This window comes from Mya arenaria, chromosome 2 (assembly GCF_026914265.1).
Source record: "Mya arenaria isolate MELC-2E11 chromosome 2, ASM2691426v1".
Taxonomy (NCBI): domain Eukaryota; kingdom Metazoa; phylum Mollusca; class Bivalvia; order Myida; family Myidae; genus Mya; species Mya arenaria.
In genome coordinates this window covers 11,006,020-11,078,108 of record NC_069123.1, presented here as the reverse complement: position 1 = coordinate 11,078,108, position 72,089 = coordinate 11,006,020, and the positions used below count along the sequence as shown (strand labels likewise).

The 72,089-nt window shown below is 35.5% G+C and overlaps 3 protein-coding genes across 8 annotated transcripts; all 3 read left to right on the top strand.

Moving 5' to 3' along the window:
- Positions 1-17,739: 17,739 nt before the first annotated feature.
- LOC128211650 (cell division cycle and apoptosis regulator protein 1-like) lies at positions 17,740-38,533 on the top strand. Its single transcript, XM_052916654.1, has 19 exons — positions 17,740-17,839; positions 21,398-21,464; positions 21,620-21,762; positions 23,209-23,435; positions 25,569-25,683; positions 26,411-26,471; positions 27,846-28,128; positions 28,385-28,610; positions 28,905-29,185; positions 29,716-29,923; positions 30,532-30,618; positions 31,540-31,683; positions 32,303-32,371; positions 33,228-33,419; positions 33,904-34,095; positions 34,792-35,028; positions 35,631-35,766; positions 36,069-36,287; positions 37,300-38,533. The coding sequence occupies exons 2-19, from the start codon at positions 21,413-21,415 to the stop codon at positions 37,569-37,571; spliced, it is 3,144 nt and encodes a 1,047-aa protein (XP_052772614.1). The 5' UTR covers positions 17,740-17,839; positions 21,398-21,412; the 3' UTR covers positions 37,572-38,533.
- A 1,058-nt stretch (positions 38,534-39,591) lies between these two features.
- LOC128224834 (brain-specific angiogenesis inhibitor 1-associated protein 2-like) lies at positions 39,592-66,459 on the top strand. 6 transcript variants are annotated; one of them, XM_052934916.1, is made up of 15 exons: positions 39,592-39,818; positions 41,177-41,252; positions 43,942-44,031; positions 50,621-50,682; positions 53,200-53,271; positions 56,636-56,767; positions 57,265-57,330; positions 59,106-59,291; positions 59,759-59,903; positions 60,226-60,406; positions 60,823-60,897; positions 61,154-61,304; positions 61,550-61,567; positions 63,977-64,605; positions 64,782-66,459. In XM_052934916.1, exons 1-15 carry the CDS (start codon positions 39,768-39,770, stop codon positions 64,858-64,860), a joined length of 2,013 nt encoding a protein of 670 aa, XP_052790876.1. In that variant the 5' UTR covers positions 39,592-39,767; the 3' UTR covers positions 64,861-66,459. The 6 variants fall into 6 exon arrangements, with proteins under 6 accessions (XP_052790876.1, XP_052790883.1, XP_052790897.1 ...); XM_052934937.1 differs by having other exon boundaries at positions 39,593-39,818; positions 64,490-64,605; XM_052934932.1 differs by having other exon boundaries at positions 39,593-39,818; positions 64,487-64,605.
- Positions 66,460-68,252: 1,793 nt separating this feature from the next.
- Positions 68,253-71,583, top strand: LOC128225092 (uncharacterized). Its single transcript, XM_052935116.1, has 3 exons — positions 68,253-68,847; positions 69,169-69,330; positions 69,680-71,583. The coding sequence occupies exons 1-3, from the start codon at positions 68,553-68,555 to the stop codon at positions 71,143-71,145; spliced, it is 1,923 nt and encodes a 640-aa protein (XP_052791076.1). The 5' UTR covers positions 68,253-68,552; the 3' UTR covers positions 71,146-71,583.
- Positions 71,584-72,089: the final 506 nt, after the last annotated feature.

Sequence of the window (72,089 nt, the reverse complement as noted above, 5' to 3'; positions counted from 1 at the left end):
CATAAAAATGAGCAAAACTGGCCAATTTATGAAAAAGAATGTTTAGCATTGGTGGAAGCAATCAAACAATTTCGACCATATTTATCATCATCCAAATTTACAGTTTATACCGATAACTTTGGCGTCAAACACTTTCAAAAACTTAAAGATGTTAGTGGTAGGAAAGGTCGATGGGCAATGTTTTTGCAAGAATACAATTTTGAGATTATTCATAAATCAGGTACAAAGAATGCCAATGCTGATGCATTGAGTCGAAGAGACTATTTGCCTATGAATGAACAAATTGACCATAACTCAGTACAGGTGAATTGTCTAGATTCAAAATATTTACAAGCCGAGCTATGTTTTGATGAAACTTCATTAATAGCTGCAATGGATATTGCAGATGACAACGAAGATTTTAAGTCTTTGGATATATCGAGCATGTTCAAAGAAAAAATTGATTTGTCAAAGGATCAGTGGGAATGTCCTGATACGATACCCATTCTTGCCTATTTGGTAAAAAATGAACTACCTGAAAGTCTTGTTGAAAGTAGGAAGGTCATCATTATGTCAGAGCAATATTTCATACGTGATAAAATTCTCTATCATATCTATGACCCAAGCTTAAAAAGACATAAAAATCAGTCACCTTCATGGGCACAGGTTGTTTTACCTAGGAAGCATAGGTCAAACGTCATGAAATCTTATCACGAACAACACGCTCATTTAGGATTTGAGAAAACATATCTTGCAATTAGGGCAAAATATCACTGGCCAAAAATGTACCGTGACGTAGAAGAACACGTGAGCAGTTGCTTAGAATGTCATAAAGCCAAACGCAACTATGATAACTCGACACCACCATTACATCCAATTCCAGTGCCTCCTCATAGCTTTTATAGAATACATCTTGATATAGTTGGACCACTACCTCCATCGAGTGAAAACAAGTTCAAGTATATACTAGTAGTAGTTGACTCATTTTCAAATTGGTGTGAAAGTTTTCCAATGCGAACTCAGGACGCTGTTGAAGTTGCAAAGATTTTATTTGAAGAGATCATTTGTAGATATGGAGCTCCTAGGATAATTGTCACAGACCGAGGGTCAAATTTTCTTTCAAAGTTAGTGTCTGCTGTTTGCGAAAGATTTCAAATAACTAGGCACCATACATCTTCATTTCATCCACAAAGTAACTCAGTTGTAGAAAGGGTTAATGGATTCTTAGGACAAGCTCTTAGAACTCTGTGTATGGATAACCAAAACAATTGGGCAGAACTAATACCAGCAATTATGCTAAGTTTCAGGAATGCTGTTTCATCATCAACTGGGTTTACACCTTATCAAGTTTTGTTTGGTAGGCATATGAATTTGCCTATTGATATAGCTCTTATTCCTAAGGAAGACTTGCCTGTAAATGTCAAGGAATTTGTAGACAACCTAAATGAACAGCTGAAGCTTATGAACTTGATTATAAATGCTAACAGATCTGGCCAGCAAATAAAACAAAAAGAATACCATGATAGGAAAGCAAAAGAACCATCTTATGTCAAAGGTCAACAGGTCATGTTAAAAAAGGAAAATGTCAAAGTGGGGCAATGTAGGAAATTGGCACCAAAATATATAGGTCCATATGAAATTATTGAGTTAGGTCCCAATTACACCTACAAACTGAAACTAGTACACACGGGAAAAATTGTGAAATCATTGGTCAATGCTTCTCGTCTGAAGAAATACCACATCCCATTTGATCGGTATTCAGATGAAAACATTCAAAATGTTAGGGAAAATATGATAGGTCAAACTGGAGACCCTGAAATTGATGTCAGTGGCGATAGTCCAGATGATGATAATGTTCCCACAAACAAAGTAGAGAGAATACTAAGATATTCTCATCAAAATGGAAAGAAATGGTATAGGGTTAAGTTTGAAAACCTTGATAATTCGCACAACAAATGGCTTCTTGCGGATTTAGTCCCAGAAGAGATGCGCAATACCTTTCATTTTACATATACGTCTAAAAATAAAAGACGTAAGACGAAAGTATTTAAATATAGAAAGTGAACTGTCTTATTTTAAACAGTTATTTTAATTTTCAAACCATTTGCCTTGGTTTGTGTATATCATATAATTTATTGCACATATGATGTAAGTTCACTACATTAAGCATGGTATTAATAATTTAGTTTATCAACTCCCAGAATAATTGTGAATAGGCAGACATAAAAATGTCATATTGTGTAGTTAATACCAGGTTTAAAAGTTTGATTGACCAAACATTTCATTATTTATATTTTAAGTAATGAGCAGGCTCATGAAAAATAGTGCTATATGACGTCAAATAATGATATGTAAGCTCAAAATAATTTTGAATATGGGTATTTTCTACTTGCAGGCTATGTCCTGTTTTTCCTGACCTTATGTCTGCTGTGGCCAAATTCACATGGGCTGATGATTGAGACCAGACTAAATTATGGGACTATTTTTAAACCCATGCCTGATTTGTTTAGCTCTTCAGAACATTGGCAACACACTTTTGTCATTGATTTAAAAATACCAAACTTTCAACATGATGATCAACCAAAATGTAAATGTCCTGAAATTGCTGCTGTATCAAAGCATTTAAGTTCAGTTCATAATGATACAATGTTATATGTTGATACGGTTACCAACAATATTTTGGATATGGTTCATGTTAGTGATAAACTACCCTCTCGTCGTAGACGCAGTTTATTACCTTTTGTAGGAAAAATTGCATCAGGTCTTTTTGGTCTGTCAACATCATCAGATGTTCAGAAAATTGCAAACAATTTAAACGCTTTGCATAAAAATAACGATAAATTAGATGCATCTTTTAAACATCAAATTGATATAATGAGTTCATTTATGGCTACATCTAATGAAAGATTTAATAATGCTATTACTGGTTTGAAAAATAATCATGACATGATTGTTCAAATGGAAAACTCTTTTGAGTCATTTTCAGATAATTTTGAAGAAAAGCAGTCTTGGCTCTTTGCAAAAGTCATTGACCAATCTTACAACTATAACTTTATCAGGAATAACTATCAAAATTTATATTTAGGTTTTATTACATTGCTACAAGGTAAATTATCTCCGCTTCTCATATCACAGTCTGACATGAGCAAAGCATTGAGACTTGTAAAGTATACTTTATTAGCAAATAACCCTAGTTTCAAACTTTTACATCAAAAACCTTCATTTTATTATAACCATGCTGATTTTTCATTACACAAAAGTAATCACGCTATTCTCATAACTGTAAATTTTCCTATTTCGTCATTAGCGCAACCTTTCAAACTGTATGAAATTATTCATTATCCACTACCAATTAATAACACTGTAACACACTCAACTATGATTGAGGATTTGCCAGCATACATAGCCTCCAATGAGCAACACTATATATCTCTACCAAGAAACATATTTTCAGAATGTGACAAAAGCAAGCACTTTATAAACTGTCACATAAATTTTCCAGTAATACCGATTACCAAACCTGATTGTGCACTCTCAATACTAACATCAAATAAAACATCAGTCAAGAACAACTGCAATTTCAAATTTGTACCAAACGCTCTAAAGCCAACTTTCAGACAACTCAATCAAACTCATTTCCTAGCTGCAAACAATTCTCACACAACAATTCATTGTGGAAAACAAACACATGCTTTGGAAAAATGTCATTTTTGTTTATTCCAAGTTCCATGCAACTGTACAGTTACCACAGACACTGTCATTATACCACAACGAAACACAGGGTGTCATACATATTCAGGCTTCACAACATTACATCCAGTCAACCTTATCATGCTACAACACTTCTTTGATGAAAAAGCAATAGCAGACATACAGCCAAACACCACATTTCCTCAACCACTTAACATTACAATTAAACCATTCCACATCTATGAACATCAATTTCAAAACCTTATTGCCAAAGACAAAGCCAACAACTTGAATCTTGATAAAATGATTTATGCTGCTAAAGAACAAAATAATATATAGTGATTTAGCTGAACCTTTTCTGCAGGACTTTACAACTGACAATGAAACTTCATTTTCTGCTGCAACTGCATTAGCACTTATATCCATAACATTCTCTGTTGCACTGGCCATAGCTATGCTATTTATGTACAAAAAACACAACAAACTTATAACAGCACTGTTACTTGCAAACAACGTTCCAACCGTTACCAGTTCTAAATTACCTTCATTTCACTACACCGACCAACCCGCTATAGCTACAACAACAACACAATCCCCACTTGCACATTTCCATGAACATTTTCTGGAATTTAATGAATATGTCATCTGCACATTGGCAATACTTGTTTTTGTATATTTCATATACAAACGTATCAAACCATTTAGTCGTCCAGTTCTATATCTGGAGATTTCAAATGGAAAACACTGTGTGTTTTGTCCAATTTTGTATTTACCAACATGTGCCAGAAACTGTGTAGCTACTAAATCTACACTTACCCCATCAGTTACCATTAAGTTAGGATTAAGGTCAGAACTCATGATTAACTGGAATGAATTACACATTCAGGTCACAAACCCGTCCATTCAACTCAATCTACCACATTCAGTCAAACTCAACCCAATCAATGCATATTCTGTTTACCGCATACTAAATAATGAAAATCCTTATACACTGTACTTATGGGTAACACATAATCAGTTTTGTATCCCAATAGAAATAGGAGCGAGTCAGGTCCCATCTGCTCCGATGGAGTCAAATGAGGCAAAACCATTGCTATACCCAAAAATCAGCGAATAAAAAAGAACCAAGCCTATCTATCTACCATCTGTATAATTTTGTGCATTCATTTTAACATCAGACAATGTTCTAACCAATTACATTTTTTCTTTTTATTAATCAGTGTCATTTTTTTTTCATATTATTATATATATATTTTTTTTGTATTCTTTCATCACAGCCAGTTTTAGCATCGAGCCAATTATAATGTTCTCCACATAAACAAGGAGGCCTAGCCTAAACAACATTTTAATTTTATTATGCATGTCTTTAAATAATATGCATTTCAATCAACATTGTTATAGAATATGTGCTGAGTGCTAATGGTATAAGGCCATAGTTCTTAGTCATATTTTTGTGACATTGTATTCATTACTTATATTCAACATGTTGATTGTTGATACTTGCAGATGGAAATATCTTTATTTCTTCATATGTAAATATGCATAAAATTCTTATATTATTATTCTTTTGCATTTAACTCCCCTGCCCTGTAATTCATTTTACTACTACACATGCATTGTGAACTGTGTTCAATGCAGGAGCATTGCTTTACTGGGCCAGAGGATGTTTTCACAAGGTTATTTCTCATTTATATTGTGTTTATAATTATCATCATTGTATTCATATTCAATCTCATCATTTCATCATTTTATAAAGTTTCATGTTTTATCATGTTTTTAGGATCTCAAGATGTTTCATATTTTTAGATTTATGTTAACAGTATTTTATGTACAGTATCTTATAGTTACATAAGTACTGTCTGTGTTTAACCAAATTTCAATACTTTTAATCTCAAAGCAAATTGATTTTACAACTGAAAGGTCTGACTGACCATCTGGCTTTGACAATATGACATTTGTACAAATATTTCATTACTGGTCCAGACAACTATTGTATAACACTATTTAACAATTACTGACAAGTTATTACCTTATTATGCAACAACGTCTGTCTTTTCGAGTATTTATTCTTGGTTTGAACATAGGCCATCAGACTTGAAATATCAACTGTTTGGCTCTCTTCAAACCAGGTAAGAACTTTTCTTATATTATTCTTAAGTAACTTTGTCATGTTTTCTTACATATTGAAATATATAAGTTCTGTTCTTTTATTTTAAGCACAAGTTTTATTTAACATTTAAAGATAAATTATATTTTAAATATTGACTGTTAATATAAGTTTAACAAGTTATGTTCATATATTATTACAATTAATATTAGTTATGTACTGTTGTTTCATTATCATTTAAATACATTACTGGCATGTAACTCTGGCTAATGAACACATGTATGTTTTAACCAATTCCCTTTTTATTAAGTACCTCTCAACAAAAATGCTAAGCGAGTTTTATCATAAAAGATACTATTTTATAAGTACAATTTATCAGTGTTCATTTACCAGAAACTGCCAATTTAGTCATTATTGTTTTCATGTATATTCACTAGTAATGAAAAATAAAGAGACTTGAAATATCAACTGTTTGGCTCTCTTCAAACCAGGTACCCTCCAAACCAAGGCACAAGTGGTCTTAACGACAATAATATATTAATCAGCCAGGACTTTGACATACAGTCAACAATAACAACAACTAACCCACGAACGGCTGAAAATAACTCCACAAATGTTCACCACATTGAGAAGATGTGCTGAGCTTATGTTACAACCAGCTCGGTTCAAGGTCAAGGTCACACGTTGACGTTTAAGGTCATATGACTACATTTCGTGTGTACTCCATATCTCTTGAACAGCTTGAAAGATTTTGAAATAACTCGACACAAATGTTCACCATACTGAGACAATGTGCAGAGTTTGTATTACAACCAGCTCGGTTCAAGGTTAAGGTAACACTTCGACGTCTAAGGTCATATGACTACATTTCGTGTCTGCTCCATATCTCTTGAAAGATTTTGAAATAACTCGACACAAATGTTCACCATACTGAGACAATGTGCAGAGTTTGTATTACAACCAGCTCGGTTCAAGGTTAAGGTAACACTTGGAGATCCAATGTCATTTGACTGCATTTCCTGTCCGCTCCATATCTTGAACCGCTTGAAGGATTTTGAAATAACTCGCCACAAATGTTCACATTAGTTCACATTGAGACTATGTGAACAGCGCATGTTTGTTATAACCAGCTTGGTTCAAGGTCAAGGTCACACTTTGACGTCAAATGCCATGACTACATTTCGTGTCTGCTCCATATCTTGAACCGCTTGAAGGATTTTGAAATAGCTCTCCACAAATGTTAACCATATTGAAATGATGTGAAGAGCGCATGTTACAGCCAGCTCGAATTAATCGATTATTTTTGTTTTATTAGATCAACGAACTTCAGTTTAAATGGGTATATCCGTTAATTTGTTCCGAAATAAAATGTTATATGAACTCTGTTTACACTATATGCGTGCCGTTAGCTTGGATGTAATGTTGCAAATTCAGGTTTTCATTTAAATTCACCTGTTCCCACTAATGTAAATATTAAACGGATGTAAACAAATAAATAAATCAGTGTCCAACGACGCTTTGTGGATGGAGGGAGAGCGCATTTTTCTGACAGGGCCTGTTGGTTTTAGGGTTGGGGCGCATTTGCTGACAGTGCCTGTTGGTTTTAGGGTTGGGGCGCATTTGCTGACAGTGCCTGTTGGTTTTAGGGTTGGGGCGCATTTGCTGACAGGGCCTGTTGGTTTTAGGGTTGGGGCGCATTTGCTGACAGGGCCTGTTGGTTTTAGGGTTGGGGCGCATTTGCTGACAGGGCCTGTTGGTTTTAGGGTTGGGGCGCATTTGCTGACAGGGCCTGTTGGTTTTAGGGTTGGGGCGCATTTGCTGACAGGGCCTTTTTGCGGTGCGGGGGGCATTTTGTTCCTGTGACAAGTATAAAACATATTCGCCAGTTCGTTGGGAATGTGGTGTTGTGTTGTAGACCAAAGGCATACCATTAAATGAACTGATGCGTGAATAATAACAGAAAAATGGCAAATTGTACATGCATGTATATTATTCAGACCAACGAAAGAACCCTGAGCCATACCAATTTGATTCATGTTTAGCGTCATGTTCTATTATCAAAACCTACCTACCAGAAACGAAAAATCATGTCTAGATAAAACAAGCATATCATAATTAATTCAACCTTTTGGAGATGTTTACAGCAAGCGCTTGGCCCGGCAAAGTAACACTAAAGACTAGCAAGTCCACTTATTATATGTGTTTTTCTCTCATTTTTTTTTAAATCAATACATAAATTTCAATTCTGAATTATGTACAATAAAAGTTCTATGTTTAAATAAGTATATTTGCGCACAGGTACACATGCATTCGCGCACAACTAACAAGCACATACAGTTGAACCCGTTTGCTTTGCTCGAATTCCTCGTTGACTCGAACTTGATGTTGTAGCGTAACCGCATAGTTGCACGATTACCGCCCTTTGTTATAAATTAGCCATTTGCGCTTACAAAGTTAAATGTCTGGCGGTGTATTTCAAAGGTTAGTTTTACATTTTAGACTTATTTATTCCATACAACTATTTTATTAGCGACAATAATAATTAAAGAAATCATGTTAAACATTATTAATTAACCGGGAGTTGTTTTCATAAAGAGTATAAGTAAAAATAAAGCTGTCTCCCTTCATGTTTTCGCAAAGTGGAATATACCCGTTTTACCCATCTTAATAATGAACTCGTCCGCCCGGTGAGTATATAAGCGCGTCGCTTAGCTAAAAGATTCATTCTGTGTTTGACCGCCGTCGAGGTAACTTCAAACAGTAAACCGGAAATAGTCTTTTGAAGGCAAATAATTAGAGTCTTGACCTTCTGGTTGTTTATTATTGAGCACAGAGCATTGCGATCTGTGGGATAAAAAAAGGCACCAGGAACTTGACATCTATAGGGTTATCTAGCGTTCCAGTTCAAGTAGCCAGATACATAGAGCATTGCGATCTAGTCTGGTGAACGGAGCTGGTGGCTAGAAACTCTAATAAGCCTCATACCTGACAACTGCGTTGGCCACAGAGCATTGCTATCTGCGCGCTGACAAAGGTTAAGGTATTTTTGCATCGCCAATAAACAAGCTCCCGTAAGAGAAAGCCATTCATCATTAAAGTGACTGAACTTTATATAAACCAATGCATAATCTTTGAACCCTGATTATTTGGTTGATTATGTTTTAACTCACCAATCATTTTTCGAATCATTTGTTTTAATCATAAGGCAAAGTAGCCTGAGGAAAATTTATATAAGAGCGATCCATATAGGCTCTACGACACCGATTGAACATACAGCCGGCACGTTACAAAATTTGGCTCCCAACGTGGGGCAACATTAAATATGGATCGAACTTCATCACAGCCAGACCTATATGAAGAACGAGAGATGATGGCCAGAGAAATCGAACATTTAAAGCGGGAGGTGCACATTCTACAACTAGAGAAAGAAATAGCGATGGCACAACGGGACTTGGATTTATCCAGTAGCAGACTTGTGACTTCCACGCCTAAGCCAGGGGTTCACACGCGATGTGATGTAGGCATACAAACACCTGCTAGGACCGATTTTGTCACGGAGAGGCGACGGTTAAAAAGTGAGCCTGGGACCGACGAAGCTGGGATCGGTACTGTTTGTGGTGGTCTGAAACCACAAGCATTTGAGACTTGTCAGAGCCAGACAAGTAAGCCATTATGGGCTGGAGGCTCAGCAGGTAGTGACAAACGTACCGTAATGAAGCCGGCTAAGTTTGATGGAAATGGTGCCTGGACTGATTATAAGGCACATTTTGAAGCTTGTGCTATGTTAAATGACTGGGATGATACCCAAAAGGGTCTTTATTTGTCAGTGTCATTGCGAGGACAGGCACAAGGTGTTTATGGCAATTTGGCCACGAAAACAACTAATTACACGGATTTAGTTCAAGCCCTTGAGGAGAGGTTCGCTCCTCCGAACCAGACTGAACTATATAGAGTTCAGTTGAAGGACAGGCGACAGAGAGCTACAGAGTCGATTACTGAGTTAGGGCAAGATATTCGTCGCCTGACCAACCTTGCATATCCAAGCGCACCTGTAGATGTGCGCGAGACATTGGCAAAAGAGCAGTTTGTGGATGCTCTGGTGAATTCGGATATGCGATTGAAGATTAAACAGGCTAGGCCTGTGAATTTGAATGACGCAGTACGTCATGCTGTAGAGCTTGAGGCTTTCTACAGGGCTGAAAAAAGGGCCAGGGTGTTGTTAGCCTAGCCGCAAACGAAAGTTCACAAAATACTTCCGATGTAAAGGAACTTATGAAGAAAATGCAGGAAATGCAATGCACTATTGATAAGTTATCAAAAGAAAGGCATTCACCACCACAGCCTCAGACGAATAACGGCTATAGACGAAACAACCAGTACCAAAACCGGGGTCCTAACAGGAACACTGAAAGAAGATGTTTTGAATGTGGGTCGAAGGACCATTTGAGAAGGAATTGTCCCCAATTGAAAGCTGCTCAACCCAATGCAAAGACGGGTGAGCGTAAGGTTTACAATTCAAGTAATAAATTGTCAGGCATGTTTGCAACAGCAAAACTTGAAGGCTGTACCATTGAATGTTTAGTTGATACAGGGGCAACACTCACCTTAATATCAAGTAAACTATGGAAAAGCATACAAGACACTCATAAGCTGATAGAATTTTCAGACCCCATAATTTCGGCCTCAGGAAACAATATGTCTATTTTGGGCTGTACTGACATTATTCTTGAGTTAGGAAATATCAAATGTCCAGTGAGGGCTCTAGTTGCTGAAATAGATTTAGATGTAATATTGGGCATAGATTTTATGCAGTCACATGAAGTCATGATCGACGTAAATAGAAAGTGCTTAGTACTGAAAGGCATGCGATTTGAGCTAAATTGTACTGGGAAAATAGGTTGTTTTAGGATAGTTTTGGCAGAAAAAATTGAAGTACTTCCTGGTACAGAGGTTATTACAACTGGAACTGTAATGGAGCCAGGCATACAGAGAATAGGGCTGGGATTAATTGAGCCAAGTGAGCGGTTTCAAGTACTTGGGAATGGATTTGTCGCCAGGTCGTTAGTGTATGCACAAGAAATCGTACCTGTCAGACTAGCAAACTTTTCAAAAGAGACACAGACTTACTATCCCGGAACGAACGTGGCTACTATCAGTAAAGTGGACAGGGTAGAAGAAAAGTCGACAAAACTTAAATATGGTGATACCTTACCTGAACATATGGAAGATATGTACGATAGGGCATCTGAAGGTATGACCGATGGAAACAAGTTGAAGATTATGGACCTTTTGAAGAAATATTCACATATTTTCTCAAAGGATGATCATGATTTAGGCCGGACAGGTATAATAAAACATCGTATACCCACAGGAGACGCACGGCCTATCAAGCAACCTTTAAGGCGTGTCCCAATACACATGAGAGATGAAGTTGATCGACAAATAGACACTATGCTGGAAAATAACGTCATACAACCCTCTACAAGCCCTTGGTCCAGTGGAATAGTTCTTGTGAAAAAGAAAGATGGGACAAAGCGGTTCTGCATTGATTATCGTCGTTTAAATGACGTAACCATTAAAGATGCATACCCATTACCAAGAGTGGATGAATCGCTGGACCAGCTTGCTGGAGCTAAATGGTTTTCATGTCTTGACCTTATTTCTGGGTACTGGCAGGTCGAGATGGCAAGTGAGGACAAAGAGAAAACCGCATTTAGCACGCGCAGAGGCCTATTCGAATACAAGGTCATGCCTTTCGGCCTTTGTAATGCGCCAGCCACGTTTAAACGCCTGATTGAGTCGGTATTGACAGGGCTGCAATGGCAAATATGCCTCATCTATCTAGATGATATCATTGTGGTAGGAAGGACTGTGGATGACATGATCGAAAATCTGGACAAAATTTTTCAAAGATTTGAGGAAGCTGGACTGAAGCTAAAACCAAGGAAGTGTCAGATCTTCAGAGAGGAAGTTGAGTTCTTGGGGCATGTCATATCAGAGCACGGCGTTCAAACAGATCCGAAGAAAATAGACAGTGTCAAGAATTGGCCAACACCGAAAAATCAAACAGAGGTTCGGTCTTTTCTTGGTTTATGTAGCTACTACCGTCGTTTCATTAAGAACTTTTCTCAGATTGCAAAACCACTGTTTAGGCTCACGGAAAAGAATGTTAAATACTTTTGGACGCCTGATTGTGAAAGCGCATTCACAGCACTAAAACGGATGTTAGTGTCGGCTCCGATCCTTGCCCATCCTAATTTTGAATTGCCGTTCATTCTCGATACAGATGCAAGCGATTGTGCAATTGGTGGTGTGCTGTCTCAGAAAGTTAACGGAGTTGAACATGTTATTGCTTATGGAAGCAAAACTCTTTCAAAGTCAGAAAGACAGTATTGTGTCACGAGAAAAGAACTGTTGGCTCTTGTTCATTTTGTCTCTCAGATGGCTTATGAATTTTAAAAATCCTGAAGGACAGGTAGCTCGCTGGTTGGAAATCTTGGCACCATTTCAGATGGACATCGAACATAGACCAGGCAGACAACATGGTAATGCTGATGGATTGAGTCGTATACAGTGTCGTCAGTGTGGTATTTTGGACCACGATAAAACCGTTGTACCGGTACAGATACTTTCAACTTTGGAAAGAAAGACGACCGCTGATGACTTGCATGCAGAGCAGTGCAAAGACAGTGATTTGACAGAAGTGCGAAACTGGGTCCAGGATGGAAAGAAACCTTGGTTAAAAAACATAGGTTCTGCTAGTTACCAGGTTAAGTCGCTATGGAACCAGTTTGAAATGCTTGAAATACACGACAAACTGTTAGTTCGTAAGTGGGATGACAAAAGTACTGGTCAGATTTTACACCAGGTGATTGTACCTCTTAAATATCTCAGAAATCTTTTGTCTTTGGCACATGATGCAAAACCATCTGCACACCTAGGCATACGAAAAACAATAGCCAAAATAAGACAAAGTTTTTATTGGCCTGGGTTACGTAATGATGTTAAAAGTTATGTGGGTGGTTGTGAGACTTGTTTGAAAAGAAAAGGACCAAACAAAACAAAACAAGCTCCTATGCAAATTGTGAGATCCGGGTATCCGATGGAGAGGCTAGCTTTGGATATTTTGGGGCCTCTACCGGAAACAGAACAAGGGCATCGGTATATTTTGGTCATTGGGGATTATTTTACAAAATGGACAGAAAGTTTCGCCATGAGCAACATGGAAGCAGAAACCGTAGCAAAATTGCTAGTGGAGGAAGTAGTAGCACGATTTGGTGTTCCAAACAAAATTCATTCCGACCAAGGAACACAGTTCGAGGGAAAAGTATTTCATGAGATGTGCTCACTTCTTGGCATCGAAAAAACTCGAACTACACCATATCACCCGCAGTCTGACGGAATGATAGAACGGTTTAACAGGACTCTTGTCACTATGTTAAGCCATTATGTGAATGAGCATCATCGGGACTGGGACATGCAAATACCGTATGTAATGATGGCATACCGAAGTGCAGAGCATGAAACGACAAGCATGAGTCCAAACATGCTAATGCTGGGAAGAGAAGTGTCAACGCCACTTGATCTGGTTTATGAATTACCAACAAGTATGAAACCAATTCCGGATAGTGTTTGGGTTTGGGAATTGCAGGAACGTTTAGAAACTGCTCATAACACTGTACGCCAAGCAACTGGACAGGCTATGAAACGACAGAAACAAATCCGTGATAAAAGGAATTCTTATGAACATTTCGATATAGGGGATAAGGTTCTCGTGTATTTTCCCGTTAGGAAACCGGGTACAAGCTCAAAGTTTACATCTTTTTGGCGTGGCCCTTACGCGATTTTAGGTAAACTTTCGGATGTTTTATACAAAGTAGATTGCGGTCGAAAGAAAGCCGAACAAGTTATACACTGTGATCGTATAAGAAAATGTAAATCTCAGATTTTGTTAGGGGAGACAGTTGATAGAACAATAACTGATTATGATCTTGATGTTGAGAACGGTTTGGATGATGAGATTGTATATACGAAACGTAAGAGAAATGCACCTATATGGACAAAAGATTATGTTCTTTCTATTTTCAGGTGGATAATGGCAAATACTAAGGTCACTGAAAGAAAGTATAAGGACGAGGGTTTGACAGAAAGTGTTGACAGTCGCACTTGTGAGATTTGCTCAAAAGTGTTCAAGTGCTAAAACACGTGCGAAAAGTACATCGTGGGAAGGATAGTGAAGTTCAATGGGAAACAGATCGGTCGCTAGAAAGTAAACCAAATGTGTTCATGGAGGTCGAAAAAGAGCCAAAGAGCACACTGGAAGAGACAGCAGTCGGTATTGAGAAGCAGAAAGCAAGTGTGCCTACAGCGGAAAATAGTAAAGGCATTGGAATGTTGAAGTTTGTAGCGAAGAAAGGGAAGTCAAACATTCAGAAGATAGAGAAGACCAACGATATCTTCAAGGGCAAAATCTTCGGGCAACCAACGTTCCAGTCAGTTTTTGCTTCCAAGAGGAAGTGCAGCGACGTACCTTCCAAATCTACGCCAAAGAAGTTCTGTTTTCAGCCGAGAACGTCTGTGACTGAAGTACAGACAGATCTGGTAATGATCAAGAAAGAATCAAGGGATCAGGAAATGCAGACGGAAAATGATGAGCCAGACGAACACATATATCAGAATAAGCAATTTGTTTGCAAACATTGTGGCATACAGTATAGGGACTACGTCATGTATTGTGCTCATGTTGGTTGTCACAATATGAATGCACCTTTGAGATGCAACATTTGTGGGCAGCCAATCATTCTATGTTCATTTGACTTGGGGACACAAGTAGAAACTGAACCAGAATAACGTTGTTTAAATGAGATAGTGAAGTTGTGAAAATGTTTATATCTTTTGAGTGTTGAAATTACTGTGAATTTATTGGCATTTTTGAAATTGCATATTGTATTGTATTGTTTGTGGTTACAAACTTGTTTTATTAAAAAGTTCATTGTTTGATCATTTTTTATAAATCATGCAGGGACGCATGAACTCGGAGGCGTGAGTAAATGTAGCGTAACCGCATAGTTGCACGATTACCGCCCTTTGTTATAAATTAGCCATTTGCGCTTACAAAGTTAAATGTCTGGCGGTGTATTTCAAAGGTTAGTTTTACATTTTAGACTTATTTATTCCATACAACTATTTTATTAGCGACAATAATAATTAAAGAAATCATGTTAAACATTATTAATTAACCGGGAGTTGTTTTCATAAAGAGTATAAGTAAAAATAAAGCTGTCTCCCTTCATGTTTTCGCAAAGTGGAATATACCCGTTTTACCCATCTTAATAATGAACTCGTCCGCCCGGTGAGTATATAAGCGCGTCGCTTAGCTGAAAGATTCATTCTGTGTTTGACCGCCGTCGAGGTAACTTCAAACAGTAAACCGGAAATAGTCTTTTGAAGGCAAATAATTAGAGTCTTGACCTTCTGGTTGTTTATTATTGAACACAGAGCATTGCGATCTGTGGGATAAAAAAACACACCAGGAACTTGACTTCTATAGGGTTATCTAGCGTTCCAGTTCAAGTAGCCAGATACATAGAGCATTGCGATCTAGTCTGGTGAACGGAGCTGGTGGCTAGAAACTCTAATAAGCCTCATACCTGACAACTGCGTTGGCCACAGAGCATTGCGATCTGCGCGCTGACAAAGGTTAAGGTATTTTGCATCGCCAATAAACAAGCTCCCGTAAGAGAAAGCCATTCATCATTAAAGTGACTGAACTTTATATAAACCAATGCATAATCTTTGAACCCTGATTATTTGGTTGATTATGTTTTAACTCACCAATCATTTTTCGAATCATTTGTTTTAATCATAAGGCAAAGTAGCCTGAGGAAAATTTATATAAGAGCGATCCATATAGGCTCTACGACACCGATTGAACATACAGCCGGCACGTTACAATGTGAAGGACCGATCTTCTTTTACTTAATGTAAACATTCCCACTTGGCTCGATTTTTCCGAGTCTCGATGTATATTCGCTGGTTCTTGTGAGTTTGAGTTAACGGGGTTTGACTGTATTCATTCTGTCAATCTCAAAAGCGTGTTGTCCCCAAATGGATTTTAAAGCTAAGTATTTTATTAATTCGTACAAGAAAATGTTGGATATATTATGCAATTTAAGACTGTTTTATACATTATGATAGAGTGGCGAACTGTTATTTAAGTTATTTATTGAATTAAAAGCTAATGGTAAGTCTATATGATTTATAATACAGTATACTATATAATAATGTAGTATTAGAGTTACTTTATTATACACTTCTGAACCTTTTTCATTACAATACCGTATTTTCTCGACTATAAGACGGGGAAATTGGGTCCCGATTTTTACCCCAAAAGCAGGGGACCCGTCTTATAAGCGAGTCGATAAAATATTAAAAAAAGATTCAAGTCAAAATCAGTAAATTTTTACATAGTGTATTCGTCTATCCAGTATATCGTCTGCTGATACAAGTATGGGGCAATTAAGTAAACAACAACACGAAATCTCTTCACCGCGCGTGCTCTGACGTCACACAGTGTACCGTTATATCTGCATTTTTTCTCATGGCGCGTGTCAGTATAATTAGTTTGACAGATATATCAAATCAATAAATTGGAATCTTAATATGATGTAGGTACCTAACTGTCAATTTGATTAAGCAAACAAATGACAATGCGAATATGAATCCATTATGTTCGTCGCCAATCAAGGGACAATATTGCCTAAAGCATTATTGCTAAACAAACACCTATTCATGCCTCGGCTTTTCGCAGTTATGTTATTGAAGCCATTTATTTTGCCGAAGAACTTCATTGGTGTCTTCAATAAAAAAATAAACTAAAACAAACATATGTTGTTATTGATTAATTATTAAAATTCCGATAAGTAACGACCTGCAAATTTAAACGCGTAACCATGTACTCATTTTTAACCTACCTCCAAATAGAGAGCTCACACGCCATTTTCTTTGAGTAAAACAGTTACCGCGAAAGTCGATAATTGTCCGTTGAGCTTGAACATTTTTACACATTAGGAAGAATTTTAGCATTTTAGATTTGCTTAAAAATTGACCCCGTCTTATAAGCGAGTCGAAACAAAAAACACCAGATTTCATGGGCAAAGTTAGGGGGCCGTCTTATAAGCGAATCGCCTTATAGTCGAGAAAATACGGTACTTGCACTCAAATGTAGTTTTCTCTACAAAATTATAATTAAAACAGAACAACATACTGGGTTTTTTGGTGTGTGTTTTGTTTTGTTTTTGTGTTAGGTTACGAATACCCACCTACAAGTCAAATGGCTTTCAAGATGGAATCAAATCGTTTGGCTGTTACTTAAGAAAAACAGAAGAGCAGAAGAGATAATGAAGATACAAGGGATTGTGAATATGGTTAAATTACCTGGAGATAACTTTCCTATATTTGACCGGTACAAGTTAATCAGTGTAACCTAGAAGACAAGGTTCGGGCAACGGATTCACTGGTACGGTTTGTATTGCTGCACTGGTATATGCTGCGGTCGAGGATTAGACCAGAAATTTCTTGCACCAGAAGCGGACTCTCTATCACAAAGTTTTTGTAGCTAAGCTCTTACTAGTATATATTGCTCCTGTAGCTTCATCGATGATAATAACGTGATGGCAGCTTCTAATCGCACACATACATAAATAGTTCATTTATTTTATAATGCACGCATCATTGCCGCTATCTTATATTTCAAATTTTATGTAACCTTTTTATCAGGTAACATAAATAAAATCATTCTAACTGTTTGAAATAACATATATGTAAACATGTGCCTTTCCTCTACTCCAAGTACCTTCCTTGTTGTCTTCGGAGGTAAATTCCATCCGCTGTAATAATGTAAATGGTGAAGGATATTTAGCATACCTAATAGTGGTATGTAGCCTTATCTAAAACATTTTTCGCTTAAAACGATTTGTTGACTTCAGGCGTCATTAAAGTATTGCAGAAACGTGCATTATTGACATTTTTTTCAACCCTGCATTGACTGAATTGGACGTAGAGGTATGGTTTTAATCACACAACATACCCACTGTACCGGTGTTGCAATGAATGTAATATAAGATTTGGATGTCGTACTAGTAACATCGTCATTTCGTGCTAAATGTTTGTTAACGCATCAATGCGCTTTTTGATCGCCAGTCCAATCTTTTTTGTGTGGTCGTTGAATTGCTTGAACAAACCAATTTTGTTCGGGTTTCCATAATTTTCAAGTATTTATTTTTAATTTTTGGCATTCATACCACATAAATCAGCACGTAAAACTTGTACAATGAAGTTTTTTTAGCTGACACCAATGTTGACAAAAATTTCAATCTTGACAGTCATGTCAACTGGCAGTTAGCCACACTGTTGTTGAATGCAGCACAGTCAGCAAGATTTGTTTTACCTTATATAGAAGGGACTGTTTTAACTGCCCATTGTAAAAAACACCCGTCCCCCTCGGAAAATAAGGATAGTTTTTCCCTAAAAATGAAAAATTCCCCAAGCAATATTGATGGTTCATTGCCGCAAAACTAAAATCAACAATCATCTCTAACTTCTAGGACGGGGAGTTACTCAAACAAACATAGTTGTAAAACTGGATTTTAATGAATTAATATCTTACGTTTTAAAAATAGATTTAAATAAATTAATATCTTACGCAGCAATCACCCTTGAATTTGATGAGCAGAGAAGATTACTGTAACTGTAAAGGGAGGTAACCATTGTCCTGAGTTAGTATTTTATGACATCTTGTATTCCCTCTTTTGATCGAGTGTGCCTTGCATATTACTTCAATTACAGTTAAGGCCAAAAAAAAAAAATGTCTTGTTTCTGGTCACATGCCTAAAAAAAAACAGGGTCGGTAGGTAGGGTTTTTTTTTTTTTTTTTTATTCAAACCTTTGGAATGAAATAGTATAGCGTTTGAAAAATGATGAAATATTGTCTGCCAATACAACACCATCAAATATGGCTTAAAGGAAACTGGACACAAGTTTATAACCATATTTTAATATGTATTTATTAGTTTAACAGAACAACAACAGCACTATTACATGACAAGAAGCAACAAGTCCAAGACTAGAATTTGAAATAATCTCAAGAAACAATTGTCATTCTTTGTCAGAAAACAAATATAAACATGGATGGAAGAAACCGTAATACTGGGTATTTAAACATCACAGAGACAAAATCTAACTAAGTGTAATGTCAATGGTTCTTCATACAGAAAATTAATTTTAATCCTTTAAAACATTAAAAACGAAGGTCCAAAAATGAAACGTTTTAATATGACGTTCGGTATTTGAGAGAGACGAAGTATTTAAATCCATTCACTCAGCATAATGATTCACGCTTCGTCGGCATTATTTTGCCTTAATTCGTCCGATTCAAATAAACCTTGTATATGTGTATAGATACAGTACACTCCACGCGGAACTACCACTTTCCGTTTTCCTCGGCGGATTTTGGTCATCGCAGACGCGACATCCAATTGATCATAATCGTATTTCCTCGGCGTTTTTACTCGTTCACCCACCGAGGCTGATCAGTGGACCGTATAATTACAATCGCCGCGTTACTCGGAGGTAAAAACCGATAAGAATCTCCCACTGTATCTAATTTTGTTCAATTTATTTGATATTTTTTGCTACACCCTGCTATTATTTATAAAAATAATTTATTACGCGTACCTAATTTTCGGACATCCAAAGGACATCAATCGTAACTTTCACACTTACCAAGTTTCAACCTTACCTAACCGTATACACCACTGTTGACAAGTTAATTAGTAAATACCCATCCTAAACGATGTATTGCATGTAGAAAGAGGAAGTGTGAAATATTTATTGTAGGATTAAATAAACAACAAGGGCAATCAAGGGATTAAGAAAACAAAGACATGACATTTTTGTAAAACGATCTGCCAATAATAAAACTTTACCACACTTATAGACTGTAAGAAGCAATTATGTACAGTTATACTTATTGAATCCTCAATAAAAGTCAACACATTCAATGATATAGGTAACTAATTAATGTGATGAATTAAAGTTGAAAATGCAAAACTTAAGTTACATTCGAAAACACCACTCAGAAACATTAATCCTAGATAACAATATACATGCTCTCCATGAGATCCTCGTGGGTAAAACTGTGAGTTATGTGACGTCACACAGTGAGACTGTTTGATCTGAAGCCGATAGAATGTGTTATTCATTTCAATGCATGTATAAAATGGTGTTTAATGGGATTTTAATTAACTTGATGAAGGATTTACACTTATATGCGTAATAAATAAGTTTAGAACCATTGATAACTACGGATACATCAATAAGTGTTAATAAGTGGTAAAATGCAAATTAAGAAATAATGACCGAAAAATATTCACACTTACAAAGTTCTCAACACCTTCATTACTCCAATCTAATTAAGTTCTCAACACCTTAATATAGTAAGAGAAAGATGACAATAACAAACACAAACGCACGCTATGGTATATCTTTTAATTACATAATGTGAAAAACAACAGTTGTTTGACGATGCTGATGAAAATTTACAATAATTGTTTTTAAAAAGAAACTTACTGTACTTTGAAAAATTAAATGTCTCATTATTTAATACTGTTTTAACAGAAGCAATGTACTGTAGTAGCTATGCACAAAACGCGGAGTTCCGCGATTAGGTCAATAAATCGATACGATCACCGGCGCTACCGGCAATAAAACCCTCCATAGAAAACGATTAACTTGGTGCAACTCGGCGAAATTTAGCGAGGAAAAAGGTTGCGTACTCGGCGGAAATCCGCGATAAATTAAAAACGCCTCCGAGTCACCGAGGAAAGTGGTAGTTCCGCGTGGAGTGTACTGTAGTCTTTTGAATTACGAAAATGTCGGTGCCAAAACTGTCATTCTCGGTCGAGGCATTATTTGTTTTACGATGGCCCTTTTACGATATCTTAACAGCCATACAACTTACCGAACATTTAGCTGCAAGTCGGACATTTTCTCGCTCGCCATGTAAATCGATGAAAAGACTTTTTATTGTTGTTTGCGAATGGGCAACTTTAATGACACTACAACCGTCGAAGTGCGAACATTTGTCTATTTTTATGGCTATCAAATGCGTAACAGACGTCGTCTGCGCAGGGCCCATCTTCGACACGGCCGTATAAAAAACACGTCACGAATATAATATTACTGTCGGATAGCGCGGTTTACTCTTCGGCGCCGGGACCGGGTATCCCGGCTCACTTTACGCTAATTATAAAAAACGGTCTTTACGCTATAAAAAAAAACCGGTCGGGGGGTAAAAAGTAGGGTCGGTCGGGTGACCAGAAACAAGACATTTTTTTTATTTGGCCTAACAGGACTATGGCAATCCATTTGGGAAGTGTAAAGTAGAGTGATGCAATTGTAATGATGAAAATTACAAAGTAATTTTGTATCATAGGCATTTTTCCCCCATTTCATTAAGGCCTCATACCCCTTCCTCAAATTTGAGAAGAACAAAACAGGCAGTGATTCTAAATGTCTATTGGTTCTCTCTTTTGATGCCCTATGTATCTTTTATCTTAACAGTTCTTTGAAGAAGCAATGGCACAGTTTGGTGCAGGAAAAAACCCGCCATGGGCAAGAGCTAGTGCAGGTAGGTCAGATTAACAATGGTGTCGTTTTTTTGTTACCTTCATTTCCATTTATATAAATGTTTAAATATTACGTTATTTGCCTATTCCATTAATGCCATTTAATGCAAACCAACTTCAAAACAATAGGTTTCATGCATTTTTAACTGTTTTTCAGATTTTAATACACCCCAGGCAATGGGTCAGCAAATTCTAAACCCAGGTGTGGGTGCCCAAGCGGCTTACAACCTTGCTGCTCAGCAGAACCTCCAGTCACAGTTCCAGGCTCAGCAGATGGCAGCTGCTACCATGCAGGTTCAGGTGAGTGAAATGGCTATTTTGAGAGATTAGCATACCAGTTAAACAATATCATTTTCATGCTGATCGCTGTGTCAAATGTTTTAAATTGGCTTGTTTTGAAGGTTATAATAAACTAAATGTACATTTTTAGCTTGACTATTCGAAGAATAAGGAGTCTGCGTCACACCTTGGTTTAGGTTTTGCATGTAAGCACCTTTAAGTCATTATCTCAGTAAATACATCAGTTATTGCATTGAAACTTTGGATATGTATTCCCAACTATCTTACATACTAAATTAATGAAGTTAGATAACAATTATTTGAATATAATGCAAAATAGGCCTTTATTATTCGACTTAGAAATTCTGGTTAAGGTTTTGCGTGGAAGCACACATAGGTTAATATCTCAACAACTACTTGAGGTATTGCATTGATACTTGATATAATGGTACTCAACCATCCAACCTACTAAATTAACCAAGTTAGATAACTCTAGTTTGCATTTAATGCAAATAATTGCCTTTTATTATTTGACTTAGAAATTCTGGTTAAGGTTTTGCGTGTAAACACACATAGGTTAATATCTCAGCAACTACTTGAGGTATTGCATTGAGACTTTATACAATGGTAGTCAACCATCAAACCTACTTAATTCACCAAGTGAGATAACTCCAGTTTTCATTAATTTAAAAAAATGGCCCCTTTTTTTATTCGACATAGAAATTCTGGTTAAGGTTTTGCTTGTAACCACTTTAAAGTCCATACCTCAGCGAATACATCATGTATTGCATTGAAACTTTACGCACAGGCTCCCATCTATTTACCTTTTTATTTAATCAAGTAAGATAACTCTATCTTTTATAATATATATTTTTTGCCCCTTTATGATGCGACTTAGAAATTCTGGTTAGGGTCTTGCATGGTAGCACACATAGGATAATATCTCAGCAACTATTTGATGTATTGCATTGAGACTTTAGACAGTGGTATTCAACCACCCAACTTAATTGAATAACAAAGTTAGATAACTGTATTTTGCAAATAATGGCCCTTTATTATTAGACTTAGAAATTCTCGTTTAAATTTTGCATGGAACCACATTTATGTTAATATCTCAGCACACCATATATTGCATTGAAATCTAATCTAACAGTGATCCATGCATGTTTTGCCAAAACGTTTCAATCCTTACATTGAAAAGCGGCAGAATAGTCGAGCGCGCTGTCTCTGTGACAGCTCTTGTTATCCATGTAGTTGTAGCACTAATAATGGATTTAAACTGTCATGCAACACATCTTTTGCCAACTTGGCCATTAAATGAAATTGATGATGCCTTTTTTCATTTGATAATATTTCCTAATGATACAGGTACATATATTATGATTATGTATGTACAGTTATGAAATTTGTTTGACTTTTTGTAGTGCTGTAAGTTAAAAAAAAGCCTGATTGTTTTCTATTTTCAAGACTATGCAGCAGCAGGCAATGTTGCCGCAGCCGGGAATTGCCATGCCGACCTCCCTCGCAACCGCCAACATGGGCACCATCAGTTACCCAACATTAAAAGCCCAGCAACAGCAAGCCCAGGTTGTACAGCAAAACCAGCAGCCTAAACAGCGGGTGTTCACAGGCTCCGTCACCAAACTGCATGACAACTTTGGCTTCGTGGATGAGGATGTGTTCTTTCAAACTACGTAAGTAGTATCTGAAATGGTTATTGACATGTTTGAGTAGGGCTTGTATTCTGGTCCGGTTTTCATATTAAAAACATGTTTATTCATTTCCTAAATTCAGTTGTTTTCTTAAGCTAATTATCAACTGTATAATATCTGAAATATTTTATATTTGATGATTGGAACAAAGATATATACTTTTATGGTAAAATAAAATTTATAAATGCCGGCACAGAAGTGTGAATTGTAAATGTTATTTTGGGTGATTTTTCTCCTGAATTGAGAATAGTGTATACTATTTGTCATGTTTTTATTTATATGAAAATGATAGGAGAGTTTGCTGAAATGGTTAAAAAATGCTTTAATAAATTTATGGTTTTTTTAATATGTTTTTGTTATTTCAGTCTCTAAATAACATTTCCATCAATATAAACTTTTTAATCCCCCGCCACGGAGTGGGGAGGGGATTATACGAATGCACTTTGTCCGTCTGTCTGTCTGTCTGTCTAGCTGTAACATTTCGTGTCTGGGCTATAACTTACTTATGCATGGATGGATAACCATATTACTTGATACAAATAATGTCCTCATTGAGACAATGTGCAGTGACCTTGACCCGGGTCCATACCTTAAAGGTCAAGGTCACACAAGACATTTAAAGGTCAGAGTACACATGCTCGTGTCCGCGCTATAACTTACTTATGCATTGATGGATTACCATATTACTTGGTACAAATGTTGTCCTCATTGAGACGATGTGCAGTGACCTTGACCTGGGTCCATACCTCAAAGGTCAAGGTCACACAAGACACTTCAATGTCAGAGTACAAATGCTCGTGTCTGCGCTATAACTTAATTATGCATTGATGGATTACCATATTACTTTGTACAAATGTTGTCCCCATTGAGGCGATTTGCAGTGACCTTGACCCGGGTCCATACCTCAAAGGTCAAGGTCACATATGACATATAAAGGTCATAGTTCACGTGCTTGTGTCCGGGCTTTTTACATTTAGCGGTGTAGGCATGTCAATTCTTACTGGATTCATACATGCCATATTTCTGAGAGGCTTCCCAGGGGATTTTGGTCTGAATTCCAGGGGATTTTGATATTTCACCAGGGGATTTTTACGCGACGAAAATTTGCGCAATATCTGCATTTATAATATAAGAATGAATACAGAAATACATTCAAATTACAATAATTTTTGGACTTAGTCATCATGGTCCTTCATGGAATTTCACACTCATAACACTATTGATGCTTTCCACTGTCAACCTTAAGCAAGTTTTGAATTTTTTTTATTTTATTTTTTAAATTCCAGGGGATATGGATCCCCCGGCGGGGGGACCTGGGGATGAGTAGAAATTCCGGGGGATTTCTCTCCCCCCCCCCCCCCCCCCCCCCCCCCTGCGGGGGGATAATGCATGTATGTGGATTTATTGACCTTATACATTTCATGTACTTTTAGCAACAATAACTGAATTGATCCAAGAACTTGAACCAATTGCAATTTGTGCCAGTAATCCATCATTAAGTTTTGGGTCCATATTATGAGAATGCTAAATAGGGATAAGATATCAATATTCATTGAAAGTGTTAAACAAGTTGCACAGATTGATACTTAGGGCACTCTACCAAGCATTATCATTATGTGCAACAAGCTTAATATTTAAAAAAAACAGTGGACACAAATGTGATAATATATTCATGTGTTTTCTCTTCAAAAGCAGTAAAACAATGTTTTGACGTCACCACAATATATATATCACTTTATCGAAAAACTTAAGGCTTGCTATTTCATCAATGTTAGAAATCAAGGACTCATTTTCCTTCCTATTTTTAGCCAAAATAACCTTGACATTGATCTAACCTACACTACACACAATATGAAAAACTTTAACAAATATCCTTTTATAATTTATTCAAATATCCAAGAATATTTAGGTTACCGATCAAACAACTTGTATTTCCTATATTCCCACTCTTGACCAGTGGTTGTGTACAATTTTGGTCAGATTCAACATACCGGTCAGGTTGCGAGAAAAACAAAATATACTAAAAAATAATGGCAGGGGATATAGCGGTCCGTTGGACTGCCTTGTTTTAATATGAATTGTAAACTACATTTAAATGTTTTGAATCCCCTACAGGTGTGTGAAAGGTCAGATGCCGAAGGTTGGTGACAGGGTGTTGGTGGAGGCCCAGTTTAATGCCAACATGCCCTTCAAGTGGAATGCCACCAGTGTCAAGGTCCTCAACTACCAGGTATGGTAAAACATCGGGTTTTAGCACTACCCTGCCTTTATAGAATTAGGGCTGAAGATAATTAAATGCATCTTTTGTTTTTTTTAAAACTTAAAATATGATTATAAGTTCATAGGAACTTGACACAATTGTCGAATTGTTGAAATCTAACATTACTATGTAATTGAACTTAGCACATTTCGTAACTTTTTCTGTGAATTCCTATTGGTAAAATACTTCACAGCATGATACATTCGTTCCTCTTCTCCCTCAGCCCATTTCTAAAGCACCCAGTCCTTTTTAAAATCTGACTTAACCTTAGGAAAGCATATACATTGTATGGTTTTAGATAATTCACTGGAAAAAATGTAGTGAGAAAAAGTATGTTTAAATACTTCTAACACTGTTTAGCATAAAAAAATAATAGTATGCAGGCATTAATTTAAATCATTTTCTGAGGATAAATTTGGTATATATACATTAAAATTTGGTATATACATTAAAATTTGATATATATATTAAAATTTTGTATTTACTCTCATCTTTCGGTCTAAACTTTGTTAGATGAACTTTTTTTCACTTATTTTTAATGCAGACCTTTTCATTTCTTTATTCTTAACGTGTTTATGAGCATGAATTTTTGCGAAATAAATTAACAACATGTTGTGGTTAATGTATTATATAAAAGTTGAGAAAAGATCTTACAAATTCCTTTGAAGCTGTGAATTCAATCTGTGCTTGTTTTCAGTCCGGAGGAGGTGGCAGTTTACCAGGAAGCAAGCCATCACCCCTGTTGGATACACACACTGGTGAGTGACATAACATTTAATTACCGGTAGTGGTATACAGAAGGATTTTTTTACATGCTTGTGAAGTTTTCATGGATGAATTATTGCAAAAAAAGTAAACATGACATGAAGATGTGCATCTGTGTGAATGTTTCATTTCTTTTATGGTCCACATCAACAGGGCTCTCAATAAGTTTTGAAGTAGGAGGGTGTTCAAGGTAAGTAGAAGGGGGGTCTTGGGGATCTCCCCCAGCGGGGTTTTAAGGGCAGAGCCCCTATTCAGCAGGGGGTCCAGGGGGCCACAGGCCCCCGGCCGAAAAAGATTTTAATTATGAATTCAGTCAAGGTTAGCTCTCATTAGAGCAAAATTCCTGTTTTGAACATCATTTTACATATGTAAATACCATTGATACAAGTAAACAAAAATAATCCTTGGTTCAAAAACGTACATATTTTTATTTAAAAAAAGAAAATTGAATCAAAATAGTCATTTAAAATAGTCATCTTCTAATCAAAATAGTCATCCTCCAGCTCTGACTCATCAGCCCATGGCAGATCAAATGCCCTGCTATAAACCAGCACTTCATCCTGAACCAGATCCGCAATCTTGTCTCGGGTCATAGGTTTTCCACCTTCAGTTTGCACAGAAGCATCATTTAACATGTACAATACAACAACATGTATTATGAAAATCAAAGATTATAAATGCAGTATTAACAATATTGAAATTCTTAACAACAGGTGTTAAAATAATTTGGGCAGGGGTTTTCCTATTGCAGTGTTACTTGATACCTAAAATCAATAACAAGTGCCCTCATTCATATACCTACCTAGAAACAAAGAACGATTCCATTTATCTTTGTTTAACATCGCCCTTCCCGTCTTTTTTACTTTTTGACATTTTCGCATTTTAATGTTGTTGTTTTATCGAATATTTAGCTTGTTATCGTCGATGTTCTGGGTTGTACTTTAATGAATTAATACGCCGATATCATCTCATGTTATTTTAAATAAGCGTCTGTCGGATTCAAAGCACTCCAAGTCTTGTAGATGCATATTAGTTCAAATTCAAGCGCTTTGAATACCACGATGCAAATCGGCAATCGGGCGCATTTAACAATAAAATTGATCGTAATTTACATCGTTTCAATTCATTTTTTTTACGTTTAGACAAAGTATTATTTTTATTTAAGATAAGCGACATTTTAAGAATACAATCATGACATATTACTAATTGAGAAGGCAGCTGTTAACCTGAGAATAGCCGGGTCATACAGCCATAATTGCCGGGGGATATCCCCGGCCCCCGGCTCTTATCGAGAGCCCTGCATCAAGTCTAATCTTATACTGTTAACAAAGCCTTGTTGAATTCACAGTAACTTTTTGCAACTGTAGGTCGACGAGGCAGGGACAGATCAGGAGGTCGGAGGTTTGACCGACGCGAGTCCGAGCGTGATCGCCCCCATCGTCGGGATGATAAAGAGAAAGACAGCAAACGTGACGGGGCAAGTAAGTCTGACGACAAGGACAGCTCAGAGGGTGGTGAGAAGAGGAAAAGGTCAAGATCACCCAAGCGCGAGACATCTGTCGCGTCCCGAAGGTCCCGTAGTCCAGCTAGACGTCGTCAAAGAATCATTCCCAGATATGTTGTGCAGGTCCCCAAGACTCTTCTTACTTTGTGAGTTTTCACTGCATTACCATTTGTAGGTAAATTTAAGATTAGCCTTGATTTTGACAATCATGATGGAAAGAAGAAATCATATTGAGTCCATGCCAAAAAAACAAATGGTTCATATGGAAAATACAGTTTATACATATATATTTACACATGCTTTCGTATGAACCAAACATTTATAACAAAATTATCAATCTACTGCCATAAACATCTTCTGTTTTGTGTCACATCAAATTTGACAATTTCTTTTTCTTTACAGGAGGAATGCCAGTGTGGTCACCCTCAAATCCCGGTACACAAACATGTACATCCCCAGTGATTTCTTCAATGCTGAGTTCCCCTGGCACGATGCATTCCCATTGCTCCGCCCTTTCCAGCTGGGCAAACCATGCAGCTTCCATGTAATGCACAAGGACATAGAGAGGGTTGGACAGAACACGGCTGTCCTTGACCCGCCTGATGCTGACCACCTTTTTAGTGCTAAGGTAAATTCAGTACGGGTAATCAACAAGTTGATACTACCAATATTTATCAATGACGTTGCTTGTTTCTGGTTTATTCCAACCATGGCATATTTTCTAGGTGTGACATTGCTGATCAGTGTCATTTGTCTTTATAAAGTACTAATCTTAATCTCTTTCATAGCATTGACAGGCACAAGTGAGTTGTTAATTTAAATGGAAAGTATGTGATGAATCTCTCTTTTTCTTTTTTGTTATGAAATACATGTATTGAACTTTTCTGAAATTACTTATTATCATTTTCTTCAATGTGAACAGGTGATGCTGATTGCCAGCCCGAGCCTGGACGACCTCTACCACAAGTCGTGCGCCCTGTCCCAGGACCCTGAGAATGTGCAGGAGAACTTTGTCCACCCCACCAGACTTATAAACTTCCTGGTCGGAGTCAAGGGCAAGAACGAACCAATCGCCATTGGCGGCCCCTGGTCCCCTTCTTTGGACGGTCCCAATCCAACTGAAGACCCTAAAGTCCTAATTAAGACTGCCATCAGGACTGCCAAGGCCCTGACTGGGATAAATCTCAGCGCTTGTACTCAATGGTATGTTTTTTCTCATTGTCCTTTCACTTAATAAATGTGTTATTGGATTTAATTCAACCTCATTGCTAAGTAAATATATTAATTATTACTAACTTTCTAAATGTTAAATAAGTTCTTTTCCCCATACTTCTGTTTATAGTGCTAAGTGCCATACTATTTGCAATGCTTTAGAAGTATTTTAATGTAATTTATAAACATAATGGTGTATGAATTGTTTGTCAGAAATTGTATATGTCCCTCATGATAAAAGCATGAACATAGTATGTCCTCATTTCCATCCTCATCATCCTCTGCAGCTATATCATTTCATGCAGCAAGATGAAAATCAAGACATTTCTAGTATCATTTTGTTTCATCACCGTTGCATTTGGTTCCTGGACATTACGAGGTGTACCATTTTCAGACTTTTTTGGATTTTATATAAATAAATATCATCACTGAATCCTGTATTCATCCACATTATGTTACCACCATAACACTATATGTGTAAGAAGGTAATTGATGTAGAAAATTATCCCTAACTTATACAGGTACCGGGTAGCGGAAGTGCGTTACCTGAGGCCGGAGGAGATGCACAAAGGCAAATTAGTTCCCGCACGTGTAGAAACAAGTGTGATTTATTTGCCGGATGTCTGGAGCTGTGAACCAACACACCTCGAATGGGAGACTTTGCAGCTAGGTTACAAAAAACAGCTGCAGAAAAAGCTCGCCCAACTCGATGGAAAAGAGGAGCAACAGGCAGATTACCTTTGACATTCATAACCATTTAACCATGTTGTCTTTTTATTTTTGAATAGCTTTGAATGAACGATCGTTCCAATCGTTCTTAATGTTGTCTCTGCTAAGTTTCGGGTGTATCACGCTTACCGGTAACGCAACAACTCAGGAGATGCCATAAGTCATCTTGCTTGTCAAGATTGACTTGTAATCTAAGCCAGAGGTCATCTGTATGAAAATCAAAACAGATTCTTTTTGTTTTGTCATCATAGCTTTGTTTTAGTTTATATATCAATTTTTTTTGCTGGGAGAAAATTTTGCAATGTGGAGTGTCACATCAAGCTGTAAAGGCAATTTTTATTTTTTATATTTTTTTTCTCGTACCATTTTGGCTGATGAGTTACCTTTCTGCAAGAAAGATCGTTACAATTCCAGTTTGGAAAATAGATTCACCAATGGGAAAACCAAAATCGGATGTGATCACTGATGAATTTAAGGAGACCGAATATTGCAGACTCGACTCTTTTCCCTTTCTACCATACAGTACCTATCATGTTCGACTTGTATTTATGCTTTGCATGCACCCCATTCAGTTCAGAAATAACCTTTTGTTCGGGTGTTTTATCCAGGAAGAAGAGGATGAGGAAGGCGGCGATATCGAGATTGAAAAGAAAGACCCCACCCACTACTCAGAGCTGGACCCGAAATCCATGAAGGTATGTACATATAGAAATTTATGGCTTATCATTAAAAGTAGAATTGGCATCAAAAGTTAATTTGCTGTTTGAAACTGTATTTTCATCAAAACTAGCATTGACATCTTGTCTGAAGATTGCCTTCTTCATATTGCCATCAAAGTTTCATTGCTATCAAATTCATAGAATAGAATTGTCATCAAGAAGAGGGCAGCCATTGATATTTAAGAAAAGCATTGACATCAAGATTGACATTGCTTTTAAAGTTTACATTTCCTGAAATGTTACATTGCAATCTTCAATAAAATTGACCCTTTTCCAACCCTGATCCAAGAAAATTATGTGACCTCCAGGTCACCTAGAGTGCAGCTCCATCTGCTCTATGAGCCTGAACTCCCAGTTGTTTCCTGCCAAGGAAGACCTTAATGGTAAATGTTTTCTGATCCATTGAACCTGGACCAACGTCGTGAGCTGGAATGCTGCACCATGAGCTCTAATGGCCTGAAGTCCCAGCTGATTTTACCCACCTAACCAAGGTCCCCCAAGCTAAATACTTTTATCTAATCCTTAGACTTGGACCAACTTCATGAGCTGGAATGCTGCACCATGAGCTCTAATGGCCAGGCCCTGATTTCTCGAAACTTCTTAAGTCCCTTATAACAGGATTAAGCTAAGCTCACTATTTTTGGTTTTCAATAAATTGCGTAATGTTGACTTCTTCAAGAGTTTTTGTTCTTCAGAAAGGAATTATCATCATGATTATCAGAATAAACATTTTTTCATTTATCAAAATTTTATTTAAGTATGTGTTTTGCTAATTGAAATAATCTACTTAAGCCTGTTAAGCTTAAGAAGTGTCGAGAAATTGGGGCCTTAAGTCCCAGCTGATTTTACCCACCAAACCAAGGTCCCCCAAGCTAAATACTTCTATTTTATCCTTAGATCCTGGACCTACGTCGTGAGCTGGAATGCCGCACCATGAGCTCAAAGGGTCTGAAGTCCCAGCTGATTGCCCGTCTCACAAAGGCTCTCAAGACAGAACAGGAGTTGGAGGAGGAGACAGCCACACAGAACCAGGAGACAAAGGTAGAGATATTGTACAAAATGGGAAATGGGGCTACACTAAAATGGTTATTTTGGACTTTAATATAATTGTTTAGTGAAGTGATGTTAGTAGAAGACAAATTCATATAGAGGTATATTGGAGAAATAAAATCAGCCAATCTGACTTAGGACAGTTTCAGACCTTAACCCCTGACAGACCTATGTTAGATATTCTAGTTTAGAGTCATTTACTGTTGTGTTGAATTGTATAGTGGAGACTTTCTAAAATATGGTAAGGATAACTGTTTCAAACAAACAGCGGCATTATGATACTTCATGAATTGCACTCTGGCTCATACATTTTAAAGTCAGTTAATCTGATGGAATCATAAATAATCCTTTGTGAATAATAGAAGAACTAACTAAAAAGATAGGTAGTCTCCAACTCAAGAGTATAAAATTGTAAATAATATTGACTCTCTTAACAGAAAAACTGTTGTTTCAAATTAAGATATGCAGGTTCAGTATTTTTTTATTGGAACTTCTTGAATTTAAGTTCAGACTCTTAAATTGAAAGGACTAATATATTAAGAAAAGAATTCATGGACTGTTTAAAGACAGAATATTATATTCAAAAGTCTTATCATTTCTTGTGTTTTAGGAGGAGGAAAAAGAGAAAGAAGAAGAGAAAATGGACACAGAGGAAGATGAGGAAAAGAAGAAAAAGGAGGTAAGAAACTAATTGTTCTCAGAGGGTACTTGAAATTTTTATTTTATATTTATTTGTGAAACAGGTTTTTACTTATTTATATTAATCACTCTGATAAGCAAGCGTGTGGTTTTATATTTTGGTGAAAACCTCAGTTTCTGGAGGAGACCCACTCTTCAGGTTTGGGAATCTTTAACGACTTACTGTAGAGTCTTTATAATTCTTGAGTTGGGTTTTGGATTTTAAAAGCTGGGAGTAATCTGTGATGCCTGCTGAAGGTCTTACAATATAATTAAGTGTAAAGGCTCTAGTGCATATACATCTATGTAGTCAGCATTTATCGGTTGAAATTTGGCCACTAGTTGAATACAAGTTCTAGCTCTATAAATGTGCATTACACCTGTGAGGCCGGCAAATATGACAAATATAAAAAAAAATTATATAGAACTTTTTACACTCATTGGGCTAATTCTTAAGCTCACAACATGATTAACAACATAATACATTGTTGTTAACTTTCAAACGTGAAATATTTGATGATGTGCACACATATTTAAATATTATCAAGTTCAGCTAAAACATTCGTCTCAATTCTTGATCACAAGTGAATCCATTTAACATCCAGAGCAGCAAAAATTTGCAAGTTTGCAATGTTGACGTTAGTTATGTTTTTAACTTCACCAAAGTTCTGAACACTCGGCCCAATGTATGTATTTCTCATTGTATATTGTGTACCATGAATATAGAATTTTTTCTACTAAAGACTTGATTAAAGTGAGATTACCAGGTCATTGCTAAAAGTACAAATAAAATACATAGTGTGATACAATGTTTATACAGTAGTTGAAATGATGTTAACTTTTAAATGAACTTTCAGGAAGAAGAAAAGAAAAAGGAAGATGAGAAAAAGCGAGGTGTGTTGGAGCGACGTTACACTCTGCCAGAGAAGCGCTGTATCCTCGTGTACCCCAACGCCCAGGCAAAGGGGGGCAAGTTTGACTGCTCCGTCATGTCCCTCAGTGTCCTGCTAGACTACAGGCCGGAAGATAACAAGGAGCACTCATTTGAGGTGAGAATTATCATACCAGCCTAATTGTCATCAATCTGGACCATCCTGATATAAATATTCAGGTTATTAAGAGAGATTTACAAATTCACAGTGATGGAGGGCGTTAATAATCCGATTTAGCATCATAATAATTACGGCTTGAGTAAGCAGTAAAGGTTTTGCAGTACCTAAGCATTATGTTCTCTCTTAAAGAGTGATAACACTTTTTAAGTGAAATTTCTGAAAAGATTACAACTAAATTTTGATCTGTGGAATGGATTTATATTGGACTTTTCAGCTTATTTGTTTAAAGGTTTTAACACCATTGTATTTAAGATTTTTTGAGAAATAAGGCTTTTGTATGTAACCTGTTTAAGTAAAATGCTCTCTGAGGGGACTGAATATGGTTAAATATTGTGAAATTAAACATTTTTGTGATAGTTAAATTTGTGAATTTTCAAAAAGAAAAAAGACTGCATCAGCATCTATTTCCTTTTGATTCCAGGTGTCCCTGTTTGCGGAGCTCTTCAACGAGATGCTGATGCGAGATTTCAGCTTTGGCATCTACAAGGCCATGAGCAAGGCTCCAGAAAAGCCCAAGAAGGAGGAAAAAAAGAAAGATAAAGATGAGAAAAAAGACAAGGAGGCCGATGAGCCAGACAAGAAGAAGAAAAAGACAGATGATGATAAGAAGAAGGTGAGAAAAGTTATCAGTCTTAACCTTGGTACACATGATGCCAAAGACACACATGTACACATGACCCATAACTCCCATAGAAACATACATAATTAACATGACGTAAATGGGAGCCTTGCTCCTCCCGGTCTCTTTGTCTGTGGTTTCTACTGAGAGGTGGTCAAGGTATTATATAGAATTATACAACATTGTGATTTTATTTTTGAAAGAAAGACCACACTCTCATGCAATATTGTGTCAGTGAAAGTGATTTAGCAAAGGTTAATACAGTTTTCTTCACAGTAACTTAACAAGATAAATCTAATGCCTTCAATTTCAATTGAATTGTTGAATTCCCCCAATTTCTCGAAAGTTCTAAAGCGTAACAAGCTTAAGTGGCTTATTTCATTAAGCCAAATTTCATACTTGGTCTTTATTTTGCTAAAGAAAAAATTAGTTAAACATGATTATTATTAAGATAAATTCCTTTTTAAAGTCCAAAAATCCTTAAGATTGTCAATATTTCACAAATTGTCAATATTTCAAAAATTATACCAAAAGAAAATTAGTGAGCTTAGCTTAAACCTGTTATAAGGGACTAAAGATGTTTGGAGAAATTGGGGATGAGCAGGGTATATTATTAACATGGATTCATTGAATTGTTGAATGACAACCAGAGCTGGGTAAATTACTTACAATACTATGTATCATCTGCAGGACGATGAAAAGAAGGACAGTGACAAAGATGAAAAGAAAGATAAAGACGATAAAAAAGATGAGGAGAAGAAAGACAAAGATAAGAAGGATAAAAAAGAGAAGAGAAAATTCCGGACGGTGATGCCCGACCTGCTGCTCTCGTGTATCTACTTTGACCAGAACCACTGCGGCTACATTGTGGACAAAGATGTGGAGGAGATTGTACATACCATTGGGCTTAACCTCTCACGCGCTCAGGTACGGGGGAAGTTTATTAGGAACAGGGCATTTTTTTCACCTGTTTTAATATCGGCTATTCCGTAAATGTCAAAAATGGAATCCACCTCCATTAAATGACTTTATTATAGAAACATAGGCCTATTTTGTAATGTAAAATTATGAAATAAACATAGACGATACCTTTCTTAAAAAAGAATATAATTTTTTTTCCTTTGTTACTATTTAAATGTCACAAAAGGTGTTATTTCTTTGAAATGAAAGAAGGATCAATTTGAATTGTCAATCAAAGTTTTTTGCTATCTCATGTCAAAGTTTCTTTACAAAGAAATAATGAACTGGCACACTTGCATCCTTACCAGTGTGTCTTGTGAAAGTAAAAAGGATGACATATGATGAGCTAACTTGTTTATTAAGATTTGATAATGTTTTGCATTCAACTCCTGCAATGAAATTCAGCTTAAATTGTGAACTACTTTATTCTTTCATACCTGTTCCTGGGTAAAGCTGGTATCCTGGACTGCAATTTGACAATGAGCTGTTAGCCATCATTAATAACTGCAAGACTTCAATATATTTCTACCTATATTCATTACCATCTTTCCCTACAACTCTTGCCACAGGTGAAGAAGCTGGTACAGAAGGTGTTGTCCCGGGACTCATTCTACTACCGCAAGTTGACGGACGAGGCAATAGGGGAGGAGGATGAGGCCACACCCAAAGTGGAAGTGGAGGTTGATCTCGAGAAACTAGCTTCAGGTAAGAGTAGAGTGGAAAAAATGGAATTGATTTGTTACTAATAGATTGATTAAACTTCAATTTAACTCCTCTTTTATTCCAAATAAGGGATAAATGTTGAACGTTAATATTAAGGTTTTAGCATTTATGAATTAAAAACTTTTCATTCCGCTATTGCACAAAATGCTTAGTTATCTATGATGTTATTGTTAGTGGTAGATTTTATTAAAACTAATGACAAAAAAGATTATCCACTAAAAACTATCCCATGAAAAAGTATAAAATATAATATGAGTAAGTGCCAATACTTGATTATATTACAGGCAACAGGGAACTCCTGTCATCCCCTAAGAAGGACGAACCCTCAACGCCTGGCAGGAGGGGTCGCGGGGCCACCACCAAGTCTGATGAGCCCCTTACTGGCATGGTGATGTACAATGGGGCCATGCTGGATATTGACAGTCTGCTGGAGAGGCTAACCAAAGGAGATAATTCCATCGCCGACTATGAGAAGAAAGTGGTTGAACTGGAGGAAGAAAAGGGTGAGTCAACAGTGTTCCTGTTTGAAAGCTGTTGTATGCTATATTTTGAGCTGGTCTTGTTTCAATAGCCATTGTATCATGTCATTGGAACTGTTGTGCAACTTGAAGCACCCCAACTTGACCATTTTAGCCTGTAGATGGCGCTGGGGCAGATTTTCATGATATTTTTAACATGCTTCACATCCAAGAGCCCTTATATCAAATAGTGTAATTACCAAGAAGTTATTTGCCTAAAAACTTTTCATATAGCTCATTTGCAACATTTCGATTGAAATGGCAGAGAAAATTTCATGAATAAATGTATTGTACTTTGTGAGAAAAATATCTGTTAACTGTAAAAAGATTTTAAACATTTGATGGGGTCATGAAATGCAGATTGTAAACAGGAATACACATGACCCACAGTGTTTACTTTCTTGTATTGGATTGAAAGGTTGTACAATGCATAACATAGTGAGTAAATTTTATGATCTACTCTGGTGCTTGTTTAGGTCAGCTATATTAAGCACATGTACAGCATCCCTGTGCATGCATGTTAGTTTGTTTATTTGATAAACAGCATACAAATTCTTTATACCAGGGCAGGTTTTTTTGCAGCTTTAGCCTTGGCCATTAATAAAATAAAAACATTAAAGATATTCAAATGAAATCTGGTATGCATGCTGCTCGAGACAATACAACTTGACATGCACTTAAATCATGCTTACAACCCTACGAGAGAGTCAGTAGGTCTATCACATATGATGTAAGATTATGCTGATTATATGAACTGTTATCAACTAAGCAGATCATGACATTGCATTGTTTGAACAGTGTGATAACACCTACATAAGATAACTATTAAAATTAAAAGTGTTCAGCATTGTGATGACAGAAGACCCCTGTTGCCTGACCTATAATCTATTTGAAACAAAGATAATCATCACAAATGATAGAGTAAGAAGAATACACTGTGCATAATACTATCTCAAACTACAATTCAAACTTAAAATTATTAACAATATTTTTTCAGAACAAGCCAAGAAAGACTTGAAGCGCAAAGAAGAAGCCAACTCGAAATTAGCATCTGACCTCAAAACCACAAAGCACGAGCTTTCCGTGCAACTCAAGATTACGAACAGCTCCGAGTCCAACAATAGAAAGTACCTATCTGCGCTGATGGAGACGCAGAACTTTGTGCAGAATCTTGCGAACACGGTGACGGGCGCCCTCGGAGATATGGCCAGCATTAAGGTGGAGAGGGTTACTGACGTGAAGGACGAGCCCATAGAAAATGGCGATTGATTTTGTAGGACTTTGATGTTGGATCATTTAAAATATTGGGATTAATCACAGGATTTAAAACTGTACTTATGACAATAAAAATCACACATGATGGTAGACTTCCAAAGTTTCGTAATTCAGCTAAAAGATGGATGTACATGATACATGAACATGTATAATAAGTCTACAGCACTGTATGAGTCAATGTTTATGGGGATTCCAAAATGTAGGTTTAGTCTTTGTTTGTTATTGTTTGGTTTTGTACAAGGAATGTGTTCTTTTAAAAGTTGTTTTAATGCATTACAATCAATATGAATGTTTTGTGTTAGTTATGGTGAACACAGGATCATGTTTGTAGGAAGCAAATCTAGATTTGTTCTTATCGAAGTGCCATACCGCAATATTCAACAATGTTCCTGCGTAAATTTCAAGTCATTGTTATCACACTTTTAATAAGTTTGATATCATGCATATAAATATAAACAACATAACAAAAGACAAGTGTAATTTATATCTCGATCTGAAATTGATAACTAAAAAAAAACACAACAGAACATTGTAAATGTGTTTTTGTCTGCCAAATTTGCATGAAATTCTTTAAATGGCCAAATCACTCTGAAATCTGATACGATATTTGAAAATGTTGCAACATGGATGTTTTTGCTTAAGGATGTTTTTCTTGTTTGATATTACCGAATGTTTATGTTTACCATTTTACAATGTGCTATAATATATAAGATTAACCATTACGTTCATTTTATGTTTTGTCAAGAGGTCATTAATTGGAATCATTCATGAAGTGTTCTCTATTTTCATCTCTCATCAATTATGCCCGCAAACAGCTATAATTCTATATTAAATTGTGTTAACAATAAAACATCATGTATTTGTATGAAACATTTGTATGTTGTAATAAAATCTCAATTCGTAACCTGGTTTAAGCTTTGTGTAATAAATTGAAAAATAAATATGGCTCACTGTCACATATTGTTTATCGTGTTTGTGATACCCTAGTACAAGGGCAATTAAAGAAAAATACGTAAACCTTCTTCTTCATATTTCATTACTTTGTTGGCGTCTTTTTATAATGTATGGGAAGGATATTAAATCAATGAATTCTTTTAAAGAAAATTCAGGAGAAGTAATAAAAATGCATTATCTTCACAGTTCTCTCGCACATCTGCACCGCTCCGCTATTGTGAGAAGTTTTTAGCCGGAATTTTCATCGTTATAGATGGGCGAAAACCCGGTGGCATTCACATTTGTTATGCGTTTCCTGTGTACAAACTAATGATATCCATTTTGAGCGGACAAGAAAAAAAGGCGGAGCGGAAAAAGCACTCCTGGTCGTGCTAAAACCCGTCATCAACCTCTTGGGTGAGAAGCGGACACCGAGATCACTACAACACCAGCAAAAAAACATAACGGAATGTGTGCAGTATTCTGGTGGTTAACAGAAAAATATTTTAGTCTTGAAGAAATTATGTAATCAAATCGTTTCAAAGAACTATTTTGAAAACTCCGTAAGGGCTCAAATGTGACCGACGTGTTTACACGTGACCGTGTTGGCAATTTTCCATGCGCGCATAGATGACACCGCCGCGTCATGATATACTATATTTAACACTCCATATTAACCTTCTTGCAACTTTTGTTGCTTCTATCAAACAGCAATCGCATGTTTAAGCGTTTTATATTGATATATACATGCATACAGTTTCTAAGAACTGGAGTCTTTTTTACAATGGTATTTTGTTGCAGCTCCAGGTAAAAAAATCGCGTGCCGGTATTGCAAAAAAATGCCGATCTGAAAGTAAATATGTAACTAACAATTTAAACCAATCTCATGTTAATTTGACCAAATGCTGCTAATTTACATGAAAATATCGAATAATGATGATGCATTCGATGAATGAAAATGACAACTTATCAGAGATAACATTGTCGCTCGTCGCATCTTTGTAAGCCACGCCCGTAGCCGCGTATTGATTTCGTTACTAAGGGAGGCAACTTGTCTATGACGTATATATCTATCACCTGTGCAGTACCTGGGTACAGCTCGTTTGATGTTACAGTTGAAAAGTCCGCTGTTAATCAGTCGCGTCTAGTGATGATACACTGTTTGTAATGACCGGAGTATGCGAACGATTTGATTCATTTTAAGTGCATAGATTGTTTAGTATTTCGTTAAATGTTAACGGATATAAATGTGTTAAAATGAACTCGGGAACGGACGAAATACACAAATTAACGGAGGCGATTTATAAGGTAAGTCTTAATTGATTTTAGCGAGCTGGCGATGAGGCTGATGCTGAGCCTTAAGTCAATATCTGACTTCTTTTCGTATGACCGTATATAAAAAGGTAATCGTATTATTGAGTGAGTGCTTATAGTTGAATTCAGATCATTGTTATTTAAAGAATTGGTCATTGCCGCCTGATAAAACAATTCGAAGATCGTGCCGTGGTACTGTGGGTTGACGATGTGCGAGTGAGGATATTAATGTTACCCCGAAGAAAAGCCTTAGTTCATACTTTGACTGGTCTTGATAGAAATACAACTAATATAAATTAATCATAACCAGAACGTGTCAGGATATTATAAAAGATGTTGGCTCATTCCAAGAGTACCCTTTATAGCACACCTGACCTCGGACCACTGTGTTCTCGTGCAGGACAGGTTGAACTGTACTATAATATTTTTGTGACTAGGATGTGATGACAGGTTAAACAATGAGGAAGTCTAAGAATTGAAACACTGATGATAACAACAATAGATAAATACCTATATTACTCATTATAATCACCAACTGATGGTGTCATAGGTATATATATATGCTATCTAAATGTCATCATATTTATGGGCCTATGTAATGAAAATACAATCGTTGGATTTAATTCAACTATCATCTCAGAATAAGGTCGAAATAGCATGTTTTCTGCGCCTTTTTTTCAAATTAAACACTGAATCCTTCATAAGAATCATTGTTTTCAATATTTATTTATCCTTTTCGGTAAATTAAAACAATTGCATTAATTGTGGAACATCTTAATTGGGAGTTAGTGTGCATTATAAAAGCTATTGTATCTGGACTACACCCTTTCTATATATTTAATAACTTATGGCATAGTCAATGATTTCTGCTGACACATCTTCTCTTTAAATGTATTAATACATTAACACTTGGTACTAGAAGTATGCCTATAACATTTTCATAACTTTGAATGAAGAGACAGGGATGCCATCACCTGATGATTGTATAAACATTGCTGAAATGTCAGACATCCAATATTTTCAGGGAAACACCAGTGAAGTCATTTGATACTATACTTGTTTACAGTGATGATGACATGTATGATATTACAATATTATTTTCTCTCCCTGAGGAAAATTCTTATGTTGACACAAACATTTTCCTTGAAGATATTTCAAGGACCTGGCCCCATATAAAAGCATACAGTTTCTAAGAACTTGATTCTTTTTTACACTGGTATTTGAAGATATTTGAAAGACCTGGCCCCAAATTTCACAAAAATACATTAATAGGTCAAATCTTAATCTCGGCTCATTTTTCCGACATATTTATTTATGTGCATGTTTGATACAATTATTTTAAAATGTTTCAGAACCTTGCTGAAAACTTCAATTCTGGAGTCCGGCAGATTCTCTTGACTGGCAAGGCCTATTACAAATCTCTGCAAGGTAACCTATAAATACCTCCATGGTCTGCCTATAACTACTAGTATTCTATGTCAACTGGAAACGTTGCTGTGAAAAATGGATCAAACTGCGGTCAAACAGACCAGCAACCAAACTCTGTTGTAATACGGACTCTGGTCTAACAGACCAACAATCAAATGTCCAACTAATGGACCAGCAATCAATCTAGTTGAACTGTAGTGATCTTGACCATCAGTTAAGGCCAGCCTTTAATGTTAGACTGTATGAGTTGCTTCAGTTAAGTCTTATTTAATGCTTATACACTCATGCCCCTGCCAATTGGATAACCAGCCGGATTCTGATTTAATTAACAATTAAGTCTCTGAAGAAAAAATTGCAAAATTTCCTTTAATGCACTCTGACTGGTTGAAGAGGCATTCAAGCCAAGACTGATAAGTTACTTATAATTGCTTTACTGAACCATACAATCAGCAGCCGGCCTGTGCCCATCTTGTACCAAATTGTTGGTTTAATTTAGCAAAAATAAACAATAACTTAATATGTATGGAACAAGTTGGTGCTACATATTTTAGCTTCAGTTAATATAGGAGTTCTTTGGAATATATACAAGTCATTTAAAATACATCTGCCTCACTAGTGTTATTGTTGGCTCAAAGCAGAAAATAAATCTGGCTTGAAATAAGTTTGATTAAAAAGAGCATAGGAATGCATTTTAACTTTCTGTTTGCTTTCTCTTAAATAACAGAGATGGCATTTTTTATTAATATTAAATCATGCTTTTATGTTCTCAAAGTGATATGAGTAAATATTTATATTCTGATAAAAAAATACTTAACTGTTTGTTAATGTATGTATAAAGCTGCCTGTCTGATAAAATGAAAAACACAGCACAGTGACATTTACAATTTTTTTAATACTGGTTTAAAAGACAAATACATTAGTACTGTATATCTTTAGGCAGAAGTAACAATTTAAGGATGTTACAGCTATACACAGAGACTTCTTTAAAGGGACTAGACACCAGATGATACCATTGCAAGAAAAGAAGAAAATTGTCAAAAACTTACATAATTATGATCTTTGTATACAAAGCATTGAATCTTACCTACTAATGTATCGCATTGCTTACAACACATGTATCTTTCGCAGTTTTTGTGTATTTTTCCAAATCAAAATTTACTGGGTTTGTCTACCATGTAAATCCCAGTAAATTAAGAAAAAACAAAAATCAGTATATGCGTCTGTACTATTCACATGACTTTTACAAGCTAAATAAACGCACTATAAACTGGTAAGCCATTTTATGATGCTCTATTTTTAAACGGGTGAACTCAGCTGAGACAGCGACAAAATATTCTTTTAATCATATAAAATGATGTATTATGAGTTATAATCTTTAGTCAGTTCTCATATTTAAGGGGACTAGACAACAGATGGTCCCAAAATTGACAAATACAATTTTGGGACAAATACAATTTTGGGACAAATACAATTTTGGGACAAATACAATTTTGGAACCATCTGTTGTCTAGTCCCTTTAAATTTGAGAAATGAAAAGTTATGATTCAGAAAGTTAAATAGAAGAAGGAAGACCACTTGTAATCATCATTAAAAAGTTTATCTTGTCAAAATATTGGTTGTCTAGTACCTAGAAGTTTGAGAAATGAAAAGTTTATATGATTCAGAAAGTTGAATAAAAGTGGGATGACTTCAAAACCATTTGTGATCATGAAAAAGTTTATGTTGTCAAAGTCATTATCGTCCTTATTTGGAAATGTCTGTCTGCAATCTAAAATATACAATATTCATCTTTGTAAAATGGGGGAATGAGATCATTTTGACGTATAATGTTATCATCCCTCCTGCGATTAGAAACTGATATATGTAGAAATAAATTGCAGCTTGGTCAACATGGAGTCCGGACAAATTGAAAAATTGGCTTAAGCAATGTTTGCTTTTAATATCAGCGGATTAAATAAGTCATTCCTCACAGTTTTGATGCACTTTATTTGTCTTAAGTTTCATAATAACGTCAATAATGTGGAGGTCATGGGTATAATATATTATTACAATGACTATGAGGAAAATATTTTGCTGGGTTTATTAGAGTGTTTCACAAAGAATAGCCATCACCATGTTTTTATATTTGCATTGTACACCTGCAGGAAGAATAAAAGTTAAGGGCGTCTGTTTTTATTTCATTACAAAAACTGGTATAAAGGAAGACATATTTTCAAAATCTTCCTGTTTAATCTAATAGCTCTGTTTTAAATTTTGTACCCATAGAAGTGAGGTAGAAACCTGGCCCTTTTTGGTATGAGATATTCAGGGGCATTTTAGGAGTACTTGGGTTGTCCTGCGGATGGTACATGGAACACAGAGTCGCAATGGTACATTGAACACAGAGTCACATAATCAATATTATTAGATAACCAATATTCCGGTAAAAAATGACCAAGTAAAATCGATTGGCTTGGGGGAGGGGTGTAAGAACCACAAAACAACTGCAAGCAAAAGAAGCTGTTTGATAGTTATTGTTCATCTTTGCTTTACCAAACCATAATTCAGCATAAGACGGGCACAGCTTAAAAACATTTTTATTTAGAAAAGAATGACCTGCCATGCTTTAATGTGAGTTGGCAATGATAATGATAATTATAATAGTATTTGTCATAATTTCTCTTGATATATCATTCCCTATATATTTCAGTTGCGTCCTCAGCAGCAAATGCATACAATGAAGCCCTGGGTCGCGTGGGGTCCGCAGCGAAGATTTGCCGTGGGGGAACGGAAGAGATAGGTATGAACACATACCAGTATGCTGGTTAGAGATTGCTGGTATAGGAATGCTGGTTTAAGAATGCTGGTATAAGACCACATCCATATAGCTTTCCATTCTTGTTTTACAAAGGTTATATACCCATTTTCTGTCACATTTTGTCTGCAATATATAAGGGCAACTATTTGATAATTGAATTGAAGAATGTATGACTCGTTAACCAATATAATACTGACCACGACCATATGGGGAAAGACATGTTCAAGCCTTGACCAAACTAATTTTGAAACAATGTTTTTTTTACCTTAAAAGTCATGCTCCAACCTTGACCATTCTTAGTTTTCAAAATGTTCATGAATTCTAAAGAAATTCACATACTTGAATGCTCTGATTTACTGTAATGATATAGTAAGTGATGGATACATGTCATTTAATGAGTCAAAACTCATAATATATCAGTCATATTAAGTGCTCGGTGTTAATAAAAACTTGTTGGGCAGTTTCAATAGATTATGGGTTTTTTTGGCGATCTGCGCTTTACTAAATTAATATACAGTTGTCATATATTAGGGATGGGTAAATGTTTTGTCAGGTTTGATAAATAACAGAAATTAGTCAAAGTAAAGACACAGGCCTGGTTCTCGCCATAGCAATTAAGAAACTAGTAACAAAAAAGTACTTGATCATTTATCAAAACTACCAGCAGCCTAAGGCCAAAAAATCGTTTGGTTAGGGTTACATCCTTTTCATAAACAGGTAGTGTAGGTAGGATTTTTAATTTTTTTAGACAGCTTTAAGTCAGAACGTTATTGTCAGCATTTGGGAATGGTTATAAAGTAGTCTTTTGTATACAGTTTTAAAGGTTTTAAATTAAACGCACACACCTCAAAATATATATTTTTATTTTTATTTTTTTATTATACATGTATATATTTATATTACTTTTTTACCAAGGAGCTATGATACTGATAGGGTTCCTATTTCGTAGGTAAAGTTGGGTTTATGCCTTATTTAAGTGACTATACACCAGATTGGTACCAAGAAAAGTTTTTTTCTGTAACGAATCTCAGGACAATTATTTAATAAAATGTTTTACTCTTTGATATCATAATTGTGAAAAACAATCCAAAATGTGAAAAAAAAATCTGTTCAGAGACCTATGTGGTACTTCAGTTAGTTAGTTTCAATGCATTGTACACATCGATACCAAGTTTATGTCAGTTTTCAACAATTTTCTTTTTTTTCGCCATTTCATCATACGGTGTATAGCCCCTTTAAAGCCTTTAGGCCATTAAAAATGAACCTTTAGTTTCATAGGCGTATTTTTAAAAAAAATGTAGGGAGTGTGGGGTTTTGTCTTTTTTATATTTTTGATATAAAAACTGAAGCCATTTCTGCGCTTAACATGTTGGAAAAACAACACCATAAATGTAGCTGTTTAACAAAATAAGACATACTTTTCACACCATACAAATAATGTCATGAAAATGTTTCTCATCATAATCATTTTGACTTAAAAAAGGAATCATTCTAAAAAAATACATCAAATAAAAATAATGGAGTAGGGTAAATAATTTTTTGGCCCAATGTTACAACATTGATATATGACTATTTACAACATTCTTTATTTTTTATGACTGTTGTCAACTTATTTGTGGATTTACGGTTTATTAACTCAAACTTTGTGTTTGAGGGTTTGTAAATGAAGACAACTTGTAGAGTCACTTCTTTACTCTGAACCATTTTTTTCCTGTCTTTCTCCTTGTTAGTTATAAAGTAGGCTTGGAACAAGAAAAACATGATCTATAAATCTATTGACTGTATACCATGATTAGTTATTATTTTATAACATGAAAGATAGAAGCTGATGTTCTCTGAGTTAAAAAGACAGGTTTTCAAAAGTCTTATAATCCGCATTTTAAAAGCTATGTGATCTATCTTGTAAATATGGTATGGCAAGTTGAAGAAAAAATCAAATAAACATTTTCAATCCATATATATTTAGCATGCACAATGACAGCTTCCAACAGCGCTTTGTCCCCAATCATGATTTAAATTACATCAAAGATTTCCTAGGAAGACCCATTGAGTTGGATAAAAACCCACATAAACTTGACCTCCCTCCTCTGAGATTAAACATAGCCCATGATTGATTGTATGGATGTATTTATCCGCCTGTCAAGGATGGACAAATTAGCATTTAATTGGTTTAAGAGCCCTAGGCTGGTATTCATAAAGCATTTCCATACTTAAGTCACTTTCAAATTTAGCTCTTTCATTGGTCATATAATATGAAAAATAAATAATTTCTGAAATTCATAATTTTCATTGGACTTTTTGAAAGTCCATTATACTTCAATGTTAAAAACCCTTATACTTCTTTTAATTTGACTTCGAAAATTTTAAGAAATTGACTTAAGTTAGGAACTGACTAAAGATTATAAATACGGTCCAGGTAATAGTTAGATGACATGAAGAAAATTCTTAATGAATAAGAATTGGCAGAGTGAGCGTAGCGAAGGATGTAGTGTTCGCTCATTTTATAATCATAATTTTCATACTTTCAAATAAGCTTTCAAACAAGGTTCCAATAACATATTTTGTATATATTTTACACAAAATGACACATGATACTATTTCCACTTCTGACATTACTGTTAGATCAATATTCCAATCAATTGCAAACCTGTGTTTTGTGTCTCCTCTTTATATAGAGCAGAAATGTTACCATGGCAATCAATACTTTTTTTCTGCCGTTACCAAGAAATGCTATAAAATACAATAGGACTGATTCTGAAATATTTGCTCATATCATTGTTTTTTAATTCATTAGTTGTTTTTAATTTTAAAATATTTGTTACTTTGAAAGAGGTATAATTATAATTGAACATATACCTTGATAAGTTATGACAATTAGATTACGACCAATGCCAATATAAGCACAGCCTGGGAAAATAACAAACTAATCCTTCTCCCAAGTCCAACAGATAGAAAAATGTTTCCCCCCAAAATGCTGCTTTTCTAAATTGTTCAATAACAGCAGATATTATATGCTTGTTCAAATGCTGTTCTTATATTTTGTACAGGTCACAATACTTTTAAATAATAGTTAGTTTTTTTTTAGAACACAAAAAATAATGCTTAAAGTTTGTTAAACTTTCTTAGTATTCAGCGCGAAATGCCTTTTGAATTCCTTTTTACCAGTCAATGCAGTGTGCATGTGTGGGCTTCTAAATAAATCACTTAATTAAACTGATTCATGACTTAACGGAAATTTGGCCTTTATTTCATTACTTATGGAAGGTGGTCGGCAGTTGTAATCAACTTAGTGGAATTTTAGTTTTAATGTGAATCTGTCCAGCAGACTGATTGGCAGAGGCAGGAGCCTCACAGAACACTTACATGTAATGGTAACCTTTTGTATTAGTTTAGACATATCTATTTTACAACAATTGTGGAACAAGTTGGCAAGATGTTATATGAAAGTGTGGTCTTGTGTTGTGGGGGAAACCCGAGTACCCGGGAGAAACCCATTTGTCTGCCTTGGTGACCACAAACCAAACTCGCAAAGGCCGGGGCCAGTAATCAAACCGGGTCGCCTAGGTGAGAAGCAAGTGCACTAACCACTGCTCTAACCAGACAACCATGTATTGTTTTAGTCTACATCATCACTGTGGGTCTTGTTCTCATGCTGTGAGTGAGAGAGTGCAACAAATGTTGTACAATAGTTGAGAAATGAACAAGATGTGTGAAGTGGCATTTTGTGTCATCTGTGTTTCTCATTAATTGACATTCATTAACACAATTTGTTAACAATATTTCCCTAAGTATATAACCCATGAAAAAAACACAATGAGTTATTTAAGCAAATATTATCTTGTTAATTTCAACAACAAAAATCTGGCTCTAATGGCTTTACTTTGTTAAATTCATTTGATTTTGTACTGTAACTAAATTTATATAAAGTCTATCTTCGTAAGTAGGTTTTGTATGACAAATGAAAACAAATCTACAGCATGGGTGTAATAATTGACAATAAAATTAATGAAAACATTAATTAACCTATCATAAATGTCTATCATGATGCTAATTGAGATGTCTCCTTTGAAGTTTACTGCCCAGCAGCTTTAAACCTTGACCTTGGTGTGGTTCAGTTAGGTTTAATTATACATTGCTGAAACATTGAACATTGTAATGAAGAAGTCGGAGATGGATTCTAGACTTTAAAAGGACTGACCAAACATATTGGCAATATATAATCAAGCATGATTTAAGCATCCTGCATGCGCAAACCCCCAGCCCCCATTTTCCCATATGCAACCCCCACCCCCATTTCCCCATATGCAATCCCCCCAGCCTTATAAGCAAATCCCCCCCCCCCAATTTCCTCTTAAGTTATCTGGTAAGTGAACTTTCCATGTCAGTGTGGTAGAAATATATGTGAAGAAAACACCAAAATGTAACATTTTATACAAAAAGTTGTCATGGGGAGGTCCCATTCAACACTTGTTCCCCATTGAGAGCCTATATATTTGACTCCTTGGAAGGGGATAGACGCCATATGTTGCTCCTCCAAGCTGTTGCCCCAGCTTCAAACATTCTAACTTTATCTGCGCCTGTACTGAACAGTTTAATAATAATAATTGGTTGTGTTTTTCCCAAAGCATACAATAAGACTAGACAAAATGTTAAATAATAACATTTTATTTAAGTTAAGTAAGTTATTTAAATTGACAATATATATACATTTTGGGGATCGTTGGGCAGATGAGGTTTGCTTGTATAATGAGTATTCAAAGTCACAACTGGTGTTTGATAGTTTCAACTCAGTCTCTAATCGAAAACCACACTGAGTTTGACGTTGAATTAATGTAGAATTCATGTATGATGCTTAGAACATGTTTGTTTATTTACTATTCTTAAACATGAACACAAATGACAGGAGTAAAAACACATGTTTCTAGTTGACTTTATACTCTCAGAATTACAAGTGTCTTTATGATATAATTTAAAACATCCTCATGCAAAACAATTAAGTCAAACTTAAACTGCCTCTCACCCCATGGGTTGTGAGTTCAATCCCCACACCCAGAACTTTCTCATTTCATCTCAGGTCTGACTACCAAGGAAACAGATTTGAGAGTGATTTTATTAGCGATCAGATTTCTTCACAATCAAGCTAATTATTTTTAGTATATAAAATATATAAGGTCAAAAAATAAAAATGGTTTTGTTAGGGTTACATCCTTTTCAAAAACAGGTAGGGTAGGTAGGCTTTTTTATTTTTATTAGGCTTTATATAAGAAAATAATTGTGATCATTGGAGAATTGTGTTAAAGTAATTTTCTGTATAAAAGCCTTAAAGGTTTTAAACTACATATCAATAAACACATGAAAAAACAGAGTTTTTGTTTTGTTTTATCAATTGACTATAAAAACGGTAGTGTCGGCACCTATTTCATCGGGTAACCTGAACGAATTGTTTTTTAGGACTAAACTAAATACAAACTACCATACTCACTGCTAAATGTAAAAGCAGGAATGAGGATAAGTTATATATATATATATATATATATATATATATATATATATATATATATATATATATATATATATATATATATATATATATATATATATATATATGCCAGCAAGCTCATAATGCAGAATAAAGGACTTAACTAGCTGAAGAGATTTGGCAGCATCTTGTAGAGCCCTTGCCTGAAAAAGGACTTATTCCTCAGTAATCCCATTGATTTCTAGTTCTGTATCCTTATCTTGGCTTAAAGCTACACTCTCACAGATTGACAGTTTTGACCCTTTTTTATTTATATTGTCACAGAATCAGCTGATTTTGGCATCAACGCCTTAACTGCAGTCATAAAAGATTACCCACAATAGAACACATCTCAATTGTTTGGAAACAGCCGAAAATTTTAATTTTTCTTAAAGCATTAGTAACACTTTTAGCTATAAAACATCAACTTTCCAATGTAAGTATGAAAACTGTAATCTGCTCTTTTTTCAGCAGTCTTACATCACTGATTTCCAGACATTAAGGCAAAAATTGGCACATTCCAAGACAAAAAATTGTCAAGACAATCAATTTGTGAGAGTGCAGCTTTATTTCATCTTACTGCTTTTTAGCTTTTTTTAAACACTGTCACCATTAAACAGTTTGTGATGTAATGATCCATCAGGGTATGAATTTCAAGGTTGTGCCATTGATCATAGAGCTGTGGATATAATTCCATATCACTTGAGGGTTCTGGAATGCAGAGAACAGTTGATTGTGAACAGTAAATAATTGACAACAACACAGGGGTTGATTTATTCATAGATGTTAAGTCATGCTGATATACTATTGTTTATCAGGGCATCAACTCCTTTTAAAGTGTTTCTTATATTAAATGCATGAGGAATTAAACATGTAAGGATGGTAAAAAAAGAAACGATATAGACTATTTTGCATCCCTGAAAGTTTAGTTTTAAAAACGCCAGCTTGTAAGAATACATGGGTAGTTAAGAGAGTGACTCTTTAGTATCACTTCTTTTCTTTTCAAGTTTCTGCATATAACAAAATGTTATTAAACACGTCTATTATTTTCAGGTGAGGCCATACTCCAGATAGCAGAGGCTCAGAAGGAACTTCAGGCCAGACTGGAGGACAGTGTGAGTGTCAGAGAAAACAATCAAGGGCTCTAACTCATGTATAAGAGAAAAACAATCAAGGCTCTCATAAAACTCATGTTCAAGTTTAAAATCAAGGCTCATAGCTCAATCATAAAACAAGGCTCATAATCATATAAAAAAAACAATTAAGGCCATAAAATGAGCACATGTTGTGTATTTCATTAAAGTAAAATTAGTTGTTGCTCGTATCTCTATTTAGAAACAGTCATAACCTGAAACTCACAGAGAAAACAAAAAGGATCTGTAGCTGTCATAGAAAACAATCAAGTGTAGTGGTAGCTCACATAGAAAACAATCAAGTGTAGTGGTAGCTCACATAGAAAACAATCAAGGCCTGTAGCTCACATAGAAAACAATCAAGTGTAGTGGTAGCTCACATAGAAAACAATCAAGTGTAGTGGTAGCTCACATAGAAAACAATCAAGGCCTGTAGCTCACATAGAAAACAATCAAGTGTAGTGGTAGCTCACATAGAAAACAATCAAGGCCTGTAGCTCACATAGAAAACAATCAAGGCCTGTAGCTGTCATAGAAAACAACCAAGTGTAGTGGTAGCTCACATAGAAAACAATCAAGGCCTGTAGCTCACATAGAAAACAATCAAGGCATGTAGCTCACATAGAAAACAACAAAGCCTGTAGCTCACATAGAAAACCATAAGGCATTTAGCTCACATAGTTAACAACAAGGCCTTGAGCTCACATAGAAAACAATCAAGGCCTGTAGCTCACATAGAAAACAACAAGGCCTATAGCACACATAGAAAACACAAGGCCTTGAGCTCACATAGAAAACACAAGGCCTTGAGCTCACATAGAAAACACAAGGCCTATAGCTCACATAGAAAACAACAAGGATTGTAGCTCACATAAAAACAATCAAGGCCTGTAGCTCACATAGAAAGCAATCAAGGCTTTTAGCTCACATAGAAAACAACAAGACCTAAAGCTCACATAGAAAACAACAATGTCTATAGCTCACATAAGAAACAACAGGCATGTAGCTCACATAGAAAACAACCAAGGCCTGTAGCCCACATTGAAAACAACAAGGCCTAAATCTCACATAGAAAACAACAAGACCTAAAGCTCACATAGAAAACAACAATGTCTATAGCTCACATAAGAAACAACAGGCATGTAGCTCACATAGAAAACAACCAAGGCCTGTAGCCCACATTGAAAACAACAAGGCCTAAATCTCACATAGAAAGCAATTAATGCCTGTAGCTCACATAGAAAACAACAATGCCTGTAGCGCACATAGAAAACAACAAGACCTGTAGTTCATTTAGAAAACAACAAGGCATATAACTCACATATAAAACAAGGCCTGTAGCTCACATAGAAAACCACAAGGCCTGTAGCTCGCATAGAAACAATCAAGACCTGTAGCTGACATAGAAAACAACAAGGCCTATAACTCACATATAAAACAAGGCCTGTAGCTCACATAGAAAACCACAAGGCCTGTAGCTCGCATAGAAACAATCAAGGCCTGTAGCTGACATAGAAAAAAACAAGGCTTTTAATTCACAAATAAAATAAATGAGGCATAGAAAGGAAAAGAGGCATGAAGCTTACATAAGTAACAATCCAGGCCTGTAGCTCACATATAAAACAATCTAGGCCTGTTGCTCACATATAAAACAATAGAGGCCTGTAGCTCACATAGAAAACAACAAGGCTTTTAATTCACATATAAAATAAATGAGGCTTAGAAAGGAAAAGAGGCATGAAGCTTACATAAGTAACAATCCAGGCCTGTAGCTCACATATAAAACAATCTAGGCCTGTTGCTCACATATAAAACAATAGAGGCCTGTAGCTCACATAGAAAACAATCTAGGCCTGTTGCTCACATATAAAACAATCTAGGCCTGTTGCTCACATAAAAAACAATAGAGGCCTGTAGCTCACATAGAAAACAATTGCGGCCTGTAGCTCACATAGAAAACAATTGAGACCTGTAGCTCTCAATAGAAAGATAATCAAGGCTTTGTACCTCACATAGCTAACAGACAAAGCATGTAGCTTGCATTAGTGCTTGAAACAAGCCTAGATTTGCACAGATATGTAAAACAAATTTGAAATAGCTCAGCAAACATTCATAACTTTTATGTGCGAGGGTGTATTAATCTGCAACAGAATGATTTAACAATGCATATGTATTGACTACCAGCTGTTACAAGCTACTTAGGCAATATTGTGCAAATTCATTAGTTTGGTGTCATTTTTCTTCAGAAAAGGATGCATAGAAAATAGATTTCTTTGATATTTTTGCTTGATAAGAACATGCATACAATGTGTCTTACACAAGAAGTGTTAAATGGCTTTAATTAACCACACTTTTATGAACCAACTCTATATAGAATTTTCAAACACATTGCACTATTGAATCGTAATTAAAGCAAATAATTTTGCGATCATAACTACGATGTTATTAAAATCTTTCATGACAGAAAAGATTGATATGTTGTTGATTATATTTTTCCAGACGAAGGCTTTATTCACCGACCTCATTCTTCCTCTGGAGCAAAAGCTGGAAAAAGACTTCAAGAAAGCAAATGTAAGTCATCCGATGTGAAATAATTTGAATGAAGGACAAAACATCCCATGGTCAAAACATCCCATGGTCAAAACATCCCATGCCATTTTTACTAGGTGATTAATACATTCCCAATCATTTTGACATGTTGGACAAAACATCCAACATCATTTTGACATATTTTTTCATAGTGGACATGGGTTCAGATAATCTTATAAACAGGTAGGGGGGTGGGGGTAGGGGGATGAGCTAGTCTTCTTCTGTATATTTTATTTCTGCAGTTTGAGGACTGACTTGCTAAATTCTAGCAGTAACTGCTGAAAAAACAATCGAAAAAATAAATAGTGATTTTAATGGGACAGAATTCTTGAACATTTTTAATAAACAATGTTGCCAATATATACAATGATGAAAGGCAAGATATAGGGGCCATATTCATAAAACATCTTCAGTTATTTCCCAACTTGAATCACTTCACTTTCCTAATTTCTGTATATCACTGGTCATTACGGGGTTTAAATAGATGATCCAATATGGGATATATGTGGCAAACGAACCATATTGGTTGAGAGCGAAGCTGAAACCAAATATGGTTTCCTGTGACCCGTATATCCCATATTAGGTCACCGACTAACCCTGTGACATAAATGTCACATGGACAACCTGTTTCCATTTATCAATATATGAGAAATGTTTCATTTATTCATCAGAATTTGAAAATCGAGATGACGGTAAAGTTGGAAGGTAGTTGGTAGTTGGGGATTCGAATATTCAACTACTTACCAGTTGCCAGTTGGGGATTCGAATATTCAACTACCTGCTAGTTGCCGGTTGGGGATTCGACAAACACTGTTTTAATTCACTTTTATTCGTATATATTCGCCAGTCGGATATTCGACCATTTCCAGTCGATTATTCGCGAATGTTCAACTGCAAAACCAGTCAGTAGTTGGGGATTCAGATTATGTCTATATATATGGTTTTAAATGTCACATATGGTAAAATTAATCGCCAAATGTTTCTTTTTGCATGTACACATATGTATCTTTGCGACAAACACTGTTTTAATTTACTTTTATTCGTATATATTCGCCAGTCGGATATTCGACCATTTCCAGTCGATTATTCGCGAATGTTCAACTGCAAAACCAGTCAGTAGTTGGGGATTCAGATTATGTCTATATATATGGTTTTAAATGTCACATATGGGAAAATTATTCGCCAAATGTTTCTTTTTGCATGTACACATATATATCTTTGCGACAAACACTATTTTAATTTACTTTTATTCGTATATATTCGCCAGTCGGATATTCGTCCATTTCCAGTCGATTATTCGCGAATGTTCAACTACTAATCAGTCAGTAGTTGAATATTCGAATCCCCAACTACCAACTACCTTCCAACTTTACCGTCATAAAATCGAGGCCTTATTGGTACGATATAATTTAGTGACCCAATATGGAAAAATATGCGGTCACACCAGTCATGGTTTCATTCATATTGGAGGCGTGATATAAAACATACTCATTTCTGAATTAGTATGTAATATATGAGGGAAAGATAAATAAATGTAATAAATTAAAAATAAATAATTAAATGCAATAAATTGATAATGTAAACAGTACTGTCAATAAACTTGTTGAAAAGTTATAAGAGCTTTTATCTTTGTAAATAATACTCCCTTATTATTTTTCTTAAGACAAGGATAGTGAAAGTGATCTATTAATGCTTCATTGTGTAAATAAAATGAAATATAACTTGATCATTTTGTTATCAAGTAGAAGGTATTATACACATGCAAGAACTCTATTATTGCGGCAATTTTCTTCACCCAGTATTTGACTCATACTTTCTGTTTATTTGCCTGTATTAGGTATTTGGGATGATTTAATTCCTGAACAAACAAAAACACCCATAAACATGACTATAAGACAACTCCACCCTTGTCACTGGGTTGTCAGGGGTGATGGCCTTTTATTATCGTGGGAGGTTTATAGTTCTGATATCTTAGTTTTGTAAGAATTTCAACTAATTCACTGCTAAGAGTACCGACTACTTCATATTTTCAGGTGAAAGGAAATGATAGTGATATCTGTGTGCAAATATTTGATTTTACTTGACATTGAATTGCCCAAATATTGGACATTGTTTTATTAATTTATTAAAGTGTATATTGGTAAAGTTAATAATTCACTTCATTTCTGAATCAGACAAACAAATTTCATTTTTTTGAGGATTTGTCTACATTTGCGTGAAACTTTTTAGATGGTTATCAGTTTCATTAGAAAAGTATACACCCTTTATATAAGTAAAACAAAAAGAAGCTAAAAATCAATGATTATAGCAATTTGCATGTTATTTCACTTAATCTTAGTGCTTAAGACTTTTATCTAAGATAATTGATAAAATGAAGTGATGAGTTTTACGAATAATTTACCTGAAACAATTGTAAAATATATACTTGTATGACTGTGGGTAAAGTTGCCTTTAATCGTTTTGATTATTTTAAGCTGTGATTGCAATTAGATTGAGACTTGTTTTAAACTTATGCATATGCATGAACTGGTGTGCATTAAGCAGTGAAACAGCTGAATATATATATACATGTACAAACAACACCCTCACCACTTGAATACCTTATATTTCTTCATTTTCTACCGAAATCCATTGAGTGCAAAACAAATAATTTTAAAACATTTTGAGTTTATGCAAACCAAACATGTTTAATTTTGAGTTTCTGCATATCGCATACCCACGTTGAGTCTTCAGTACTCCGTTAAAGCCTTTAATATAACCTCTATCAAACGGTGTACATAGTAAAAGTTTATATGAGCTCTTTCACACTATTTCACATCATTTTATACTATTTTACAGAATTTCATGTCATTTCAAACTATTTCACACCATTCCATACGTAAGTTCACACCATTTCATACTATTACAGTAATTCCACATATCTTACTATTTCATAGTATATCATTCCATTTTATACCATTTCACAATATTTAACACCATTTCATACTATTTCACCATTTCATACTATTTCACATAATTCACAAAATTTCATACTATTTCACACCATTTCATTCTATTTCGTACTTTTTCACATCATTTCATACTATTTCACAGTATATCAACATTTCACATTATATAGGCTTAATTTAGATTTAAATTTCACCAATGGTCGCATGTCTTAATTATGTTCCCTTATGTTACATGATCCTGCTGTCAGTCGGATGCCAGGTAGTATTTTCAGGGTAACAATCTTGTCTTCATGCCCCTACAACAAAGCTTGAATTTCTCGAAGGTTCATAGTTTAAGTACAAACATCATAAAAGGTTTTCAAGACTTACACAATTCTCTCTTGGTCTTCCATTTTCAGTCAGATGCCCGAAAATATGTACAGGGTCACAAGGTCGTCTTGTCCCCATACAACAAGGCCTGCGAATCTCTGAAGAAGTTCAGAAAGAAAACGAAGAACAAACTTGTTTACGACAACGAAAAAGAAGCTCAGGTAATTATTATTAATATTCTTACCAAATACAACTTTTTTTATTTGTGTCTGCCTCTCACCTAACAGGTTGTGGGTTTCGATTCCCACCTGGGGAACTTTCTCATCACCCCTGATAATGGATACCGGTATAAACAATGGTTTCTACCCAGAAGACAGACAAAATAAAACAAAGTACAAATTTCGCACTTGTATGGAATAGTATTGAGTTTAACTGTTTTTCATAGAAATGGCTCCTTGCATCGTCATGTTCAGCTCATACCTATTTATATATTAGTCTTAACACAAGAAATAATATTTTTAAGGAGACAAATTCCTGTCACTCATTCTTAAAACAGTTTTATTATTTAGCTGAGGCAGACATGCGATGGAATTTCCCAACATGCTGACAATGCGCGCTGCATCTCTTGTTATGTTTTTATATTTTATTGTTTTGATAGAGACATATTTTAGGGATTTTGTCAATCAATTTTAACTATATGATGTTTTGTGAATTTCAGTACATGCGGAGTTTAGGAAAGTGCCAAGACAAATTAGACCAGTTCAGAATACAGGGCCTTAAGTCTGTAAGTAACATGCGGTGTGAGCCAGTCTATGTGTCTTGACTACTGGTAATGATATGTAACCTGTTTTAAGATTACAATGAAATTATTTTCGATTTCTTATCAAGTCAGTGAGACATTTTTGTACACCTTAATTAAAAATGACTGTATATTCAATGTACATCAAACAATTCAATTTAAAAACAAACAAACAAGGTATTGTGATAGCATTTGTGTCATCAACTTTGTGCAAAGACTTTTTCCTTGGCAATAATACAAAATCCATTTAAGATGTTCACATGAAACTTGGTACACATGTTACCAGATCCAATGCACCCCAATGTGAAACAGGACCCATAACTCTAGCTTTAATAATTGTTGAGTTAGATTTTATTTATGCTAAATATAGCATATGAGTTTTGGGATCCACTTGTGGTTTTCTTATAAAGCCGATAGCATCGTTGAGTTCTGTCTTCTGACAATATGAAAAGTGCTCATTTATTAATAGCAAACATTTGATAAAATTCTTTTTTTCCGTTTTCCCTTACAATTGTATGAGAACCTTTCATGTAGGGCTAATAGTAATATTAAGATAAATTAATTTCAAGGTGCCATCTTTTCTTCTGAATATTTCTTCAATCCATATTAGTTAAATAAGTCTTATGCAACATGAACAGCTAATGATTGTACATAAGCATCATCTGATTTTATATTCCATTATATTTTGGAATAGAATCCTCTTTGTAGCATTGTTGACATTAAGATCATTAAATGTCTATGATTTTTAAGGTGTCATCTTTCTTCTCGATGTATTTCTGGTCATTAACTATAAACATGCGTGGGAAGGGCGGGATTTTCTATAGAAAACTGTAGTTATATGGAAAAAAAAAGAGAAAATCATCCGACAATAAATTGTAGCACTTGTATTACATTATTTATCAAGAGGAAGAAATATCAGGTGAATTTGATAAAAAATATAAATTAAGAGGTATAAGAATTAAATGTAGCTAAAATCTTCACGTACTGTTTATCTCTCACAATACATAAGTGTATTATGCATTGACATTTACGTAGATATGCTATATGTTTACAATATCCATTTTAATTTCCCTGTTGTTTTGGAAATTTTAATCTTTAAGTTTATCTTAAAATCCACCAAAAAGTCTACATTCCCATTGTAATAACAGTTTTTCAAAATGTATCTAAGTTGTAATAAACCCTTAAGCATTTTATAAACAATATTGAGAACTATGCTAAAAGCTCACTTAATTTCTTATGATAATGTAGAGCCCACTGTCATGAATATTTATGAACATTTTGCTGACAGAATAACAATTATTACAAGAAGTCAAATACAGATATCAAAGTCATATTTCAATATCTTCTATGTGTAAGTCTGCAAGATCAGGGAACAGTAAAATAACAAAATAATGAACTAAAATATGACCAAATTTTTTAACATTTAGACATAAATTAAATCATCTTAACTGAGCCAGGAACTGTTGTCCTGTTAGTGCAATGTTTCGAACTAAGGCCAACCAGGTCGGACTCCCGGCCTACACGCATGTGAGTTTGGCTGGCGGGCATCAAGCCAGAAAAGTGGGTTTTCTCCAGGTTCTCCAAAAACTCAAGACCACACTCTCGCCCAAGGGGCGAGACATCTTGCCAAATGAGAGTATCTTAGTGTATATTAATATAACTTTCTTCACAATCATTCTAAAATAAATTCTAATGGTTTAAAATAAGCCAGGAGATTGGAAGTTGTTATATGTTATCAGTATATTTATGTACAAATTCAGGCGTTACTAGAAGAGCGACGATGCCACTGTTTTGTGCTACAACGACTATGTGCCGTGTCCCATCTCCACCAAGCTGGGCACCGACATGGGGTAGACTTATACCGGGGCCTTCCAGAGTGGGAGGACATCAGTTCACATCCACACACACTACCCCCTTCTGCTGAACAGGTTATAGCGGACTATATGGTGAGTTTATTGTTTTTATTGTTTGAATACTATGAGATTGTTTCAAAATCACTCAGCAAAGCCTGGTTGTCAATCAAATCAACAGAATATTGTTTCATTACATTTTTGACACCAAAGAGTGATGCTGTTTCACCCAAACTAGAACAGTTAGACACATCACTTAAAATATTTTGCATTTCTAAGATGTTCTAGGTCACCATGTCAGTTGTGTGTGTTTTTTTTAAATATTAGCAACTGAAAAAACAAAATATCTTGGATTCTTGTTTTATAGATGCAAGACTTGCAGCACATATTTTTTGGATATTATTGAGAGGTGGACACCTATTCCACTATACCACCTCACCCTCGACTTGCTTCTCTTTGAGAGTGAAATTATACCCTGAGTATTCAAGAGTTCTTGAAACACAATATGAAATCATTTAAAAAATGACAGCTAATATGCATGATGCACTGCTTTGTATTTTTAGCATGAGGGCTTTGAACCAATGAATGGAGGTCCTGGTTTCCAAGGCAACGGTTTTCTCCATAGAGACACACAGTCACTAGGCAACGGGTTCATGAGGTCACAGAGTTCCCAAGACTTGTACAGTCAGTATGGACACTTTGATGGCAGTAAGTAGCTGTAGTTCAATGAACTAGCAGTGTGAAATGCAGACGACAGTTGTTTTGAAATTTTATAAATTGTAGTGATATATCATAAGATACGCATGGTGGAAATAACTTTACTTTCACTTTTCACTGTGTAATCAATGAGAAACAGATGCAAAGTAATTGGCTGTTTTTGTTTGTCGATCTTTAACAGTAATCATATCGTGTAGATAACACAAAAAAACATATTGATTTTCTCGACGTAAAACTTTTGCCAGACAACCTTATGTCCTTCGATTTTACTGCTGAAATGAAATTTGATGTGCATATTTCCATCTCTATTCAGGCCAGACCTTACCCCCAAGAACAGCAGGCCCTGTCCCACCAGGTGATATGCGTGTACAGGCTGTGTTTTCATTTACTGCGGGAGTGGACAACCAGATGTCATTTACCGATGGAGACATAATTACATTGATGGGGGAGAAGTCTGAAGGATGGCAGTATGGCCATAACAATTCCACACAGAGGTACGATAATACCTTAACTAAGTAAGCTTAATCATGATTTAATGATGAAAAGATTATCGTTAAGTTGCAGATATCAACTGATGGGGAAGTCAGAGGAATTACAGTATCGCCATTACATTTCCACACAGAGGGAAAACATTATCCAAACATCAAAATAGAAGAAGGGAAAGAACTCCTCTAACTCTGCTGCCTTTTTAAAATCTGTTTATTACTTCCCCTGTTGATCTTTAAAACTGTTACCAGTACTTAAGTTTGTTGGTTTGTCTAAGCCATAACTTGTGATCATGAAACAAGAATCATGGTACCGGGTAAGTTACCTTTGATGGGTAGTTTAAGCAGTTTATGTTTGATACTCATAGAATGCCTTTTATTTTAAATAATAATATGATAATTGATTTCATCAATCTGCATTTCAGGATGGGTTGGTTTCCATTGTCTTTTACAAAACCACTCTCCAGTGGTAGGGCTAGTCCTGATTTTAAACCGCTAACGTAAGTCACACTAGAATGAATAGCTTGCATTAAAAAATGTTAGATATATTTTCCAGTCTGAAAATTTGGGTATAAAATTATATTTAAAACGCATTAAGATTAGATCAGTGTTTAAAACTCTTTGCAATTTTTATAAATAGCAATTGAAGTAAAACTTTTGTTAAAATGTAAAATGTATATTAATTGTATCAGTAGTATACAGCGATTTTTATGTTACAAACAATAATAGTCCATATAATAGTATTTTACATTGCAGACCGAGCCACAGAGCCATGAGTGTTGGAGAAAGGTTGGACAGTCGGTCCCTGTCGGATTACCCACGGGAGTATGAGCACGATATACCGGGAAATATTCGCCGGCCCAAGTCCTTGTATGAAGGCTCCCCCCATACGTCTCCAGCCCCTGTGGTATGAACAAGTTTTAATTTCCTGATCTTTTGTCAGCATATTTTATGTAAAGTAAAGGGAGGTAAATCCAACAGTGTATGTTTTTGGATGGATTAGTTATTTGCACTTTTATTTATTCACAGTTCTTAAGAACCGTCGTTAATATGAATTCCTAGATATCATAAAAATATATTGCAATGAAAGAGAGCTTAAAAAAATGAAAAGAAATTATTTTTAATAAAAATATTTTGATTTATAACTTGAAGTACATCAAAAAGGACAAGGTAACTAGGAAAATACATTTGTTTGACATCCAGAACTTTCACATAAGCTCACCCTCGGCAGCTAAAGTTGTAAATATTTTTTGCGTAAAATTTAGTTTCATTTTGCGAATCACTGAACCAATTATGTATAATTTTTGTGTAAAAATATTTTGTTTTAATCCTAATTGTTTAAATGTAATAATTTCAAACCTTTTTTGGTTTCAATTTAATTATCCTATGTACAGTGTTACCCAGTATATATTAAAATGCAAATCTTTACCTGTGTACGGACAATGGTGGTGTATGGTTTCAGGCAGACGCACCGCCCAGCGCGTTTTATAGCGCAGTTCCCGTCTGTTCCCACTACCCCTCCCCACCCCACCCCCTCCAGCCAGCTGAATTTGACAACACATACCAACATATCCCCGCCCAAATATACACCAGTCACCAGGTACAGGGACAAAATGCCCTAAGTGTGGCATGACAAACAATTATTGTCATTCTCCTGTGGAGTTACTGTGTAATAGTGTTGAGGCATAAGTGGCAGTAGTGGTCGGGGTGGTGATTTTTTATATATAATAATATAAGTAATAAGTGTGTTTATGATATTATATACACAATTACAGTAACATTAAAGATATCTTAATTGCACAGTGAACTGTGCTGGCAGCCTGTTACCATGGTATTAAAAGGGGCCATTTAGATTAAAGGACAACACATTCCGGATTTACATGAAATGATAGTAAATACATTGCAGGTTAAAAGGTTATATAATTTTTTATTATATTGCTACACTGATTTTTTTTATATTTTTGAGCACGCCAGTCTAGGTAATTTTGGATCATCTCTCGTAATTACATTAAAAAATCTCCACCCCTGACTGATATTGCCACCTGTGTGATGACCAGACTGACACTAGTATGGCATGACATATTGTCATTCTCCTGTTGAACTTGTATATTGTCAAGTGACCTATGATGACACAGCATAACAATGCACTACCAATCATGAGAAGAACCATAAACTTGCTATTTCCGTCCTCCTAACATAATAAAAAATAAAAAAAAATGTTGTTTGTTGTTATTTTCTTCCCAAATGGTTATTCCAGTTTATGCTGAAATTTCCTATTTCATTTCAGATACAACTGTCCAGCATGATCTGTTTTCTATTGTGCAAACACATGTTCTAATTTTCAGCATGATCTTGATCTCAACGTTACCTTGTATGCCAAAACATGCCTGAGTATTCTAATGTTGAACATGACCCGATTTACACGTTCTTTTGTATGGTCAAACAAACCAGTATTCATATATTTGGCATGATCTTGATATTTATTGTTATCTAATTTTCAGCCTGTATTTCCTGAAATTTTAAGCATTTTCAGATTCAGCAGTGTTAAATGGAGATTTTTTGTTGTCTTCTGCAAGTTGTTCCAGTACAAAGTGAGACTTGGGATGCAAGACAATGGACAAGTCCAGAAAGAATCATCTAAGTCTTGTGTTTTGGAACAGTAGATCGTATGATTTGAATTCAAGTCCTGGAGCCTTTGACAATTCATTAGTGTTTTTTCATGATTGCTAGATAGCTTGATATTCATCCATTGTTCTTCTATTTGTATATGGAGTTACATCCATGCTGACTTAAGTAGGGCTTCTAAAAACTTACAATTTGCTGGTCTGGACCGATTTCTACCCAGCAGGACTGACTTCAGTAACAGCGAACAGCTAAAAAATTGGTCTGATTTTGTTTTCATTTTCTTTTTATAATTTCAGTCCAAGTCAGTAAAAAATGCAGAAATTGTAATACACAAACACAATTTGTCATCCACACTTCTGCTATGAAAGGCCATAATCATTAAAGGATATCATTGTCGTCTCTAAGCCCTCGATCTGCTGCATGAGTTAAACCAACACATAGATGATATGTTTAAATATTCTGCCAATCATATCTACATGTATCTATATTATCTAGTAGCACTAACATCTTCTGTATTGTGTATCAAGACTTTTTCTCCCAAAAACTTCCAATGATCATTTATTATTTCTATTTTGACATCCCATACCCAATGTATTTATCAATGCATGTGTATCCATCTTCGGCCTGCTGCATGCAATTATTGTTGGGGTGTATTTTTTATTAGACCCTGCTTGGTGATTTTTGCTGATTTTAAGAAATAATCAAAATAATAAAAGCTGATTTGATTTTACTGCATGGTGATATTCTAAATGCGATGTTTAACTTAAAAAAATGTTAATAAAACGTACATGTTACATGCTTCAATGCTAATCACGTCAATATATGCATGAAAAAAGTTCTGCAATATGTTAAACACTTGAAGGAGCATGGCAATCAGTTTTAGTCAATATTATGTATGTGTACATTACGTGGCTGCTAGTTTTCACTAACCATGATTGCATTTTTTTGTTTTAGCTGCATGGCCTGTATTCAGAGAGAGATATATCGCCAGACTCTGTCTACACCTCGTATGGAAGGCCCATTCAGGACCGCAGCCAGAGTACTACCCCCGTTCATAGCCGGCACTTTAGCAGCAGCCAGGTCCCGATCCCTCCCCCTCAATTCCACGGACCTCCGAGCATGTCCACGCCCGCCGCCCCGGTCCAACCATTTCACACTCGATCATACACACTCCCAACACACACCTCAAGTATACCACGTATGACCCCTCCCTCCAACCCTGCCCCTCTCCCCGGCAACAATGCTGTTCCCCCACCCCCTCCCCCACCACCCCCTCCTCCCATCCCAGGCCAGTCCAACAACACAAACACCAAAACAACTCCTGCTCACACAGCAAGAAGCATAATGGCCTCACCCATGCATAAACCGACTTCTGCCCCACAACCTCCTGTCCCTCCTCCATTTAATCCTCCCCCAGGAATGAAACACCCTAATGCACCAACTTCTATGTCACATCTCTCTCAGCAGCGCAGCCCAAGTAGCCGCACATCAACTTCTGGGATCCCTGGACACGCCAGCCCTTCCCGCCAACAGGTCAGCCAGCCACCTCCAGCCCCGCCCGGGGAGATCGAGGAAACCGTCAAGTATGTGCTTTTCTAATCAAGTTAATACAATAACACATTGTCTTTAAAGTTAAAATTTGAATTAAAATATTTTCAATGTTAAATGGGACATAGATTTGGTCAACTTCTAAACCCTTTTAATTACATTTTAAATATTTTTATTATTATTTTACATTTAAAATATTTGTGTTTTTCAGTTACCGTAACAACCCAATGTTTGCCACTGTAGCACTGCGCCAGACCAAAACCAATGACAGATCAGCACCAAAAATTTGATTAATTCTATGAACACCAATTGTACTTTAGTGATGGACTATAACTTCATGTAAAATCAGTGTTTGTAATGTTATTTCTGTAAAAACATATTCTCATTACTTGTGACAGTTAGGTTGTAGGGTTAATGAAGGAATACAACTGTTATATTGTTGTATCTCTGTCTTTACAGTGTTGTTTTTGTGCCATGAGTTTAACTTTGTTTTATATATGTTTGTAACTGGACAAAACCAGCCCATAGAAGTGGCATTTTAATTTTGAAACTCAAATTTAAGCATCATCAAACTGATTCCATGTTCAGAGTCATCAGCTGGATAGGTTTTTAGCTATCAAAATGAATAAAAAAAAACATAAACCAAAATCTATGTTAAGCAAATGAATAGAATTTTCTAGAACTTAATAAATTATGATCTGAGTCAAGAAATATGTCATAAACAGGGAGAAGTTAATTTTTCTAAATGTATGGACCCTTATACACTAACGGTGCTTTCTTTCTAATTGCCATTGGTAAAATCTGCTACCGGTATCTTCTGTGAAGAAAATATTATTTGTTTTTTTCTATGGTACACGTGATGGTGTTCTATGGTACATGGTATGTTTTTTGGCTGTGCAGGTTAAAATCAGAATCTGACGTCATACAAAGATTTTATTATGGCTTTATGTTATAAGGCTAGTCTTTCTGTTTTTCAAAGATAAACGTAAATGTTGATGTACGAAACCGTGCATAATGTCTGTTTTTTTAATACCACTGAAATTTTTTTCATGAAACTTGGTAAACGTGTACAGAGTGATATTGCACATAATTACATAATAATTATAATTATAATAATAATAATATATGTACTATTAATAATAATGATATGCCTAGCAAGCCCCATCACTCTGGCTAATTTAATCCTAGAGTTTTGCCCTTTATTTATCTGAGAGAATGGTGTGGCACTCAATCATTTATCATCGAAAACACAACCCTGGATGTATATTGACGGTTAACAATGTCAGATTTCTTTACATTTAACTACGCTGCAAGTACAATGTAGATCCGATGGTAATTTCAATGTAGCAGTTAAGCCTAAGGACTTTACTCCTAGAATTTTTACTAATTTATGCAATAATACTCTTCACTGGGAGTCAATTTATTAATATTTAGTAATACAAATTATACATTAAAATGCTACAATTAATTAATTAATATAATTAGTATTAATTTTACAACTCCTACTTAAACACTGGCATACATCTGACATAAAGTCTAGATACAGTGTGTATTTTGAACTACACCCGAAGTTGTTTTCGATAAAAAATGGCCGAGATGTTCCCATTTTGTGGCAATTGTGTTACGAATTGATATGTATAGATATATATAGATATATTGTATTACATAAATCATGTTATTCAATTATTTAAATGTTATAAACCAAGAAATATATTGATCAATTGTAAATAGTGTTTATAAATACAATTTTATCTTTGTAATACCAGTATATATTTTAACTATTGTATTCTGTATTGAAAATGTTATGTTAAATAATGTTAACATTTGTTCTAATGTTTCATTATGTTGTTAATGTTGGTGATTAAATGACACAAAATATGTTAATAAAAATTCAGAAATCATTACATAAATTATTATATGGATATAAATATATATACATTATATATAATTATGACAACTTGGTAATTCAGACACCCTAGACATGGTTGAAATATAATGAAAGGCTGTTAGGAATTAAAATCCTATATTAAATGTATCAAGCAATTAGTGTAATGGTAAATGTTAATGCCTGTCTTGTTACCAAATATAGTGTTAGTATTATTTGCAAATTATGACAGTCATATACTTGTACCCATCATTTTGTGCGCTGCCGTCACCACAGTTTTGTTTCTATAATAGTTTTGAGAGATACTTTATCCTAATTTGGTGATATTAAGATACTAAGTATTGTTATGAGATTCTTAGTCCTAATAAGGATATTTTAAGTCCTAATGAGGATATGCAATCTCATAATTAGACGATACTTAGTCCTAATTAGGAAATATTAAGTCCTAGTTTCGAGATAAATCCTAATTCGGATATAAGTTCTAATGAGGATATACTATCTCATAATTAGAAGATACTTAGTCCTAATTATGAGACAATAAGTGCTAATGAGGATATGCAAATTCATAATTAAAAGATACTAAGTCCTTATTAGGAGATATTAAGTCTTAGTTACGAAATGCTAAGTCCTAATTAGGATATTCTAAATACTAATGGGATATACCTTTCATGATTAGAAAATACTATGTCCTTGATATGCAATCTCATCCTAATGAGGATAAACTTCTTCATAATTAGGAGATACTAAGTCCTAATTTGGAGAGATTGAAGTCCGAGATTCCAGATACTTGGTTCAGGGCTCTTTAATTTGGATTTCGTTTATGCTTATAAGGAAACAATTAGGACACAAAGGACGCCTCCACACTTTTACACTGTTGTAGAAGCCTCAACATTGGGCATTGTCAATAGACCGCTGAGTTTGTCAAACGTCAATGGCGTGGAAACCCTTAACATTAAAATGACATGTGATCCTATGGTTCTCAAACCTAGCAGGATCATTGATGACGACCCGTAGTTAACTCCTTTAGATTTTAAGATCAAAGGTCACCTATCCTGAGTGCTTGAAACAAAATGCAAAATGGAAAAGAGGTCGTAACAAGTAGGCTACCCTATAGATCTTTGGGTCGTAGTTGCGTATGGTATAATTTATACGGTAATCTTTTGAATAAAACATTTATTACGATGTACCTTGCATGATAAGTGTTTATGTACATGACTTTTTTGGAAAAGGAAAAAAAAGCTACATAATTCGTTTTCAGTCATGCCATGTTCGTGACTTTTAATTAAAATTAAAAATCGCCCAAACTGAGTTATATAATTTAATTCTATTTATATATTTGTATATCTATAAGCATGGAGTGAACACATTCACCTTCTATATTTATAAATCGAATAGTTCAACCATGAGTAATATAAAGTGCATGTTTAATATGATGAATGTAAGTGCAGATAATTATTTTCTCAAGCCACCCAAAATCATCGACCCGTATTAATCAATAGCGTAACTCACAGTAATTGATTAATAACCGACGCCGTAATTTCCAGCCCTGAGAATATTAAGTGGAACATCAAAAGCTATTGAAAATCACTGAATAAATTCGCCACGGACAAGATGTTTCCCATATTGCAATATTGTAAGCGTTGGTGGTTACAAGCCTTTGGAGAAAAAGAGACACAAATGATCTCTTAATATATTCACCAAAACTAATTAAGTCGGTGTCACGTGAATACAGTATATCTTTTGCGAGGGTATTAATTAAAGGTTGATTTGTGGTTGGAGACATTTGTAATAGAGAACATCTGTTCCAACATTTGCCTTAATATACGGATGATGCGAATTATATATGGCGCGAAAATGTGAAATCGGATACATATTACTTAAATGCAGCTCTGCCTATCCCGTAGAGAATCTTTGGCAAATGAATAATACATTGCAAACACTATGGGGTGCCTGAAGAAAACACACACGAATACTTGCCTTTCCGAATATATTTGTCAGTTTTCGAAAGACAATATTCCAAATATGAACTTAAAAAAATATTTGTGTTTAATTTATCATCTTTAAGACTTAGTCGATACAAAATTGACATTAAACACCATGATCTCTGGACGGACATTGTCTAAGACGGGCCTCATTCTAGCGGTTTTCTCGCTGGTCCTACAAATGCTTGGTTTCTCTTGTCCCGGCTGGCTTATAGTAGACATTGACCTGCAAGTTCTTTCTGCCACCGGGAACGGAGGTATAGTGGGGTTTGGTCGGATTGTTTCAGGAAGTGGACTATGGTTTGTCCGTGTGTGCGTGCATGGAACCGGGAACCTCGTGGCCACGTGTTCTACAGACAGTGAACATGACACTTGGCAGATGGGATTTCGGCTGCATCAAGCCTTCACTGGTAAGGACAATTTTCCGGCCACTGTAAAATATAATGGAATGTATTTGATTTATATGCACGAGAAGTGGCTAATATAAGAAATCACGAGTACCGTGGTCATAAATCCGCGCGTTTCGAAGTATGTTTTTATCATATACTATTTATTTCTTCAAAGATTCAACCTCTATAAATAACAAGAAATTGCTCTGTGAATTATGATGATGATGATGATGATGATGATGATGATGTGAGGAGGAGGTTTGAAATATTTCAGCAACGTTAAATTTTGCAATAACCTATCAAGCAAAAGTGTTCCATGTGTTGCAATGTTTTATTTTTCAGGTTTGCAGTCGCTAGACTGGTTGGAGGTTCAGATCGAGCTAACCTTGGCACTGTTCTTCTGCACTGTTGCTGTCCTCTTGGTGGCCTTTAGCTTGTGTAGAGGGTTCGATCTCCCACTCAGACCTTCCTCAGCTATCGCCGCTGTATTGTCCCTCATATCAGGTAATTATAATTGATCTCGTTTGATGAAACGTACCGTCTTAGTCAGTTTGTTTGTAAAAAAGGACTACTGATTTGAAATAATTTTTCATACAATATTCAAAAATCCTTTCAAAATCACCCTTGATGGGACGAGAGTGGTTGTGGGTTCGATCTCCACCAGGAGTCTGTTTTAATGGCCGATCAAAAAGAACACCTGCTGTCCAGTATTATTTTTTCCGCGAGAGTGTTTCATATAATTATGGTTTCGGCTAAAATAAGCTGTATAAACTAATATATCCCTACTATCAGCTAAGGTAAGGCTGATACTCTAAGTTCATGTAAGTTTATTACAACATTTCCTTTGTTTCAGTTGCACTCATTCTACCGGTGATAATTAAGGTAGTCCTAGTGGTGCGTGATGCTAAAGAGGCTTCTAAAGATCTGAAAAACAACAATGGAGAAAGTTTGGTGTCGGTTGAGGATCCTTGGGCGCTTGTGCTCTCCGCTTGTGGTATGTTCTTAGCATTTGTGGCAAGTATTGTTCTGGCTATTTCTGCTGTGCTTAAAGATGAGCGGAAGAAACCCACTGTCTCTCCTCTCAGTATTTTAACACCCGCTATACTGAGAATGGGCAACTTCCCTGCAAGAATATCAACGAAGGACTTAACTGGTCATCTTCCACCATCGGCAATAATAGTTGATCAGATTGACAATGAAAATGACGGTCAACCAGCAATTGGAAGGCAAGACACGGAGGTACTGGCTTTCCGAACAGGAAGGATGCTTAGAGAAACGACTGAATACGAGTTTTACCCGCCCCCTTTTGGACAGCCAACTGGATCGACTGAACATTTGGAGGATACAACTATTATCAATTCGAGACCGCCTTCTTATGAACGATTCAAAAGTGATCTGAGTATAATTACTGGAAATGGTAAATATGAGAGAGAGATAGAAGACTTTTTATCCCAAAAGAATGTGACTTTAAAAAGGGATAATAGGGCAAAGAATATTAAGACTGATGTATCAAATGATATCAAGGAAAGACATACCACAAATAATGTTGACATACCCGTTAAACCACTGAGAGTTAACAGACCAAGCCCAGCTAATATTCTGAAAGGAACTTACCAAGATGGACATGTACAGAATTTGAAGAATTCATTCCAAAAAACGAGGACTGACAAAATGAATAATCGCAACAAAGAGGAGACGCAACTGAAAGGTGGAAATGAAGAAGATGTTAAAGGAGAAGATATAGCAGGTAAAAACAGTAAACTGTCCGCTGAGTCTTCGAAAGAATCAACTGTAGAGGTGAGAGAAGCTAAGAACAATACCAAAATGAACAAAGACAATAAAGGTGATCATATTGCATCTATTAGCACCGATCACTCAGCTGATAAACAAAAACAGCTCCCGTCTTCAACGGAGAACCAAAACAATGGTAGAAAGTCTCAAACTGTTGGAAGGGTACCTGTACAAAAGAACGTCTCAACTTCTATTGTGGCAAACAACATTAAAGGCGACAATGAAAAGGGCAACACAAAGGAGGTTAAAGATAAAGTCCGTTTTGATGCCTCCGAAAAGAAGGGCAATGTAACAGATGATTTAATGAATGGTTTAGACAAGACAAAAGTCAACACAACGAAGAAAACTGTTGAACCGGAAAATAATGAACAAAAGGCAAATATGCAAAAGATTGAGCCTGTAAAAGTGGACAATGCGACAAAGACGAGCGAAACAAAATATGACAAAGTTAATATTGGCAGCAAAGGACAAACAAAGGATAAACCAACCAAGCCAGCAATAAAACCATGGAATATTCAAAGGCGATGATCAGTTGGTCAATTGCCATAAATCCTTGGAATATTTAAATCACGTGGTCAAATGCTAGCAATAAAACCTTTGAACTATTCAGAGGCGGTGATCACGTAGCCAATTGTTTTGAAACATTTTAATATTTAAATACATTTTTATCACACACTTACAACGCAATCGGGTGATAATATTTTCGCTTTGATTACAACACAATGCGCATTTTCAAATAAAGTTGCCTTATAATGTTTTGCAGTTTTGTCAATGTTGCGTTTTTTTGTTTTGCAGTTTTGTAAATGTTGCGCCTTTTTATTTTCAAATTTTCTGCACGTAGATTCGTGGTTAAAGGTATTGAACTATTTCCCAGAGCTTTATACATGTATAAAAAGTAAGTTAAAAATATCAAGTTCAAGTCAAAGGCGGCATATAAATGTTTTCTTAAGTTTACAGTACAATGTCAATGTATGCATGTCAATTATAGAAGCATTTCAGTCTTGTATAAGCTGGTCAGGAATGATATATTGAAACACAGGGAGAGAATTTATATCAACATCATAGTTTAGTGTTATATGCATAAAACCAAGCTGATCAATAATAAACATTTAAATATTTGTGCCCAGTATTTACATTAACACATAAATTAGTGTATAATATGTTTAGTGGATTTACATTTTGCACAAAATTTGACAGACGTTTCTATACATAAAATTCATACAGAAACTCTGCCCTGTTATACATATACAGTAAGTTAGGGTTTGTTGTTTAACTTTTGAAATATACTTCGGTATGCAACTTATCAACTTCCTTGTAATCATAGACACCCCGTACTTCAGAACCTTACAAAAAATAGTACAAGTCATCAAGGGCATTATATACTGCTCAAATGTGTTAAAGATCACATAAAGCTACTACATGTACCAACATATCTTCGTTTAGACCTTCATTCAACTAACGATACTTACAAG

Excerpts from the sequence above, each read along its gene's own strand:
- LOC128224834 (XM_052934916.1), top strand. The coding sequence starts at position 39,768 with ATGAACTCGGGAACGGACGAAATACACAAATTAACGGAGGCGATTTAT. Across the intron at positions 44,032-50,620 it reads TGGGGGAACGGAAGAGATAG|GTGAGGCCATACTCCAGATA; the intron begins GTATGAACACAT and ends TATTATTTTCAG. Across the intron at positions 53,272-56,635 it reads AAGACTTCAAGAAAGCAAAT|TCAGATGCCCGAAAATATGT; the intron begins GTAAGTCATCCG and ends TTCCATTTTCAG.
- LOC128225092 (XM_052935116.1), top strand. The coding sequence starts at position 68,553 with ATGATCTCTGGACGGACATTGTCTAAGACGGGCCTCATTCTAGCGGTT. Across the intron at positions 68,848-69,168 it reads GCTGCATCAAGCCTTCACTG|GTTTGCAGTCGCTAGACTGG; the intron begins GTAAGGACAATT and ends TTTATTTTTCAG. Across the intron at positions 69,331-69,679 it reads TGTATTGTCCCTCATATCAG|TTGCACTCATTCTACCGGTG; the intron begins GTAATTATAATT and ends CCTTTGTTTCAG.
- LOC128211650 (XM_052916654.1), top strand. The coding sequence starts at position 21,413 with ATGGCACAGTTTGGTGCAGGAAAAAACCCGCCATGGGCAAGAGCTAGT. Across the intron at positions 25,684-26,410 it reads TCAAGGTCCTCAACTACCAG|TCCGGAGGAGGTGGCAGTTT; the intron begins GTATGGTAAAAC and ends GCTTGTTTTCAG. Across the intron at positions 26,472-27,845 it reads CCTGTTGGATACACACACTG|GTCGACGAGGCAGGGACAGA; the intron begins GTGAGTGACATA and ends TTGCAACTGTAG.